Consider the following 71,791-nt stretch of genomic DNA (forward strand, 5'->3'; position numbering starts at 1 on the left):
TTTTTTTCTCCTTAATAATTTGTCATAGAGTATCTGTTTCAAAAAAAAATATTTGCTCGTTTAAGCTTGAGTTTAGAATAGGTTATAGAACATTAAGTCTAGAAAATTCAAAAAAAGGGATTTGCTTCATTTATTTCTCTTTTCTCATCAGAGTAGTCATTAAGGTAAGAAAGAAAAGAAGAAAAAAAAAAGAAAAAAGAAATTGAGAATGTTAGTTTATTTATTTACTTTATTCCCAATCTTCCTGAACTACGCAAATATATGATTCATGCGGCGACATAATACGTAGGCAACCTACATAGGGTTCGATCGAATCATTTTTTTATTTAAAATAAAAAAAAGAAAAAAGAAAAAAAACAAAAAGAGAGAAAAGGAAAAAAAGGGTGAAGTCATAGGCATGTGAGAAATGAGAGGAAAGAAAAGAGTGATAATTAAAAGAAAAAAAAAAGAGAAAGGAAAATGACCAAGCAGTGCTAGAAAAGAAAAGAAAAGAAAAGATTCAAATGAACAAAATTGGGATGATGCCAAGTGACCTTGTGATCCTCGAAGTCATTCTAGAACCGTTAATTGTTGCTAGGTGCATTGCACGCAATGTGATATTTTTAGCTGTTAAATGCCCTAATGTTAACAGGATGACCCCATTTTGTTCTTTTTGTTATCTTCATTGAGCAGAAGGGTGATTGGTTTGTGGTTTTTAAGTAATTCGTTCATACAACACAAGGTCAAAGAGCAAGGTAGTCATGGCTCGCAAATACTTAGACACATGGGTTGTTGATCCGTCTAGGGAATTGTTGAATCAGTATCTGAGTTGAAAGAAGAGGTCTTAAGATTGAAAGGATAGATGGCTGAAATATACCAAGCCCGGATTAGTGGGCGTCCTCCGCCATCAGTTCCTACTAACTACACTGAAAGCCTTGTCACCATTCAGCCATTGTCACAAGCCCAGTATATTTCGCACAACATTTTTACACTCCACTCTCTAGAACCACCTTATATCCCGATATTTTGACCACACTTGTTTTTGTAGCTCATCCACCTGCTACCTTTCCTCGATCCTCTAGCGAGACTGTGTTCAAAGTCCCCGATGCCCAACATTATGCTCCAGAACCAATTTTTAAGGTCTCGGGTTCATACTCCTACGCTCCTCATTTTGAGCCTCCCGGTGAGATTGCAAAGCCTGCTAAGACAGTGGAGCAAGATGAGATATCCAGAAAGCTTAAAGGGTTTAAGATGCCAAAGTTTAATTTGTATGATGGGCGTGGAGATCCAGTAGCCTATCTGAGGGGTTATTATAGTGAAATGAGAAGTGTTGGCAGGAAAGATCAGTTGTTGATGGCGTATTTCAGTGAGAGCCTGACTGGGGAAGCTTTGGAATGTCATACTCGTTAAGATGTCGGTAAGCAGCATACATGGGATGACATGGCTCGAGATTTTGTGTGACACTTCAGTACAATATAGACATTGTCCCAGATCGCTTCTCCCTATCTCAGATGGAAAAGAAACCCAAGGAAGGTTTTAGGGAATTTTGGTTCATATGGAACGAACAAGTTGCTCGGGATAGTCCTCCCATTGACAGAAAAGATGTTGCTGAGCCCCGCCAACGACATGATCTAGTGGGCATTCCTGCTAAAAGCTTTCAGCCTCAATACCGACCACATGAATATCCCCGAGCTCCACATAATCCACCCTAGTTTTATCCTCCGAACAATGTTCGGCCATCTGTCCAATCACTGAGTCACTCTAAAAGGCAGGCACGAGCACCGCAGAATCCCCACCAGCCTCCATAAAATTTCCAAGTGCTCTATAACCCACATTCAAGCCAAGGGTTTAGAAGGGAACAAAGGCTGAAAGATAAATTTACACCAATAGGAGGGTCCTATGCAAGCTTATTTGAGAGATTAAAGCATTGCGACATGATTACACCTATTCCTCTAAATTATATAGACCCGCATGCGAGACGCTTTGACCTTGCTAAAAGGTGCGAATACCATTCCAATGTCCAGGGGCACAATGTTGAAGATTGTCGTGCTTTGAAAAGGGAAGTAGAAAGAATGATTCAAGAAGGAATAATTGTGGTCCAAGGCAGCAATGCCCCAAGTGTCACACATAATCCTCTACAGGTACGTGACAATGCACAAATTGTTGGGATGGTTTGCAATGATGAAGGTTTGGTCAAAGGAGTCAACGAGCCACTTAGTGAAGACAATGTGATTGAAGTTAGTAATGGTCTTGATAATATTGATGTGGAGCTCAGTGGCTAAGATGCTGAGCTTGGTAATTGGAAAGACGCTCCTTTCTTGGGTACCCGAGGAAGAGTCCTGGTGTTTTATTTTGTTGTCATTTCTGTTGTCTGAGTTATTTCAGGGTTGTAATCCAGATATTGTCTTGTGACTCAAACCCTTCTATCCTTTAATTTTTCCTAGTTCATTTAATTGTAGTACCATTTTTAGTGTTATTTAGGTTTTTCTAGGGTCGTAACCCAGTGTGTTTTTGTTCTTCAAACCCTTTCACCGTCTGTCTAATGCAATTTTCTATTTCCTGATATTTCTAGTCATTTTTGTTTAGTTCTCTCTTCTTTTTATAGTTCTTTTCCTGTTGACTCTAGTAACATGTCATGTACACATAATACTAGGCATGGTCTTAAAAGTTAGTTTAATCATGAAATAATGAAACAATTCTGAAGATGATAGGGACACTTGAGGGAAATAAGTACAAATTTGGACATTTTGAGATCATTTAAAGCCCGAACCATGTGAAACTGGGGCAGATAATTTGAAAAGTTAATAGGGTGACAAGAATTCGTTGAAGGAGAGTTCATCCCAGACGATTTGAAGCAAGCAACCTTGAGTTCAAGTGCATCTCAAGTTACAAGATAAAGTCAAGAAAGTTTTCTCCGGATTGACGGAGGATATCCATTGTGAAGAGGGAATCACCCAATAAGGGTTCTGTACTTGACCAGGTGCTAAAGAAAAGTGGAAGGCATATCAGTAATATCAATGCCGAAGCCGCAAAAAAAATATTGTGCATGATCTTCAATTTTCATTTCAAGTTGCATGTGTTGTACTTGGCATTTTCAGGGATTTGGAGGCCCTCTTTCATCTACCCAAACACTTATACCATTCGAATACGTTTTTGAGCCTGTACTGATTTCTTTGACCTCCCCTCTTTTGGAATCAAGTTAAAGTCATTCGAGAAAGAAAAAAAGAGTTCATGTCCCCATAAGTTTATTTTAAAAGGTTCATTCCAAAAGGAAAATTCAAAAAAAAAAAAGAGAAAAATAGAGGGAAAAAAAGAAAAAAGGAGGAAAAAGAAAAAAAAGAAGGAAAAAGAAAAAAAGGAAAATAGTAACAAAAGTAGTCTTGTAAACTACGTTTGACCTGATTCCTTTTAAGGATACGTAGGCAGCCTTACGGTTCGGTCATACCAAATAAAATATTTCATAATTCTACAAAGTCGAGAGTGGGATAGTCGTTCATAGAAATTCCATCTCAAAAAGAAAAAGAAAAGAAAAAAAGAGAGAAAATAGATTCAAATTCTCCTGTTTTAGAAACTGGGGCAAAGTTTTTAGAATGGATTCCAAAAGTTGTAAATAAATTAACCTCGTTGTCTTAGTTATTTTGAGCCTTTATGATATCCTTTCTGTCTACTCCTGTCCAAAAGCCACATTACAGTCCAAAAAAGACCTCCTAGATAATATTTGAGAGTGCTGAGTTTAGACATGCTAGGAGCATATGATGTTTTTACTATGGTCAACGCCTTGTCATCAACAGAATCAGAGGAAATAGAAAGAAAAGAAAGATGAGAGAGTCTTATTGGTGAAAATCTTCACAGGCACCATATGGCGATGGTGAGTTGAGATAAAGAACAAAATGAGAGAGGCTTGATGGTGAAAACCCTTCGAGCACTACAAGTCGAATAAGGATCGTGAATCAGATTGGAAAATCGGAGCATTGAAGACCAGTTTCATGGTTTAGGGGTATAACAAGATTTGGACATCAGACTTGCTTGACAGATTAGGCCACTTAATCCAAAGGTGCATGTCATGGCCATTAGAGTTGGTATCCACATTTAATAAGTTTCTACTCTATAGTTTTCTTGTTAGGAATCATCTCTTTCCATTGTCATTTACTTTGTTCCCTTTTATCTCGTTTGCTTCCTCTTCCTGAGTCTGTTTGGTCAGAACAAGCGAGAAATGACTTCAAAATTTGCCACCAGCTTTCCAATTTCACAAAACGGGATTTGGCTAGCATATCAAATTGGCATAAGTTAGGAAAGAACAACACGCGCACTGAGTTGGTAACAATCAACGTGCTTTGGGATTCATGTGAAATACAAAGGTTTGGTATATGTCAATTCATGAACAGTGCAATAGATCGAGGATGTTGGGTGAATAGATCAAAGGTATTTTCTGTAATAAGGTTGACAGAGAAAGTGGTTAACCAATGACAAGCAAGGTCTTCCAAGGGGAAACCAAAGTTATCATGGCAAATGAAGGAGCAGTAGACTTCAAGGCCAAGGCTAGTGGTTTAAGTTAGGAAAGAACAGCATGCGCACTGAGTTGGTAAAAATCAACGTGCTTTGGGATTCATGTGGAATACAAAGGTTTGGTAAATGTCAATTCATGAGCAAAATGCAACAGATAAAGGATGTTGGGTTTGAACGGATCAGAGGTATTTTCTGTGAAAAGGGTGGCATAGAAAGTGGTTAGTCAATAAACAAGCAAAGTCTTTCGAGTTGAAATCAAAGTTATCATGGAAAGTGAAGGAGCAATCACCCTCAAAGTCAAGGACATAAACCAACCACCATATTTATAAACTCACAAGTTTTCTTTGTTTGAAACAGGGACAAAAATTGTGTCCAAATCAAAGCTGGGAAGTTTGAATGTTTTCAAGTGTCGTGCTCAAATTTTGTCAGCACAAAGGCGGTTTGAGAAGGGGAAAGAAAATTTTGTTCAATATGCAGGAACCCTCCATGAGGAAAAGCATGATTCAAGGTCAAGGAATTTTGTTTGTTCTGCAGAGATCCTCCAGGAAGAGAGCGCGGCTCAGGTAAGTTCATTCTCGACTTCTCAGGACTCTCCTGGATAATGAGACTTAATTTAAAATTCTCAGGACCCTCCTGAATAATGGGACTTAATTTAAACTTTTCAGGACCCTCCTGAATAATGGGATGTAATTTTAAGTTGTCAGGACCTTCCTAGATAATGGGATTTAATTTTAAGTTTTTAGGACCCTCATAGAAGATGAGATTTAGCTAAGTTTTACCATTAGGAAATAAGGTTTGGCTTTCAAGTTTTCACTCTTAAGATAAGATTTAATTTTCAGGACCATCCTGGACAATGAGACTTAGTTAAAATTCAAAACATTAATGAGAAACAAGATCTAGCATAAGCTCTACCTTGAGGAAATATCAGTTAGCTTTGAAGTTTTCATTCTTAGGATGAGATTCAATTTGGAATTTTTCTGGACCATCCTGGATAATGGGATATAGTTTTAAGAACTTCATAGATAACAAGATTTAGCGGAAGTCATACCTTTAGAAAATATAACTTAGCTTTAAAACTGTCATTTTACTAGGAGTTTTCAGAACCCTCCTGGATAATGGGATCTAGCTTTCAAATTTTTAGGGATATTTGGTAACATGGTTCAATTAACACTCACCGACGTGCCCAGCTACCAAACTGGGGCAGGAAATTTTTCTTCGTTTTGTCTATTTTGTTAAAATCAGGTGCCCACCTGGAGAACAAAGGGAGAAGTAGTTCAAGTGTTGGAAATCAGGAGCCCACCTGGAGAACAAAGGGAAAGCAGTTCAAGTGTCGGTAATCAGGAACCCACCTAGAGAACAAAGGGAAAGCAATGCAAGTGTCGATAATCAGGATCCCACCTGGAGAACAAAGGGAAATGCAATGCAATTATCGGTAATTAGGAGCCTACCTGCAGAACAAAGGGAAAATCAATTCAAGTGTTGGAAATCAGGAACCCACCTGGAGAACAAAGTGAAAAGCAATTCAAGTATTGGAAATCAGGAGCCCACCTGGAGAACAAAGGGAAAAGCAGTTCAAGTGTTGGAAATCAGGAGCCCACCTGGAGAACAAAGGGAAAAGCAGTTCAAGTGTTGGAAATCAGGAGCCCACCTAGAGAACAAAGGGAAAGCAGTTCAAGTTTCAAGAGAAAACAGTTCAAGTGTTGGAAATCAGGAGCCCACCTGGAGAACAAAGGGAAGCAATTCAAGTTCAAGAGAAAACAGTTCAAGTGTTGGTAATCAGGAACCCACCTGGAGAACAAAGGGAAAGCAATTCAAGTGTTGGTAATCAGGAGCCCACCTAGAGAACAAAGGGAAGCAGTTCAAGTTTTGAGGAAAAATAGTGCAAATGTTGGTAATCAGGAGCCCACCTGGAGAACAAAGGGAAAGCAATGCAAGTGTCGGTAATCAGGAACCCACCCGGAGAACAAAGGAAAAAGTAATACAAGTGTTGATAATCAGGAGCCCACCTGGAGAACAAAGGGAAAAACAATTCAAGTGTTGGTAATCAGGAGCCCACCTGGAGAACAAAGGAAAAAGCAATTCAAGTGTTGGTAATCAGGAGCCCACCTGGAAAACAAAGGGAAAACAATTCAAGTTACGGAAGGAAAAGAATACAATTCAAATGTTGGTAATCAGACACCCACCTGGAGAACAACGGGAAAGACGAAATGTTCAAAGGAAGACGGATCAAGTTCAGTAATCAGGCGCCCGCTTGGAGAACAAAGGAAAAGCACTTTAGAATGCAATTCAAGTCAGCAACAAAGAAATTTCACCTGAAGAGTACGAGTCAACAAAGCAACATGAACTGCAAGATCAAGTTTGAAGATGTAGATAAGATTTTTGTAATTTATAGATCATAGTTTAGTCTAGCTTCTTTATTTTGGCTTGGTGTAATATGGGGTTCAGCAAGCAGTAACAGTGAAATCACAGCTTCCTGGTAGTCCCAGCTACCAAAACTTCCCGAACTATACTATCATGATTCCTTTTATGTCCAAGGATATGTAGACAACCTCGGAAGTAGGGTGCAGTCAAATCTTTCAAAAATGCTTCCCACGGAGTATTCAAACGGGCAAAAATTGCTCGTATTCGCTCACTTTATCTTTGCACGAAAACTCTTCATGTTTTCGAGCAAAGAGGGGAAACTGTAAGCACGTAATTTTTGCCCTATATGAATTACTCCTACAGAATCCCAAAGAAATAGATTTTTCTTTTTAATTATTTGCCATTTTAGGAATTTTTGTTGAATTTTCTAAATTATTTGCATTTTTCTGTGCATGTTTAATTTTATTTAAATCATGAAAATACAAAAAATACTCTGCATTTGCATCTAGGATATATTTTTATATTTTTTGGTTAATTAGTAAATTAGTTGTTTTATAAAAATGAAAAATCACAAAAAATGACTCACTTTGCATTTTAACTTTTTAATTTTTAATTTTATAGTTCTTCTTTTAATTTAGGAGTTAATTAATTTTTGTAAATACTATGACGAGTAATTAGCTTAATTTGGTAAGTTAATTTAGTTTAAGAGTTAATTTAAGTTTTAATTTTAATTTAAAAAGAAAAGGAAATTTGAAAATTGAAAAGAAAAAGGAAAGAAAATGAACAAGGCTAATGAGTTTTGGGCCAAATTGGCACAACCCAGGTAAATCCCCCCCCCCCCCAACCCGTTCAAAATCCGGACCAAACTCCACCCCATACCCGGTCCAAATCCCAGCCTAACCAAAATTGACCCCATTTTTTACCCCTCTCATCCGAGATGTTGATTTCATTTAATCTAATAGACTGGAACTCCTCACCCTACCCTAATATATATGTCCAAACAGGCTCTTACCCCCCCCCCCCACTTCCAAACGGTTTCATTCTCATCTTTTCAAATTTAGAACCAAACCCTAGCACCGCCCTAACACCCCTCACCCTCTTCGGTGGCGGCGCCACCCCAAACCGCCTCCAAAACTACACCCTATAAACCCTGGCCTCTCCTCTTCCCAAAACCCGGAACAATTTCCCTCGAATCCCTCTACATCTGCTCGAATTTTGAATCTAAGGTCAAACCCTAATTTGCTTCCTTTTCAGAATTTAACGTATTTTTTAGGGTTTGCTTTGAGTTGAAGTTTATGCTGATCAATTGTTCTTGATAAGAAGAATTGATTAGTATTGAGTTTATCTCATTTCAAGCCCCATCGAAAACCTAAATATGGCCGAGATATCTTGCATTGTTGGTTCACGCATGAACGATAGATTTCACCGTTGTTTCTTCATTTCTCTGGTGAGTCGATTGTTTTCGCATTTTGATTAATCCATTAATTTAAGTGTGTTCATCTGAGAGTCCTTCTTGTTCTAATTTTCTAATTAGGCTAATTAGGTTTTGGTTCGATTTGTTAATCTAGTTTATTTAGTTTAGTCTAATAAGTTGTTTGTTCAATCATGTTTTGATTTTGAAATCATGTAATGTTGGATTTGCTTCCTTTTTTCTTTTCATGAACCACGGAAGTTGATTTTGATTTGGGTCATTTCGTTTGAATGGTCTTGGGGGTCATCTCTGGCCCGATTTCAAGGGAAGCCCGGTCACTTTGGGTTGGTTTTGAGTACTAGTTAATTGGACCCATGAGTTATTGTTGCCTGAAGGTAAATAACAGCATTTTAAAGGGTACTTAGGGCATTTTCATTAGAGGAATCTTTGACAACTTCCTGAGAAACTTCCAGGAAGTTCGGGAAAGGGGCTTGTTTGGCAAACAGGTTTAAAACTTGGGGTCTGAAATATAAGAGTGAAAAATCAAAGAATGGGTAATTGGTAAAACCTGAAACCCATTCTGCTGCCCTAGAGGTCTCCTATAAGAGGCATGCTTTCTTTCTTTTCAAGGGAATGGAGAGAATACAAGATAAAAACTTAGAAACAGATGAAAACTTGTTTTGAAAATATAGAAGTTTCTGCACCATTCTAAGGTCAAATTGCTGGAATTGGGTTTTCAATCTGAATTTTAGCAGTCAGCTTTTTCTTGATTTATTTGGTATTCAAAATGGTTTGAAGAAGCTGGTTTTGCAGAGTTGTTGAGCTGATTCTACTGCTGCTGCTAATTCCTCATTAACTTCCAGGTATCTTTTGGGCTATGGATAACACATGAAGTGTAACATAGAATTTGAATGTGGAAATATGATGAACACAACCTGTTTCTTGTTGAATTTTACTTTCTGTATTCTTCACTTTCATTCACAGCCTGTAATATTTTAATTTTAGATGCATTGTTGTTAGTCTTTTTATGTTATAGATGTGGTGCCATATTGTTAAGTTGAAATTTTAGATCCTCTGTGTCTCTTATTAGTTGTTAGTTTGGTTTAAACTTGTCATGGATAGGGAAAATGTTCTAGGCTATTACACTAAGGGTCGAGCCATATGCTGAATTTCTCGTGGTTTGCGTTTAAGCATGTTAAAGTTGGTTTGATGTTTAAATACAGGTTTGTTTACATGACAATCCCATGAGGTTTGTTTGCTATTGTATGTGTCAAAGAAGGGTTTAATTGAGGTTTAAATCTCACACAATTGTTTTGGGGATTGAATTAAATGTGATTGTTGTACAGCTATGTATTGATGGAAGTCAATCAGGATCATGTTGATATCCTTGAGTTTCAAAGACTATTTATATGCTGTATCAACTCGATCTCGAGTCCTGCATTCCCCAGCCTCTATTTTTCGAAGAGATTTGGTTTGTTCTTTGAGCTTAAACTTGGGGCCACTCGTAAATGGGGATTTGTATGCTCTATGGTGCTTGGGCCTGATTTTCGAGCCCAACATCTCATTTAACTGCTATTGTCGGGTTTTGCCTATAGCAGGCCTGGCCTAAACACATGAAACCCTAGCGTAACTTCAGTAGTTATGTAAAAATGGCTTTAAATCTTAAGTTAAAGTATTTCTTTTTGTTAAATTGAGGTGTGCCATTTTCAACATATCACCCATGGCCCTCATATAAATTTTTAATTTAGTGTTAAATAAGCTAGAATAATGGTAGATTGCTTTAAGCGCGTAATGATTAGTTCTAGATTGCCTCCAAAAATGTCTATTCCCTATTATACTTGAAGTGTGCCATAAGCAAAATTAGATAACTCATGGCCCTCAGACAATTAATACTAACTCTTCTTAAAATCGGGGTGTGCTATCAATTAAACTTTCCATGGCCCTCGCAAACTTAATTATTAATTTGAACTTTCGTAGTTTGCTTTAGGCGCGTTCTATAAACTGCTTTTCTTTATTTATTAATTTCGGGTGCACATTTCATGTGACCCGATTTCAATTCTTAACAATGTTAAATAGAACATGTCACGAACCGCGGATGCATTTCATATAGCGTGGTTCAAGGCGTGTTTTAAATAACGTTGAATCTTCTAAAAATGATTAAAAATGGTTAATATGTTAAAGATGTACCATAGGTTAAAATATGTAATAAATCAGATAATAGGCCAATTATAATAGTTTAAGCGACCGTTCTAGAACCACGGAACCCGGGAATGCCTAATACCTTCTCCCGGGTTAACAGAATTCCTTACTTAGAATTTCTAGTTCGCATGCTTCAAAAGGAAAGTCGAATTTCCTCGATTTGGGATCTAAAATAAATCGGTGACTTGGAACACCAATTAAAATTTTCCAAGTGGCGACTCTGTTAAATAAATAATCTCATTTCGAATAATGTCACTTAAAATGAAAAAACTCCCTTATACCCTCAGGTGTAAAAAAGGAGGTGTGACAATTTCTAGTATTAATAATAGTCCTAGTAGTCATACAAGTAAAGAAAATACGGTAACACAAAGGCATGATAGCAAAACAAGGCACATAATAGCCTACGATCTACTCGTATCATGAATAACTACAGTGTACGAAAATACACTCGTCACCATGTATATGTATCATCCCAACACATAACAAGCATCAAAATCCATAGAAAAATACCTCCAAGCCAAGCCTAGGCAAGATACTTATCTCAAAGCGCGAGAATCAATACTCCAAAAAGTCTTGCCTCTTGAATCGGTCTTTGAACAAGTCAAATCTAGCCACAAATAACTCAATAATGTCAAATATGGCTATAGAAATCGATTCCAATTAATAAAGCTTCAATCTATATCAAATATCAAAAAATTCAATCCAGACCCGCCTCTTGAAATACGATAAAAGTTACATATCCCTACTGCCCATTCGAATACGAGTCTAAATATACAAGTTTCATCAAAATCCAACTCTGATTCGAAGTTCAAATCTCCATTTTTTTCCTCCAAAATCATAATCAAAATCCCTAAATTTCTCCTTAATATCCCATAATCTGTGTAATACTCCATGGGTAATCAAGATATAATGTTAAAATCAAGTAGAAATTGCTTACCCTCTTGCCTTGAGCGAAAATCCCCTTCAAAAATTATCCCTCTCTAAATCTAGGGCTCAAAATATGAAATAATGGGTTTAAGTCCCAAAATTAGCCAACTTAAAAGTCTGTCCAGTGATATCCTTCGCAAATGCGTCCACTATCTCGCATTCGCGAAGTATAAAATCCTCAGCAAAAAATTGATCCTTTGCAAATGTGACCCCCAGCCCACGAACGTGAAGCACAAAGCACAACTGGCCTTCACTATGCGAACGCGAACATGAAGGCTAGATGCCTAACATACCCCAGTCTGCCTTACTTCATCGCGAACGCGAAGGCCATTAACCACCAAAGCATTATGAATGCGAAGAACAAAAAGGCTGATAGTTTGTATGAGTCCACCAACTATATAGAGACCTGGTCCTATATCAGTTCCCTCAGTACTAAAACAGTATGTAAAAGACACAGGATTTTTACGTGAAAAAATTCCAACTCAAAGGGATAAAAACCACAGCCTACGCTGGTAGGATTTCAACTTCACTAACTTGTAACTATACTATTACAAGCCACTTTGTAATGACTATATTACGAAGGCTTCAATCACTCTAACTTGTAATACACTTATCACAAGCCACTTTGTCACTCACTAGTTACAAAGACATCAACCTATGACTAACTTTAGTCACAACACAAACTTAGATGGTTTATGATTTTGGTTTCCTAAAATAAAGCTTCTAATAAAGCAAGATAGGAGTTATAATGAAGAACAAAACACAAGATTACAACTCAACTAAGGACATACATAGACTCATAGTGAAACTGGTCCGTAGTGGAATTATCTTCTTGTTCTTGACACACTTGTGACTTCAATGCTGGATGAGATCTTGAATGCTTGAGAGAATATCACTAAATGCACAAGTGAATATTGTATGCCTTGCACAATGTTATTATACTACCAAAGACATCCCAAGGATAATGTCTATTCTTGGTTGGTAGGGAAGTGACTGCTACACTATAGCGTGCACAGTTGCAGGCAGTCACTTTCTGCAGTTGCTTTCCAGCTGTACAGTTGACTTGTACTTCTGTCTGAGGAACTCCAAGGGATCAGGTCCCTAATCTGGTTCTTGTGAATCTAAAAGGCACACTGCCCAGATTATCTTGAGTTGATTAACTTGAATGATTGTACTAGGCATGCATCAGGTCCTTTATCTGGTTCTATACAGAAAGTTTGTTAAACCATCAAAACATAGATTAAAAGACCTTAAGCCCATCAATTTCCCCTTTTTTGATGATGATAAACTTTTAACATTGATGACTATTTGACTTAACCAGATAAGGTACCAACAACCTTATATGTCCCCCCTAACTCTATGCTTCCCCCTTAACCACTTACTACAATTTCAATTTAATCGATTCTTCCCCCTTTTGGCATCAACAAAAAGACATAGTCAGACAAAACAGTATAAAAAAGTCTAACAAGGCTAATTCATGCCACATATGTGTACACAACATGATAGAAAAGAGGGGCAAAAAGTAAAACAAGCATTCTACAAGCAAAATAAGATTTGTTTCATTGATAAGAAATTGGACTATTTCAACAGGAGCAGCAACGGTGATATCTAACATGTCATCACAAAAAAATAAACAAAAAGAAAACAACAGCCACAAAGCATCAACACAAAAGATAACTGGTCACTGAGAGGATCATAGGGAGTACTAGAAGAAGGAGGCTAGGAGGAGGAGGTAGCAATGGTTTTGAGAACCAGGTCCATGCGGGCATTTGCAGACATTGTTCCTCAAGCAGTTTTGCCCGCAGGTTCTCCACCTATTGCCTAAGCTCATCATTCTCCTTAGTCAAGCGGGCAACTTCTTCATGGAAAGAATCAGCAGAACCAGGTGCCCCAACATCTTGATTAAGCTGAGTTTCCAGTATAGCATTCTGAGCCCTCAACTTTCTAATTTCTTTAGTAGCAGCATTCTGAGCATTGATCAACTGATAAATTGTCGAAGTGCTTCCCCCAATCTTGTCTACACACTCACACTCTTACAGAGTTATTTTGGAGAAGGTTTGCTTGTGGGTGCCTACTTTTGGATTAGCAAAAGGTACTTTATAAAACTAGAACACTCGAGTGAGGAGAAAACCGTATGGAAGCCCATGATTGTCATCTTGAAAGTTTGCTACCTTTTGCATGTGAGCTATCATAATTGCTAGTAGATTTATTGGTGTCAACTCATCAAGAGACTATATTAAGACCAGTTCAGCCTTAGAGGCAATAGACCTCCTCTCAGCCCGAGGTAATAGAACCTTGTTGACCAGTTCAAAGAAAAGCTGATACACCGGAAGTAATGCCTTCTTATGTACCCAGTCCCCCCTGCTAGATAGCCTGTTCTTTTAGAATGTCTCTCCTAAAGTTAGCTCCACAAGCACCCTTTACTGATGACATCCCTTCACATGGAACTTGGAGAGCTTGCCCCAATGCTGAAGCGTCAAGCACAATGTCAACTCCATTAACCAACACACAGATATGATCCCTTTCCATAGTGAAGAGAGAAGCATAGAAGTTTTGCACCTCATCTTCATATACCTTATGCACATACTTGTTAAATAAGTGACCCCATTTTTGAAATTCCATGATCTCCAGAATTTGCCTCATACCTGCCATCTCTGAGATAGCCGGGTCAAACATGCGACCCCACAACACTTTCTGAGTTCTCAGTCTTTCCTGCCCAAGACCACTGTCACTTAGAATGATCTTCATTGAACTAGGTCCTCCCATAGTTTCCCTCTTTTGTTTTCTAGACATTTCAATAGACTTCCCTTTCCTGCTTGCAACATCCATAGTATCACCTTCAAACAAATCTTTCTCAACTACAACCTCATTAGATTTACCACCACTCTTCACAGATGTTCCATTTGGTTTTATCATAGCTTCCTCTAAAGCCTTAACCATAGACTTTGGGACTTTTGTAGAACGTTTCACTAAGGAACTAGGTTCCTCCATAGCATCTTCATCAACCTCAACCACTGGAATGTGTTTGTCACCCATAACTTCCCCCTGTTTTATCGACCTCTTTTTCTTTTTCTTATTACTCTGCTTGCTCTTCCGCAAGGCAGCCTTAAGTTCCTCTTTCTTCTGCAACCTGGTAGTGGGACGCTTGGAAGAAGACTCAAGAGTGACTACTAGTGTGCGAATCTTAAAATGAGTACTGAGCACCATGTCATCTTCGTCAAGGGGAACTACAGTAGGAGGAATGGATTCCAAGGGCTGAGTAGAGAAGAGGGGTTCCTGGGTTGTTTCAGTTAGAAGGGAATCAGGTTCTCCAACAGGTTTTTTTGTGACTGTGTCATGAACTGGAGACTCAAAGAGCACCATAGTCCTTTCATCCCCTAAGAATGAAGTTTTTTCCCCCTGAGGCTCAGGCAGAAGGGAGGCTCCTTCATTTAGAAGATTCTCAGCAGTGATAGCCATGATATTTTGTGCTGCTTCTTTTTCTGGTGACTCCAAGGGAACCACTGAATCTAGAATGGAGGAGTTCAAGTACTAATCATGGTCATCCTTAGAGACTTCTGATGCCTGAAGGGTAGGTTATTTGGTTAGACCAGATGAAAAGGGAGAGATAGGGTTTTCAACACATGGAATGGGAGATGAGGAGGAAACCGGTGTGGGTGCAGTAGTGGTAGAGATAGTGAGGGAGTGAGTTTTTGGTGGTGATGTTAAGAAAAGTGGAGATGTGGGAGTAGTGTTGATGGCAGAAGAAGGAAGGGACTGTTCGTTAGCCATGGTGAGAGAATTTGGTAGAGGGATTTGAGTGAGAGAGAAGATAAGAAAGGATTACGAAGATACAGAGGAGATGATAGTGTTAGAGGGTTTTATGGGGAGAAGGGTTAATAATGAGAGCGGAGAGGAATGGGTTCTGAAGGATCTTGAAACGACGGTAGGTTTGAAGGAATATGCAACGTGCAGAGGAAGTGAAGGGATTTGAGAGACAAGACGTGTTATGCAGACTCTGAAAAGTCGGATGATGTGGTAGTTGAATTCATTTTGCTATATTTTTGAAAAAGCATGCGAACAACACATTACTACTAACATGTGGTACAAGAACCAGGTTCCTGACCTATTTTTGTAAAAAGGTTTTGCAGCTCTTTTCCGCAGTTCAACACTATACCTTTAGCTTCTATGATCATCATGCGTGTTTACCTAAAATGGTATAGATGTGAGTTAGGCCTAGTCAGAAAATACTTTAGCCAATTTTACCTTAGTGTGACTATCATAGTCATGTCAGCAGAACTAGGTTCTCAATTAGGTTTAAGTAACCCCAGTGCCATCTTGTTTTTCTCAAAGTGTTCCCTGCTCAGAGCTTTGGTGAAGATGTCTGCAATTTGATCTTCCGTGCAACAAAATCTCATACAAATAAGTCCCTTTTCCACATTGTCCCTGAGAAAATGTTGTCTGACATCAATGTGCTTGGTTCTCTTGTGTTGAACCGGGTTCTTTGCCATGTTGAGATCACTGGTGTTGTCACATAGAAGCGGTACACAATCAATGTATACACCAAAATCTTCTAATTGTTGCTTGATCCACAGTGATTGAGCACAACATGAGGCAGCTGCAACATATTCTGCTTCAGTTGTTGAGAGAGCCACTGAGTTTTATTTCCTTGTACCCCATGAGATGAGACATGAGCCAAAAAAATGAGTCATTCCAGATGTGCTTTTCCAGTCTACCAGATAGCCTGCATAATCAGCATCAGTATAGCCAATATGGTTGAAATTGTCACTTGAAGGATAGTACAGAACCAGGTCATGTGTCTCCTTAAGATATCTCAGAATTCTCTTAGCAGCCTGCAGATGCGATTCCTTAGGATTTAATTGGAACCTTGCACATAATCCCACACTAAATACAATGTCAGGCCTCCTGGAAGTAAGGTAGAGTAGAGATCCAATGATTCCCCTATACATTGTTTGATTTATAAGTGATCTAGACTTATCCTTTCCAGCTTAGTATCAGTAGCAATAGGAGTATCGATCACCTTTGATGCTTCCATATCAAACCTTTTCAAGAGTTCTTTGATGTATTTCTGCTGAATAATATACATTCCCTTTATGGACTGCTTCACTTGAAGACCCAGGAAGAAGTTCAGTTCCCCCATCATACTCATTTTAAACTCACTTCCCATGAGTATAGCAAATTAGTCACATAATGAGTCACTTGTAGCCCCAAATATGATGTCATCCACATAAACCTGAACAATGAGCAGGTTCCTTCCCCATTTCTTCACAAATAGTGTACTGTCAATCTTTCCTCTTGTGAAACTATTTTTCAAAAGAAACTTGGATAGTCTCTCATACTAGGCTCTAGGGGCCAGCTTCAATCCGTACAATGTCTTATCTAATTTGAATACATGTTTAGGATGTACATGACATTCAAAACCTGGAGGTTGCTTGACATAGACTTCTTTCTTGAGAAAACCATTAAGGAATGCACTCTTTACATCCATTTGTAATAAGGTGAATTGCATATGTGATGCAAAGGCAATGAGAATCCTAATAGCTTCCATGCGAGAAACTGGCCCAAAAGTCTCATTATAAACGATCCCTTCCTCCTGATTGTATCCTTGGACAACAAGCCTTGCTTTGTTCCTTATAGTATTTCCATGTTCATCCAGCTTATTCCTGAATACCCACCCGGTCCCTATGATGGTTCTGTCTGAAGGTCTAGGTACCAGGTGCCATACCTTATTTCTTTCATATTGATGTAGTTCCTCTTGCATTGCAGTAATCCACTCTGCATCCTTCAAGGCTTCCTTGATATTTTTGGGCTCTATTTGGGATAGAAATGCTGAGAAGGCTAAGGAATTTCTGGTTTTTGATCTTGTCTGAACTCCAGAATCAAGGGGGTAATTATGTTATCAAGTGGATGGGAGCTTTTTGTGTTTCCAATTGGGAACTGAAGTTTGATTGGTAAAGGAACTGGGTAAATTAAATGGATTTCCCTGCACTCCTTGTTCTGCTACTTGTGGAGTGCCTTGCACTGATTCTCCAACTTTTTCTTCAGCTTCACTGGTAGTAATTGGGGTACCAGTTTCCTCTTGAGAAATGGAAGAGGATGTTACATTGTCTTCACCTGTCTCTTTCATCTGGCTCATCATATCAGCCTTGCCATTTGAAACATCAGATATTTACCCAGGAACCAAAAGTGGTTCATTATCTTGATCATCATTGTTTCCTCCCTTGTTAGAAAAGGGTGTCTCGTTGAATAACACATGAACAGTTTCTTCCACACATTATTTCCTTTTGTTGTAGACTTTGTAGGCTTTACTTTGAGAGGAATATCCCAGAAAGATTCCTTTATCGCTTTTTGCATCAAACTTCCCAAGCTGGTCCTTCCCGTTGTTGAGAACATAGCATTTGCATCCAAAGGTTCTCAGATGAGTTATTTTTGGTTTTCTTTCATTGAGCAGCTCATAGGGGGTTTTGTTTAGGAGGGACCTAATCATACACCTGTTCACCAAGTAGCAAGCAGTGTTTATTGCTTCTGCCCAAAAAAATTTGGCAATTCCACTGTCAATAAGCATTGTCTGTGCCATGTCTTTTAGAGTTCTAGTCTTTCTTTCAACAACACCATTTTGTTGTAGAGTCCTTGGTGCTAAGAAGTTGTGAGTGATCCCATTTTCATTGCAAAACTCATCAAATTTGGTGTTGTCAAATTCTATCCCATGGTTAGATCTGATGTATGCTACCTTCAATTCCATCTTCACTTGGATCTTCTTGACAAAAGCCACAAATACCTCGAAAGTCTCATCCTTTGTTCTAAGAAACAACGCCCAGGTGAATCTTGAATAGTCGTCCACAATCACAAAAATATGCTTCTTTCCACCTCTGCTTGGTATTCTCATAGGACCACAAAGATCCATATGAAGGAGTTCGAGTGGTTTTGATGTGCTAACATCCTTCTTTGGCTTGAAAGATGATTTCACATGTTTTCCTCTAACACATGCATCACACACTCTGTGCTCTTTGAAATTTGAATTTGGCAAACCATGAACCAGGTCCTTCTGAATCAATTTATTCAGAAGTGAGAAGCTTGCATGGCCAAATCTTTTATGCCAAAGTTCTACATCATTATCAACTACCTTCAAGAAGATCATATCACCAGCTTATGGAGATTAAAAGTCAACAATGTAGATGTTCTTGTATCTTTTGGCTACTAAGACCACTTCGCTAGTTACCAGATTAGTAACTGTGCACACTTTAGATAAGAACTCTACTTTGTTCCCTTTATCACAGATTTGAGAGACACTCAGGAGACTGTACTTTGGGCCATCCACATAGTACACATTCTCAATTGAGTATGAAAGAGACTTTCCAACCTTTCCAACACCGAGAATGTACCCCCTTTTTTCCATTTTCAAAGGATACATTCCCTCCCTACAGGGCTTTCAGTGAGAGAAAATCCATGGTGTTTCCAGTCATGTTCTTTGAGCATCCACTGTCCATGAGCCATTGCAATCCGCTTCCTCTCACTGTTCCCTGCACATATAAATTATGGGTTAGATTTAGGAACCCAAACTAGTTTGGGTCCCTTGTAATGAGGAAAGGGGTGGATAAGAGCTTTTCTAGTCCATGTAGGCAATATGCAATTTTTGCGAGTGGTACCTAATCCCTCTTTAGTAGTCACTTTTTCAGCAAACACTTTATTTTTTTGAACAGATTGAACCCTAGCCTGGCAATTTTCTTTGAAGTTCCCATTGCTCCCACAGTGGGTACAAAGCCAGTTATCAGGAATAGTGACGTACTTGTTGTAAGGGTTGTAAGGAGTTTTCTCCTTTTGGAACCCAATTCCCTGCCTGTTTCCACTATTGTTAAAATACATGGCAGTGACAATATCTGAGGACCGGGTCCGCTTAAGAGATTTTTCAAGATCAACTTTTACTTTCTCCAATTCAGCTTGAAGTTGCCTATTTTTCTCGAGTTCACCACATAGACTAGTTTTCACATCATTTAATTCCTTTTCAAGCTTGATGTGTGTCTCACTAGCCTTTCCTTTCTCAATACTTATAGGCCTATGTTCTGATTTTAGTCCCTCAATTGTTTCCTCTAGGTTTGTGATTATCACCAAAAACTCATCCCTTTCTTGCTCAGTAGCTACAATTTTCTCTACTAGAGTATTATTTTCTTTGCTAAGATTCTCTATGATTTCCTTAAAGTCAACAACCACTACCATAAAATAATCTCTTTCATTTTCTACACTATTTATTTTATCAGTTAAGACTTCTTTTTCTTTTTCAAGATTGTCTATGGTCTTATTTAGATCCACCACATAGACTACCAGATCATCTCTGGATTGTTCAGCATCTCCTAGCTCTATGATTAGGGCATCTTTATCATTAACAAGACTATAATATGCATCAATTAGAACATTTTCTAATGACATCAATTTCTTAGAAGAGTAGGACTTCTGATTTCTCTGAACATCCCTGAAATTTACCTCATCATTGCCATCCTCTTCATCATCATCGGGCTGAGCCATCAATGCAAACAATGAGTCATATTCCTTTGCTTCATTTTCCACTGCCATCATGGAACTGTTTCATGCATCTGGTTCCTCTTCTGATTCACTGGAGGAGTCTCCCTATGCAGCAAGAGCATGTTTCACAACATTGTCAGCTGCACTTTTTCGGCTGAATCATTTGTTAGGAACCGAGTTCCTTTTTGTTGTTTTATTAGAGTTGTTTTTGTAATGCTCTTGTTTCAGAAGTGGGCAGTCTTTGATGAAATGCCCCGGTTTTCCGCACTTGTGACAGAGATCATAGTTCCTTGGTTTACTTGAACTGCCCCTTTTAGGTATACCACCATTTTTGCGAACCATCTTTTGAAATCTTTTAGTGAGATAGGCCATATCACTATCTTCTTCACTTGAGTCATTGTTTTCAGCCTTGAGCACTAGGTTCTTCTCCTTCTTCGGCTCTCTTCTTTCACTGTCCTTCTTTCTTTTCATTTCGTATGTCTTCAGATTTCCAATCAGCTCATCCATGGTTAGAGTTTGCAGATCTTTAGCTTTAGTGATAACATTCACCTTACTCTCCAAAGAGCTAGGTAGAACACTGAGAACCTTCCTTACAAGCTTGTATCTGGGAATAATTTTTCCAAGTGAATGAAGCTCATTTATGATAGATGTGAATCTAGAGTGCATATCTTGTATAGACTCATCATCTTTCATCCTGAAGAGCTTATCTCGGAGGTGAGCATGTAGAAACTAGCATATTGGTTTTCCTATTAGAAACATCCAGTTTTCATTAAACAACTAGACTCTCCTATTTTTTAGGAGAATTCTTCTACTCTATTCATGAATATAGTAGCACGAATACAATTGCGTAACAATTAAATAATAGCTATAGGAAGTAATTATGTATATGTCAACTATAGAAAGTTAATAGCTACTAAACAATAGAGATTTCTAAAAATTCATCTAAGAAAAACTCCCATTTTTGTTGTGTACACTTAGGCCAGAGCAACCCAAGTATGTAACAATGTGCATTTCCCAAAATGGGCTATTCACATATCTTCTGATCAGTTTAGGAAAAAGGACGACTCCTAAGCCCGTAAAAATAGCACGGTTTAGCTAGTTTTCGGACTGGTCATTCAAAAATAGTCAACGTTTGCAAAGTCATTTAAAAATAGCCACTATTTTACTTTAACACGGAAAGTTCCAGCATAATATACTGGAGATTAGTCACCTGTATATGAACTTCCAGCATATTAGGCTGGAACTCCAACATGCGGAAAGTTCCAGTATATTATACTGGAGATTGGCTCTAATTTCCACTATATTATGCTGCACTAGTATATAATACTGGAACTCCAGTATATAATATTGGTTCTAGTATATATTATGCTCATCTCGGAGGTGAGCATGTCAATCTTGGACTATTTAACCTGAGTAGTTCCTTCATGTGCCATTTGCAATGCTTCCCATATTTCCTTGGCAGACTGACATGCTGAGATTCTATTGTACTCATCAGGTCCTATACCACATACCAAGATCTTCTTTGCACAAAAGTTCTTTTCTATCAATATCGCTATACTCTTTTCTAGTTTTCAGCACCATTGGTCCAGATTCTCCAAGCTTCTTCATAGGAATATGTGGACCATCACAAATAACGTCCCACATCTCTGAGTCTTCTGCCATTATAAAATCATGCATACGAGTCTTCCACCAGCCGTAATACTGACCATTGAATCTAGGGGGTCTGTAGGTTGATTGTCCTTCCTCAAAGTTGGGTGGAGTAGTCATTGAGATCCTTTCTAGGTGTTAACCTTTTAAAAAGAACCTGCTCTGATACCAATTGATAGTTTGTATGAGTCCACCAACTGTATAGAGACCTGGTCCTATATCAGTTCCCTCAGTACTAACTACTAAAACAGTATGTAAAAGACACATGAATTTTACGTGGAAAAATCCCAACTCAAGGGGACAAAAACCATGACCTACGCTGGTAGGATTTTAACTTCACTAACTTGTAACTACACTATTACAAACCACTTTGTAATGACTCTATTACAAAGACTTCAATCACTCTAACTTGTAATACACTTATCACAAGCCACTTTGCCACTCACTAATTACAAAGACTTCAACCTATGACTAACTTTAGTCACAACACAAACTCAGATGGTTTATGATTTTGGTTTCCTAAAACAAATAAAGCAAGATAGGAGTTACAGAACAAAACACAAGATTACAACTCAACTAAGGACATACATAGACTCCTAGTGAAACTGGTCCATAGTGGAGTCTTCTTGTTCTTGACACACTTGTGACTTCAATGCTGGATGAGATCTTCAATTCTTGAGAGAATATCACTAAATGCACAAGTGAATATTGTATGTCTTGCACAATGTTATTATACTACCAAAGACATCCCAATGATGATGTCTATTATTGGTTGGTAGGGAAGTGACTGTTGCACTGTAGCATGCACAGTTGCAAGCAGTCACTTTCTGCAGTTGCTTTCCAGCTGTACAGTTGACTTGTACTTCTATCCGGGGAACACCAAGGGATCAGGTCCCTAATCTGGTTCTTGTGAATCTAAAAGGCACACTGCCCAGATTATCTTGAGTTGATTAACTTGAATGATTGTACTAGGCATGCATCAGGTCTTTTATCTGGTTCTATACAGAAAGTTTGTTAAATCATCAAAACATAGATTAAAATACCTTAAGCCCATCAAAGGCACTACCCCAAAATTAGCCTTCGCGAGAACTGCTCCGCGATTGCGAAACACACTAGACACCAGAAATTTTCAGCAGTTTAACAAGCTCAAAATAATCCAAAATCTATCAGAAACACTTTCGAGCCCCTCGGGACCTCGTCCAAACACACCTACCACTCCCAAAATATCCCTTGAGCATACTCGAGGTCTCAAATCACATAAAGTAACATCAAAACTACAAATCGTATCTCAATTCAAGCTTAATGAACTAACCAACTTTCAAACCTTCAAAGCTCATGCTGAACCTCAGAATGACCTTAAAATTTGCACACAAGTACCAAATGACACCTATTCCAACTCCTGGATCAATAATCTAAACCCAAGGTACAGAAATACAATATACTAAATTACATTCTCTCTTCATCCGCTATTAGTTGTTACCATGCTTTGCTAATTCATCAACAGTACTAATAGCCTCCCCGTAGATATGATTAATTTTCGTATTGTCTGCACTCGCTCAACGTATCAAAGATACACGATACGATTTGATAGGTTGCCCGCAGAAAAGTTGCAATCATCGATTAAATAAGCATGTGTTTTGCTGTTATTTTGCAAAATGTTTATTACTTCCATGGAGTCCGTTTCGATAATCAATAGTGTGAGCCTTTACGTCTTTACATGCAATTGAAAAGGCCTGGAAATGAGTTGATATACATGATTTTCAGGAATTGCTTCTTGACTTTTGTTGACATTTCATCAATCTGTTATAAATACTCGATGCAAAGAAATATTCTGACATCCTATTGCAAAGATCAGAAGAATTTCTACTTTGACCTTTTGGTGATGCTTGGGATGGGCCTGAGCCGGGTTTGGGGGTCTAGGACCCATTCCCCTATCCCAAACAAACACAACAACGTGGTGATTAAAGGTGACAAAATGGTTAAAAGAAAAACAGTTATTCACCCATATTATCCATTAAAATATAGGTTGGATAATGAACCATTTAAAACGGGTCGAATATGGATAAAGAATCATATTATCCACTTAGAAAATGGTTAACCAAATCGATAATTAATGTGTTTAACTTTTACATTTGTAAAGCCTCAAATTGGAATTCCTCAAATTTGGAGGACTAGGAATTCTCTCATGAGTGATCATATTTAAGAAGCCATGGATTATCCGTACCCATTTTTTATCTGTCTCAAATATGGGTCGGACCGGATAATTTGTCTGTTTTTAAATTACCTATTTTGACCCGCTCATATTCGACCCGACCCACCCGTTTACCACCCATAGTGGAGATAGTATGACTATATGAAATAGTTTGAAAGTAATTTGTCTAAAAAATCAACTAGATAAACGCGTTGCATCAAATTGATATATATAAAAATAGAGATGAAAGGAATAGAAGTGAATAAATTTGGTTCCTTGAAAAATTTATGTAGTAATATGAAAATGACTTAATTGTTACTCCTTCCGGTTCACAATAAGTGATCAATTTACTTTTTTATTTTGGTCCAAAATAAGTGTCCATTTATATAATCAAGAAAAAATTAAATTTGTTTTTTCAAAAATATTCTTATGTATGTATCCCTGAAAAGTCATTTACTCCTCACATTTGAGAAGAGGAGTAAGTGCTACGAAAATGTCACGACCCAAACCAATGGGCAGTGACGGGCACCCGATACCTTACTTAACCGAGTACCAACATAACGTATCTGTCATATCATAATATTATGGGCAAATAGACTAGAAAGGTCGTCATGAGATAACAAAAATAAAATATAAGGGAATACTAAATATTGGACAACCTGACATGACATGAAAACTTATACATGTGACATACGTGCCTATAAAACCAAAGTGATAACTCATACACTGAACATAGGCCGATAAGGCCATATGATTTTCATATACATTACATATGTCTACAAGCCTCTAAGAGTACATAAAATCATAAAGGTCGAGACAGGGCCCCACCATGTCAATCAATATATATCTAAAGCATACTGACCAAATAGGCAACTCCGAAGCAAGTGGAGTGCACCAACACCTCCGCTGAGCTGATAGCCTACTAGGAGGAATGTCAACCTATCAATTGGGACCTGCAGGCAAAAAACGCAGCGTCCCCAGGCAAAAGGGAAGTCAGTACCAATAAAGTACCGAGTATGTAAAGCAAGAAAGCATAAACAAGAATAGTAATATAAAGAGAGATAGAGGAGATACAACCTGTAACATCTGCGTGCCTCTGTGGGCTGCTGACATGAAATGCGTAATACATATATATACATAAACTTTTAAAAATATACGCGTCTGTAGGCATCATCATCATCATCATCATCATCATCATATCGTACCCGGCCTCAAAGAGGACTCGGTAAAAACGTACCCGACCATCATAAGGCTCGGTAGAATCGTACCCGGCCACGTGGAGCTTGGTAAATCCAACTGATCAGTGGTTACACAATATATATCGTACCCGACCTACTATAGTGCGGCTCGGTAGAGTAAAATAGATATTATATATAATGCATGCTAAACTCATGGAATCACGTTCTAAACCTTTTGGAGTGACTTAAGGTCGTTACACCTTCGATTAACATTATGGACATCATACCATCAATATGAGCTTCTATAGGATTCAAGGATCATACATACTTGCTTAGAATAACTTTATAAGGAAAGAACAACATGTGCAACCTTAGTTTCTATGAGTAGATCTGTTACGAAATAGTGTATTCATTTCACTTTAGATCATGCCAAAAGAAAGAGGGAAGTGCCTTAACATACCTTAACCATGGTGAGTCCTTAATACATCTTAAGCAACTCTTCAAACAACTCAACTCAATCTACCATTGCTTAAGGAGATTCAAAATTAGTGTTGAATAAAGACTAAGTTTGCAACTTAAACTTGTAGCTCATTTATATAAATTCGGGCAGCATCTCCCCAGTAACAAGAGCCTCCTCCAATACCATATACCAACAACAATTACCAGAGAAATCCATCAATACCAATTATCAATAACAAGACACCATAAAACTACAACAAGTCATAACTATTTTACGACGAGCGACAAGCTCCAATTGGAATTTGTATATCCCTTATCATCCCTTATAGACTTTTTACTTTAAATTAATAGTATCATTAACATGATAATGAAGTCATTCATCAATAATTCCAACCTTATACCATATATCCATAACAAAGAAAATGATCCACAACTCCAATTATTCTTAATTAGCAACTTTATTCACTAGTTCATGTCTAGTTCATCCATTTAACTCAACCGATGTCAATATAACCTTAAGCACTTGTTGGAACACAATATAATTACCTCCTACAGTAGATGCAAGTCGAAATCTATATTATATTTAGCTTACAACAGCCCAACACACCCCAATCAATTCATACCAAAAACAACGACTATAGTAGTGTCCAACACCCCGAAAATATTACAAAGAATGACTAATCCATTATTTCACAAATATGTGGTATTTCTTCAAACCATTTATCCTCCAAAAACTTCATTAAATATCAGCGAAAGATAAAGCCCAAAAGCTACACGAAATAGCCCACAAAACAGTCCATTACAAATCAAATAACTCGAACTCACGGCTTCCGATCACCTTCCCGTGAGTTCTAAATATTATGAAATGAATTAATCAACCTTACTTGATATTTAAGAGCTTAAAACCAGAAATTAAGAATTTTCTTAACTATTAAATACCTTCCAACACTCAAACTATAAAGAAAAAGAAAGGTTATATAGCAATACTTACGTCGTGGGGATCGTTCTTGTGTTATTGCTTCGTGATTTCGTGCCCGGGATGATGGTATTATTTGAAACCCTTGTAGAGAGCTTAAGGGTGATGTTAGGGGTATTATTTGGTCGTGCTCTCTGGAAATATGCAGAAAGAGACGAGATAAAGGAGATAATCTCCATTTTGTTGAAAAGTCAAAAGGTGTTACTTGGCACCCTATAATTGGCTTGTCTTCCAATGCTTATAACTTTTTATCCGGGTGTCGTATGAGCAAACGGTTAAGAGCGTTGGAAACTACATTCCAAGACCTTAAATTTGATATATAATATGTCCCAAAAAGACCTCATATAGCATACAAAATTTATTACTCAAAAAGCTTCATTACAAGACAAATCCTTAGTCGGTTTTTTCGCAACTTAAATCCGATATTTCTCAAACTTTATAGTCCATATACAAACATCATATATAGTCATATCATGGCTTTAAACTCATTTAAATCATGATTAACAAGTCTCATATTTATCTTAACTTGCATAACACTTCGGCAAACCTTTCTTGTCCTTGTAAAAGGATTTCATCCTTTTTGAGTTTGCATTAGATAACCCTATAATGATAGTAACATCTGAAGTACGGGGTGTAACAACATGTACCCTTGTAAACATTTATCCTTGAATATTAACTCTCAAAGGCTTGCAAGAAAAAAATGGGATGTAACACCATTAAATCACTTTATATACTTTCCAAGAGGATCTCATTTCTGAGCTTACATCAACGGACTTACGACGTACTTTCCCGTACAAAAATATGGGTTGTAACATTATTCCCCCCTTTAGAACATTCGTCCTCGAATGTTGACTGATGCGCTTCTCATTATCATACCATATGGCTCTTATGAATACTTTAATATTGTCCTTTGCCATCTAGGCAATTGTTCTATGAAGAAATCCAAAAACTAGGGCATTCCCCCTTTTTGGCCTATTCTCACATCGCGACTTATGGCCGGAGTTCTTCCAATCTCATAACTTCGACTACCTTCTATAATGAGTCTTATATGACTATGTCCTTTTATGCACGACTCTTCTCTTTTTTTTTCCTCCAGCTTTTTGCCAATCTCTTGGCTTCACATTGTGAATACATATATAGAACTAAGACATGATGTCCCTCTAGGCATATATAGGTATACTTAAGCTCTTCGCTTGGTACTTTGCTGAATGTACGACTATTGCTATAATTCGTTTTATAGCCTTGGTATTATTACCGAGGTGTGCTACACAACTATAGGTTACTTTCTCATTGCTTGTCCCATAACCTGCCGGCGCAACCCTGCCACATTAGGAACATATAATCGACCTCAATATCTTAGTACTCCATCTCACCCTGCCACATTAGGAACATATAATCGACCTTGATATCTGAGGACTCCATCTCCTGTAATCTCAAATAGTGTTTTCTCCTTTTGAGGGGTTGTATCTCTTTAATGATCTAGCACATGATCTTCATACTGGCATTCCTTCACTTCAGTTACTAAAGATGGGGTTTCCATGTCCTAAGTAGTAACTTTGGTACCACCTGCATCTAGTAATCGAATTCCAAGATTAGCTGGCAGATGAAGCTCGCAAGCTATCTCACTCTTCTATACCTTTAAATATGATAGGCTAAACATAGATCTACGATTGAGGGCGTTGACTACTACATTCGCTTTCCCTGGATGATATAAAGTATAAACGTCATAGTCTTTCACTAACTCCAACCATCGCCTCGGATGTAATACATTGTCACTAAGGCTCGCGTCTCATCAGGGAACATATGAAGTGATATTCTTGATGCACTTAGGGATGATACTATACTTCAATAACTGCATTTTCATAACATCCCAACGTATTAATCTTATGGGGGCATTCTAATACCGTGCCATCCATAAAATCTCTTTTCTTTAAATCATTACTCAATCGAAGGCCCAAACGTTATTCTCTTAACAATCACAATTACACCCTTATTCTACTACCAGGGCAGTATTCCATCTCTTCTAATTGCTCATGTTCTTATACTCCTCTAAGTTCATTCAAAGTGTACCGAGCTTTCTATAGCTCATGGAAATCATCAGACCTCTTGTTTTGACGGGTTTAATCCTGAGACCTTGCCTATTATTGCCATCTTCTCACTCATATTTACCATACTTACCTTTAAATCTCGCACCGTATATTCTATCAATTTCATAACCTCCCTTCTACATTAGTGGAATTCACATCCATACCTTAAAGCTCTACTATAATACTTGTAACCCTGGTGCATACACAATCTGGTGGGAGCTTCGCATTAACGTCTTATGAGGATGGTACTCTTCTAATTGATTTATCGTAGAGCTTTTATAGAATATGATTGTTGTACTATCTCTTTTATACCTCTACTATTAAAAGTATTCCTGCTATGGTTTGAGTCATGATTTCTATAATCATCTGGGTCTAACAATCGGACTCGTGATGTAACTTTCGAGCTTCCTCTTCCTTATCAGCCTTTAATTAAGCTTAGGCTATCTTCCAATCTTCAGCTTATGGTATTAGCTATTACATTAGCCCTTCATGGACTCTATGTAGCATCCATGAGATAATCTTTTAACAATTCAAGCCTTTATAGGTGCGTGGACTTAATTCTTTCTTTTAACTTATACTAGAGTCTCCTATAGCTGTATGAATGTCAACATATATGCTGCATGGATATAACTCTGAAGTCTTAAGTGCATTCACAACGTAATTAACTCTGGATCATTGATTGAATAATTCCTTTCGTGCCTTCTCAGCGTTCTTTAAATGTAAGCAATCACTTTTCCTGGCCGTTTTGCCACTTGTTGCATGAATACTTGGCTTATTTTATTTCCCACCAATACTTGAATTTCCTATAAATCATTTGATCTCAAATATCACTTTTGACTTCCCGTTCATTAGTCACGATAGGTGCCACTTTCGTATTGAGTGCATACAATATTGTAGTGGGACTGTTGTTACCCAACCATATCTTCTTTATGTCATTATGCTTAAGTTGAAGCCTTCTTCCTTATTTCCTCAACTAGTATTTCTTTGTAGTACTTAAGGAGACCTTCTAGATCTTGTAAAGTTACGATCTTTTTATACTATATACCCGAAGGAATTTTCGATATTCTTACTCGCCTACAAACATCCTTAGTTACATACCTTCGTGCCCTTGTACTCGTTGTGTTAATTCTAAACTCAGATTTTGATTATCTCCTTAATGGCGCTCTCCATTATTTCCGTAACACTTATACAATACCTTTAAATACTCCATCTCCTATCTGAACATTTCTCAAGGTTACGACATCATATCTGCGAGACTGAATTTGCTAGATTAGGATTCACTATATTTATCTTGCATGATCTGCTGATTTGCTTATAACCTCTTGTATAGCCATAACTTGGCTCTTCCTAAATCAACTACAAACTAATCGTTGGTCCATTCTCATATCTATATTCTGTGTAATCTCTCTTTAGTTAATTACTTTGTCTTAAGTTACCTCTCACATTGACTCCTTATGTATCAAGTGTTCATTTCTACTTCTTTATCAATCATCGGGTGTGCAACCCTTACCGCTTCTCTCTGGTATCATGCTTGCATAATGTTCTGGAGTCATATCATATCTATAGGATCTGAATAGATGCAATCTCATTCCTTTCACCCTTTTGCCGCATTCCTCATTTACTATTCCATAGTTACCTCTTCATTTTGTCATTTTTTTCACATCTTCACTAACATCTTACTCGCCTTGCGGTAACCTCTCTATATCGGGGATAATTGAATTTATTACGCATAAGGGTGACACTTAGTGTAACTGGCACGCTTACTCCCTTAGGCTTAACTCTGCTCCACGTGCTTGCTTTGGGAAGCATCTTCCTGAATGAACCTTAAATGTTATTATTTTGTTGTCCATTCTATTATTGTTGGAATGTTATCTCTGAAATTCTCATGATATCAACCATTATAAAATCCTTTAGTCCCTAATTCATGTTCAGTTTATCTTGTTCACCAGCCCATACTGATTTTTATTACTCTGGGGTCTAACCTTTCCTCCTTGTAATCACGCTGAAGTCACCAACTCACTTCTCGAAATAAGGATATGACTTTATGGTTTATACTCTTTTATTGCCTCAAGGACTATCACCTCTTGTATTTTCCTTCACTTAACTATAGACTCTATCATCGTGTCATATTTTGATTTACTGTTATCACCCATATATCACATCTTACTCATAATGCTTCATTTACTCTCTTCTTATTCTCCGGATAATACTTTTTGTCTATCACTTTATTCTGAAAATTCCAACAAAAAGTTCTTTCCCTTTTTGCTCCTCTAGCTTCATCTTACTGGCTCTTTGGAATGCCTAACATTCTCCTATTTTGTTTTTACTTAGGGCTAGAGTCATACTAAGGAAAATATTATTTGTCCCTTTTAGGATCCCACTGCCTATCTTCTGAAATTTTTGAATATTCCAGTATTTATATTTGATTGTACTACTCTAGAGTTCACCATTTGGGTATCTCATAAGGAGATCTATTACCACATTTGCACCATCTTTCGGAAACATTAGTTAATGATAACAATCCATCCATAATCTTTGGGTTACTCAAACCCGAACTGAATCTTGATATCACATTCTTCTCTTAAACTATATTTGTTAGCTCCCATATGGCATAACTCAGATGGGTTTGGCCAATTGTATATATCTCCATAATATTGAAGGTAACACCAATACTTACATTTCTCTGCCTGAATTGTAAATACTGATAATCTTCATTAACTAGGTACCTCGTACCCTTCAGCATCTTGCTTGTTTTACTTGGTGAAACTTGTGTCTACTTTCCGATTCTCTTATTCCTTTTTACCATACGAGTGGATAGATATTCTTGTCTTAGGGATCCTTATCAAGAGCTTTACACATCTAAATACACATATGATCTGCTGAAGACCTCATATTTAGTCATCATAAGCATGATGCAAAATCGAGTTCCTCTGACTCAACTCTTTCGCATCAAAATTCAACCTCTTACCAACTATCTTTCTGGATGTAAGTATCACTGTATTATGAATAAAACAAAATTTAGGAGTTTGAATTCTTATAACAGAGATCTAGCACACGATCTAGAACAAGAAGAAAGAGTGACAATCCTAAATACCCTATAGCCTCATGCTTATAAGTGTGGTGCACAACACACCTATAAACAAAACTCTACTAGACACGGCTTGTAGACTTCCTAGGACAGAACTGCTCTGATACCACTTCTGTCACGACCCAAACCAATGGGCAGTGACGGGCACCCGATACCTTACTTAACCGAGTACCAACATAACGTATCTGTCATATCATAATATCATGGGCAAATAGCCTATAAAGGTCGTCATGAGATAACAGAAATAAAATATAAGGGAATACTAAATATTGGACGACCTGAAATGACATGAAAACTTATACATGTGACATACGTGCCTATAAAACCAAAGTGATAACTCATACACTGAACATAGGCCGATAAGGCCATATGATTTTCATATACATAACATATGTCTACAAGCCTCTAAGAGTACATAAAATCATAAAGGTCGAGACAGGGCCCCACCATGTCAATCAATATATATCTAAAGCATATTGACCAAATAGGCAACTCCGAAGCAAGTGGAGTGCACCAACACCTCCGCTGAGCTGATAGCCTACTAGGAGGAATGTCAACCTATCAATTGAGACCTGCAGGCATGAAACGCAGCGTCCCCAGGCAAAAGGGACGTCAGTACCAATAAAGTACCGAGTATGTAAAGCAAGAAAGCATAAACAAGAATAGTAATATAAAGAGAGATAGAGGAGATACAACCTGTAACATCTGCGTGCCTCTGTGGGCTGCTGACATGAAATGCGTAATACATATATATACATAAACTTTTAAAAATATACGCGTCTGTAGGCATCATCATCATCATATCGTACCCGGCCTCAAAGAGGACTCGGTAAAAACGTACCCGGCCATCATAAGGCTCGGTAGAATCGTACCCGGCCACGTGGAGCTCGGTAAATCCAACTGATCAGTGGTTACACAATATATATCGTACCCGACCTACTATAGTGCGGCTCGGTAGAGTAAAATAGATATTATATATAATGCATGCTAAACTCATGGAATCACGTTCTAAACCTTTTGGAGTGACTTAAGGTCGTTACACCTTCGATTAACATTATGGACATCATACCATCAATATGAGCTTCTATAGGATTCAAGGATCATACATACTTGCTTAGAATAACTTTATAAGGAAAGAACAACATGGGCAACCTTAGTTTCTAGGAGTAGATCTGTTACGAAATAGTGTATTCATTTCACTTTAGATCATGCCAAAAGAAAGAGGGAAGTGCCTTAACATACCTTAACCATGATGAGTCCTTAATACATCTTAAGCAACTCTTCAAACAACTCAACTCAATCTACCATTGCTTAAGGAGATTCAAAATTAGTGTTGAATAAAGACTAAGTTTGCAACTTAAACTTGTAGCTCATTTATATAAATTCGGGCAGCATCTCCCCAGTAACAAGAGCCTCCTCCAATACCATATACCAACAACAATTACCAGAGAAATCCATCAATACCAATTATCAATAACAAGACACCATAAAACTACAACAAGTCATAACTATTTTACGACGAGCGACAAGCTCCAATTGGAATTTGTATATCCCTTATCATCCCTTATAGACTTTTTACTTTAAATTAATAGTATCATTAACATGATAATGAAGTCATTCATCAATAATTCCAACCTTATACCATATATCCATAACAAAGAAAATGATTCACAACTCCAATTATTCTTAATTAGCAACTTTATTCACTAGTTCATGTCTAGTTCATCCATTTAACTCAACCGATGTCAATATAACCTTAAGCACTTGTTGGAACACAATATAATTACCTCCTACAGTAGATGCAAGTCGAAATCTATATTATATTTAGCTTACAACAGCCCAACACACCCCAATCAATTCATACCAAAAACAACGACTATAGTAGTGTCCAACACCCCGAAAATATTACAAAGAATGACTAATCCATTATTTCACAAATATGTGGTATTTCTTCAAACCATTTATCCTCCAAAAACTCCATTAAATATCAGCAAAAGATAAAGCCCAAAAGCTACACGAAATAGCCCACAAAACAGTCCATTACAAATCAAATAACTCGAACTCACGGCTTCCGATCACCTTCCCGTGAGTTCTAAATATTATGAAATGAATTAATCAACCTTACTTGATATTTAAGAGCTTAAAACCAGAAATTAAGAATTTTCTTAACTATTAAATACCTTCCAACACTCAAACTATAAAGAAAAAGAAAGGTTATATAGCAATACTTACGTCGTGGGGATCGTTCTTGTGTTATTGCTTCGTGATTTCGTGCCCGGGATGATGGTATTATTTGAAACCCTTGTAGAGAGCTTAAAGGTGATGTTAGGGGTATTATTTGGTCGTGCTCTCTGGAAATATGCAGAAAGAGACGAGATAAAGGAGATAATCTCCATTTTGTTGAAAAGTCAAAAGGTGCTACTTGACACCCTATAATTGGCTCGTCTTCCAATGCTTATAACTTTTTATCCGGGTGTCGTATGAGCAAACGGTTAAGAGCGTTGGAAACTACATTCCAAGACCTTCAATTTGATATATAATATGTCCCAAAATGACCTCATATAGCATATGAAATTTATTACTCAAAAAGCTTCATTACAAGACAAATCCTTAGTCGGTTTTTTCGCAACTTAAATCCGATTTTTCTCAAACTTTATACTCCATATACAAATATCATATATAGTCATATCATGGCTTTAAACTCATTTAAATCATGATTAACAAGTCTCATATTTATCTTAACTTGCATAACACTTCGGCAAACCTTTCTTGTCCTTGTAGAAGGATTTCATCCTTTTTGAGTTTGCATTAGATAATCCTATAATGATAGTAACATCTGAAGTACGGGGTGTAACAACATGTACCCTTGTAAACATTTATCCTTGAATATTAACTCTCAAAGGCTTGCAAGAAAAAAATGGGATGTAACACCATTAAATCACTTTATATACTTTCCAAGAGGATCTCATTTCTGAGCTTACATCAACGGACTTACGACGTACTTTTCCGTACAAAAATATGGGTTGTAACATATAACTATGCTGCAACATTTAATTAAGGGTAGTTTAGTCACACTGTCTGTTTTTGTCTAGAATTTAGTATTTCTTTAATAGGTGTGTCCAAAGCAAATTGATCATTTATTGTGAACCGGAGGGAGTAGTAGGACTTTGGGAGAGGTGAGTCGTACTCCATCTATTTTAAGTATTTTATAATAATTTGAAAAAACATTTTATATGACTATTTCAATTTGAGAAGTCAATTTTTTCCCCCTCAAATTACAGTTCTTATACATTTTAAATCATTAAAAATGTAATTTTATAAAATTTCAATTAGTTTTAAAATATGTAAATCCTGTTTGTAAAATATTAATACCTGAGGCCCTGAAATAGTAGTATACAAACTTTGACTCTAGTAAACAGAATAAACTCTTTTTTTTCTCCTCCAATTAGGGACAAGAGGAAGCATTCGGAAGAGGGGTGGACCCGTAAATTTGCTCCCGCTCAGACGCGCAATGCCGCTTGCCCGGTGACCGCTATTTGCCCCGAGTATCGCTTACTTATCTCCTACTGTTTGATTTGTTTCGAAATCAATTCTACAAAATTTCAAATTTGTTACCTGTTTTATCCGATTCAATTTCTTGCTCATATATCGAATTAGCCTGCCGTATATACAAATAAACATGGCATCATCAGGTACCATGAACAAGATCGAGAGAGCACACCAGCGGTACAGGGAAGGCAAATACGCGGAAGCCCTGGGTTTTTATACAGACGCGCTTTCTTTGGCCAAGACCAAGTCCCAAAAGATCGCTCTCCACAGCAATCGCGCTGCTTGTTTCCTCAAACTTCACGATTTCAAAAAGGTCAGATCTTTCATCGATAATTACAAAGCAGAAATATGTTGAATTCGATATAAAATACTCGAAACCTCAAATCTTGATACTCCTACTTTGGAACCTGATGCTTTCAGCTTTCAAATGGGAACTTCTTGCTGGTATGGTTCGTGATAGTAAATGGTTGCTCTTTTGGGAAATTGCTTGTTACTGAATTCAGCATGACTATAAAGTTTTTCCTTTTCAGTAATAACATAGTGCAAATGATGCGAAAAAGGATTAATTACGAAACGAAACTAGCATATTGGTTTTCCTATTAGAAACATCCAAGTAAGCTTGGACGTTTACTTTTTTATTTTAGGTTTTCCCTATATAAGAATGTAATATCATACTGAAATATCAAGGATATAAGTTAGCTGAAGGAGAGAAGATCGGTCAGTCTCCCTTTTGGTAAACTGCTAAAGTGATGATGGTACTAACAATGAGAGCCAGTATTCCAACAGTCTATCAGATATATATATACATATATAGGGCCTGCTTTCTGTGCAAATTTTTTATTGAAAAGTTGAGCACTCTTTCTGTAGTTTGTGTTGTTGAAGTATACTGTATTTTCTGCTTGGTGCTATTAGGAAGATAAAATAGGTAGGATTAGCATTATCTCTCTTCAGCGCTTGTTTTAATCCTATTGTTGGGTGTTGCCTTGTGCTGCAGGCAGCGGATGAATGTACGTTGGTGCTTGAACTAGATCAAAAACACACAGGTGCGCTGATGTTGCGCGCTCAAACCTTAGTCACCCTCAAGGAGTACCATTCAGCACTTTTCGATGTCAATAGGCTGATTGAATTGAATCCATCATCAGAAATGTATCAAAATCTTCATGCCCGTTTGAAGACACAACTGGTAGTCATTTTGCTTTTTTGTTGCGTTTCCTTTTTATATTTGTTTTTAACTTTTTTACCAGCTCCCGTCTATGTCTCTGCATATGGCTTAACTGTATATTAGCCTGTGTTTTTTCAACAATGTATTTGTTTGTTTTCATTTACTTTAACAAAATGTCATAATTAAAGCATTCGTCCTTGCTATCTTTGGGGGAATCAACCACTAAATTAAGACAGAGTTGAGGCATAAGTTAGTCAAGCAAATGAATGGACTCTCATTATATCCTGGTTTTCATACAGCTATTCATAAATTGAGTCACCATAGGGTCTAGTTTAAGTGCTCATATAGAGTAATGGTTTCATGATTCTTTGTTCCGGGCCAAAAGAGTTCAAGGGTATACAAGATTGTTTTCCTTGCCATCTGTCCCTTTTTACAGATTGTAATTTGAGACGTTTCTTCTTTCGTTCAAGGAAAGTCACTTGCTCCAATACCTGAAGCTGAAGTAGAGCTTGAAGAAGATGAGAATGAAGATGAGGAAGAACAATGTACTAATAAAGAAACCAATGAAGGTGGTGTAGGGAAAGATGACAGAGATGTCATGGCAGCAACTACAGGAGAAGCTGAGTCTGGAACTGTCGAACTGACAACTGAAGTTGGTGATGTTCAAACAGCTGAAAAATCATCTGAACAACAGTTCACTAGCTGGGAAGCAATCCCACAGCCAAAGGGACATTCACGGCTAGACTATTCTAGATGGGACAGGGTGGAAGATGAGTCGAGTGAAGATGACGATGATGACGATGACGACGACGACGAGGAGGATTCTCAGCCGCAATTTAGATTCCGTGTCAAGACTATTGGTGTGCGAGCTGTTAAGTAAAATGAAAAAAATATTTAATGCAAGTTGCATAAATTGGACAACAGCATTCTTTATTGTTTCATACGAAGAGAGCTGAAAGCCTATTCAGATTAGAATGATGGTAACTTGTTTCATTCAGCATCATGTGTGGAAGTCTCTGGTAGGCTCTATTCCTCGAGCCACTAATTGAAGCTCCAGGTCATGTTGATAGTTGCTTTTTCTGTGAGCACAGAAACAATGTACATCTTATATGAAGTGATTGAGCAACAGAAAATGAGATAATCGCTGGCCAGAGTGAGATTCGTGTTGCTTCTGGCAGTGTTACTTCGACTCTATAGTGCTATTTTGATTGGTTCCCTATGTCTGAAGACTGGTGTCCATGCTGCTGGCTGTACAGTCTCCTTTGGTGGTGTGAATGTAGATTTACATCTTTGGATGCATGATTCTGCTGAATGAATGATATGCAAAACCGCCATAATGCTCTCTTTCCTATTTCATGGCTACCAATAGATCAAAGGTCAGCAATAGGAAGAGGAACATGCCTTTTCTTTTCTTTTTTCTTTTTTGGGGGTTATGTTGTATCTTTTTACATTAGCAAATGATTCATATTTTGTACATTGTTAATGAATCATGAATTATAATGCTCCCGTTAAATTACTAATAATATCCGCAGACAGCTTTGAGTAATAAGCTCTCTCCCTTTTACCTCTTTAGTTCAGAGTATACTTGTCAAGAATTAGGGTGGAATGTTGGCGGTAGTCATTAGTCTCTTAGTCTTATCAGTAGTACTAGTACTATATTTGTATTTTTTTTCTTATTGCTGGTTCTTTATATTACATGTTGTGCCATTTGTTCCTATTATATTGTTGTTGCTACAGTTTGTTCCTTTATTTTCACTGTTCCTTGAGTCGAGGCTCTATCGAAAACAAACTCTTTACTTTTGCGTACACACTATCCTCCCTAGACCCCACATATGGTATTGTTGTATTCTCCTTCACCTAGGAATCTACTCTTTCAGCCTTTTTCTGCAATTCAGATAGATCGAAGAGTTAAATTCTAGGCGCATCATGCCATATTTTAGATGAATGGACTTTGTTACCCTTCTCTAGTAAGCTATAAATAGATGGGCTAAAGACTAACAATACTAACAAAGAGAAGAAAAAGAAATCAAGTTGAAGTGGCAGCATGAGTTGAGTTTACGCGGATTCTACTGTTTTTGACAAAATCTAAATGCATGTCTTTCGGAGTATGTGCTAAGTTTGTGATTTGATTTAATTTTTTCTTACAATTGATTCAATTTTATCTCTAATTCAAGTTATGTAAATGAAACTAATTGAAGATTGGGGTTGATTGCAATTTTACCCTATTTCTTTAGGTATAAAGTGCAAATCTCCTGACCAACCCCTTCCCCTCCCCCCCCCACCCGCCCGCGTTCACGAGCCAAAAAAAAAAACATTATGTGTTGGGGAATGTAGGCTAGAGCTACACGAGTTATTATTGGTCTCTCTATTTCATTTATCTGTTTCAAATAAAATAACATTTATTTAATTAAAAATAGTTTAGTATGAGAAAAAGGCATAGATCTGAAAAGGTCTTTCAGCTCCAGTCTGGGGCCTGCGCCCAACACGGACCCAAAGAGAAAAGGACCCCAAAATCTTTGGAGGGAAATCCAATAAAATTTCAAACCCAGAAATCAGGTCCCTTTTAGAAGCAAAATGAAAAAAAAAGAAAAGAAAAAGAAAGTATAAAAAGAGAAAAAACAAAGAGAGAACATCGTGGAGCAAACGTCGTGACGCATATTTCCTCCATTCCAAACCCTTGGAGAGGATTTCTCTTCAGTTTCAGAAATTTAGGGTTTGGAAATTCGGAATATGTCGGAGAGTAGCAGCCGGAGTGGCGGGCCGGACTTTCACCTCCCCGATGAAATACTTTCGGTCATTCCGACAGACCCGTATGACCAATTGGATGTAGCCCGGAAGATCACCTCTATGGCAATCGCTTCTCGTGTTACAAATCTGGAGTCTGATATGGGTAGGCTCCGTCAAAAGATTCACGACAAGGATCGCGTGATCCTCGACCTCGAAGACAAGGTCTCTCAGCTCGAGCAGGCCTGTCGCGCTGCCGAATTGCGATTGAACACCACTCTCCAAGATAATGTATTAAAAAAAAATCTTTTCTTTTATTCTCCTAGCTTTTGCTTTTCATTTCCATTTAAACGGGAATTATTATTTTTTGTTTTTGCTTTTTTGGGAATAAAAAAGGTGAAACTTTCCAAGGAGAGGGATTCTTTGGCTTTGGCTGCAAAGAAGCTTGGTCGCGACTTAGCAAAGGTTATATTTCTTTTGTTTCTTATTCGAATTCTCCTGGTGAATTCTTTGAATTGTTTTCAGTGTTATCTTATGGTTTTTGTTTATCTGTATTATGCTTTAGCCTTGCTTTAGAAGAATCCTCTTACTTGATTTCAGCTAAAATTGTCATATTATACTGCTAACTACTGCAAGCGACTGTGACAAGTGTTTCCCTAATAAGTCATACATATTACTCTTAATTTGCTCTCTAATTTAATTGCTTTTCTGCTTTATATGCTTTTGGTTCCTTCACAGTGCTTTTCTCCTGGTATTGCGGTAGTGTTCCTATCTTCCCTTTAAGGAATGAATAATGTATGTGGAAAATCTTAGGCACTATTTATCTGTTATTTCCATTGAGCTGCATAAACTTACTTTTCTTTCTTTCAACAGTTGGAGACCTTTAAAAGGCAATTGGTGCAGTCTTTGAGTGATGATGACTCATCTGTAAGATTACATAATCTTCTAGTTTTTGGGCATTTCTTTATATTATTGAGAGGGTAACAAGAATTTGCAAAAAGAAATTTTGGGTATAACCTTTTTTTTTATTAGGTAAATAAAATTTTAAAATGTTTGGGCACAAAAACACAAAAAGTAGGAATCCTACAAAAATTATTTTGGGTATAATATTTAAAATTCCTAAACAGGAATGAGTGTTATTTCCAATTGACGTGTAGGACCGTACAAAAACTTGAGGCACAATCTTTTCCTTTTAGAACATCTGTTTCCCTTTAAGAATTATCCTCTCTTCTTTATCGACTATGGCGATCCTTTTTCTATCTTGGCAGCAAGCTGAAACTGTTGATATTGGCACTTACGATCAATCTGTTCACAAGTCATATCCTGTAATAGGTAACTTTAGCATTGCCTTTATTAATTTGTCCTTGATTTTGTTTGCTTTTCATGTTCAAGATATTATCTGAGTTGCTTCATCAAGCTTGGAGACCTGATGTTTTGAATTTAATCTTGATAATTCTATTTGCAGAGGAGGTGAATGGCTACACAATGCATCATTCTTTCAGTGGGTCTATGGATGGCAGAGGCAGTTACGATGATGGTATTTGACTCTACTTTTTTTTTACATGATAATTTTAGAATGTAGCAAAAGCTGTTTAATTTCTATTCATATTTTTCTTTTTGTATCCAGCCTCAAAGCAAGCTGTGCAAAGATTTTCCATCCCTTACATAACACCACGGCTTACTCCAACTGACACTCCAAAAACAACTTCTGCTAGTGTATCCCCCAGAAGATTTTCTGCTGCTGTATCTCCTCAGAGGACGTCTGGCAGCAGCACTCCAACAAACCCTCAATTTCAAGGCCGAGGTTCAATGTCATCGTTCTATCCTTCGAGTCAACAGTCCTCAGCAGCTAACTCTCCTCCAAGGGCACGCGCAAAACCAGGTTCGTTAGCTCTGCTAATGTTACTGCTTCAGCTGTGCACTTCTGTCGTCACACATACAAGGGAACTTTTCTTTGCATGAGATGCAAACGTGTGTTGCAACCAATGTTTTTATTACATTCACAAGTTCACTTACATTTAAGAATGATTCTATACACATGTGACAACATATTCAGCTGCCTTTTTATTTAGCTAATATCATATTCATTCGAATAAATCATTGTGGTACTGATTAGTGCATGTGTGAATTGTCAGCTCAAACTCCTCGAGTTGATGGGAAGGAGTTCTTCCGTCAAGCCAGGTATCTATTTTTTGTTTTCAACTTTTGTTCTGTTTGAATTTATTGAGTAAAAGATCTTTCACCTGATGATCAGCATATTGTTGATTCAGGAGTCGTCTGTCTTATGAGCAGTTCAGTGCATTTCTAGCTAACATAAAGGAATTAAATGCTCAAAAGCAATCTCGCGAGGTGAATAATATAATCTTAGTTATGGTAGAGTATCCTGTATAACCTTGTAATTTTGTTCAATATCTAAATGCTTTTCTGCTTTTCCTTTTTGTCCATTATAATATTCCAGGAAACTTTGAAAAAAGCAGAAGAGATTTTCGGGACAGATAACAAAGATCTCTATCTATCATTCCAAGGGATGCTTAACCGCGGAGTTCACTGAAAGTACGTAAAATCTGGGGTATATATGATTTCCCATATTATGGTAGCTCAAACATTTAATTAACAGAAGTCCTAGCTTAGTGGCTGTTGTTTTGCGTGTGTCTAAAGTTGACCGATGGGCATGTGGAACTCGTGGAGCTGTGCTCCAACTTGAGGTACAGATCGGCAATCATCAACTGAGAAATCTTTCGAGCGTTAAACCTTCTGGAAGCGCAAAGAATTCGGATTGTTGTAGATTATGCTAGACTATGAGCCAATGCTCTCAAGTTTGACTTTTCACTAGCTCATGGGTGCATGCTGTAAATTATTCCCTTTTTTGTTTTTCTCCTCCACTTTAGTTTTTCATTTTAGATTTTTACCATCACAGTGTGGTGAGAGGAGCGAGTGGTGCCAGCAGATGGTTGAATCAATTTTGAGGTGGGTTTCCTTCCGTTGATCCTCTTTCTTTCATTTGCACATGGATAGAAGAAACGTATCTGCAGTATTGACACAACTGATATCATGCGGTCATTAATATGTAAATTGAAGGACTATTGATTTTTAGCATCCAGAACTAGCAGTGAAAACTTTGATGTTGTAGTTGTATATCTACTCTAAGAATTTAATTCAACACAGTCTGTTTGGAAGTATGTAATTGAATTGCAGGAATGTATGGTCATATCTCTGAACCTTGTATCGCACATTGGTATTTCTTAAATTTGTTTTTTCTCCTCTTGTCGTCGGAATGAATATGACTCCCCCCTCCCAATTGAAGTTAAAAGATAATACAATCCCAAGCGCAAGAGCTAGTGAATCTAAATAGTTTTAAGTTCATATGTCCTGGGAATTGAGTATTCCTGGCTGGGATACAACTTGTATCAGATCCTCTACTGTCAATACTATTTGGATTATATTGGTGTTGAATGAAAAAGGTAGCATTTGCATGTGGACTGGTAAAGCAGTTGATCCTTACTTTTGACAAGATAGGCATGCCTTGATAATAGCGTGCAAAGAATTGGATACATGTACATCAAAGTCTGGACAAATCGACGAACCAAAGGATCTCAGATTCTCAAGATTGCTTAGCTAGGGAAAACAAAAGCTAGTGCTCTGTTAAATCGTCTCCACCAAAAGAAAGGTGGCACTCTTTTAGGATCGATGTTAAATCAATGGATTAAACTTTATTAAAGTAGAAAAATGTGACCCAAAATCTGCAGCTATCTTATACTCTCATTTAACAAGATTTCTTCCTTTTTCTTGTTCAAAGAAAGAAAGGAATAAAAACATGTATTCCATGAACAAGCAGTGAATTTTTCTACGAGATCAATAGTAGCTGTAAAGAGAAAGGCTAGAAGGAACAAGAACTAGTCAAAGAGTCAAATCAAAAGGGATCAAATCCTTGTGCTAGATCGAATGGCACTTGTTTGTAGTACATGATTAATGAATAGTAAAATGTTTACATCAGAATGGATTTACTTACAAAGCATATATATGGCTAGGCAATTTGGAGCATAACTGGCCGGTCCCAACTTTCAACTTGTTCTTGATAGTGTCTTCTTTTCCAAAGGATAGCAAGCCCTGAAATCCTAGCACCTGATACTTGGCGCTTTTCATTTTTGGTATCGGAATTTTTTACTGCTTGCTTTTTGCGGCAAATAGCCTGGTAATGAAAGATAATATTTTTCCTCTCTTGCCGTTTTATTTTGTTTTCTCTTTTTTGGTATTCGGAACAGATTCTTATATCCATTTTGATTCTTTTCTAAAATTACATACACGTGTTGTTGTTTCCACCTTTAACTATTGAGTATTACACTCTTACATTATGACAATTGTTTCCTTGCGCTGGTAATCCACATCTAGTAACTTAAAATTTGGGATCTACTTCGTTTTAGGAGTGTTCATGTGTAGAGTTAGCAAAAAGAGATATACTTAATTATCCTAATTCAGAATCACCCATGCTTGCATCATATTAGACTATATATCTCTTGGTGAGCGATCCTTTCCTAGACTATGCATGAACATGATATGCTTCGTGCACCGCAATGCTTTCTAACTTGATAGCACATATGACATGCATGACTTAAGTCTAATTCCATGCAGCTTAGTTTTATGGTTTGGTTAACGTGAACGAATGCTCTTATGTATGTAAAAAGAGGAAATGAACACCAAAGTGAATTAAGATATACAGTACTGAATGATATCCAAAATCAAAAGATGGGCATATATAAAAGAACTTTGTGCATGATAGGTATATATTGTACGTTGATAAATCTTGGGCTAGACCCATGTGTTAGATTCTAAGCCTATACAATAGGTCAGATCTTCACTAGTTAGAAGCAAATTAGTGCTAAGCTTTTCAACAGCATCAGAATAGTAACCACATGAGGCCCTCTCTTTTGGTCTTCAGCTTTTGTTGTTTGAGTTGCCACAAGGATTCCTTTTCAAGACTTGAGTAGTATATATTTTTCTGTTCGATCACTTTCACTAACACATTCGCCCTAGCAACCCGCTTGCATTGCTTCTTTTTTTTTTTATCTTTTTTTTTCTATCTTGACCACTTTTTGCATGCACTATTAACAAATTGATACCTTAATGGAATTTTTATGCAGCTTATATATGTTGCTTAACCCAAACCTTTTAATGTAACGCTTCTAAAATTATACCTATATCCAGGGGCGGATCAACATTGTCTGCTATAGTTACATGTGAACCCAGTAGTTTTTGCTACGATCCAATATATGTATTAGGAAATCTACATAAACGTGAAATCTTGGACCTATATTAAGAACGATAAAGAGTTTGATATGTTCCTCTACTATTAACAATTGTTTAAAAATGTCCTTTGTTATACTATTTGGCCGCTTAAGTCCCTACCGTTATACTATCACACAAATATACCCCTAATTTTAACGGAGTGCCACTTGGCAGCTCAGGACCAAAATGACTCACCCTCTGTTTTAATAGCAGGATCCAATTAAAACCAACAGCTAATTTTTTACCCATGCATTACCCGACCCAATTTGCTCAACTTTGGGTTTTTTTCTTTTAAAAAAATTCAAAATTAAAGAACATCTCCATACATCTCCAACTTTCCTTGAATCCCTAGTCCTTTAGATGGATTATCCACAATAATAAATGGATGAGATTTGGAACAGCAACCAAAGCAACCTCCGTTCTGTTCAAATTCGGGTTTATTTGCATATCCAAAGCTTTGTAGCTTGTTCTTTCATGGTGGCTTCAATTTTTTTTCCTAATTTTTTTATCACCAATTACTTTTTTTGCTCAATCAGATTTATGCCTCACGTCTCCTTTAAAAAATACTGTCACAAATTTATAATTCCAAAGCAAATCGGTTTTCAATTTTTTTTTAACAATTATACCTGAAAATTGTGAAAAACCGAGAGTAGTTATGCTTTCTGATCTTTCTTTCTTCTTTTTATGGCATTTTTCGAAGACCTTAATTAAAAAAATGTGGAATCTCACAAACCTAATTTCTAACCATGAGATATTATTTTTTCATTTTGGTTGGAGTGAGAAATAAATTGAAGAAATTTCCTTTTCTTTGAAAAACAAGGAAAATAAAGATGTTCTAGAGCATGGAATTACTTCTTTTTTCTGATTGTTGAATCGATCAAGTGGTGAAACATGGAGCTTAATGGTAAAAGTTGGTATGAAGAAGATGAAAATGGCGGTATTAGGCCAATTTGTCGTGAACCGTGGACAGAATTTGATGCACATGGGTCGGGTAATGGGCAAAAAATTAGGTGTGGATTTTAAATGGATCTAGCTATTGAAACAGAGGGTGAGTCCTTTTGTTCCTGAGCTCCCTCGTGGCACTCTGTAAAATTAGGGGTATATTTGTGTGATAGTATAACGGTAGGGACTTAAACGGCCAAATAGTATAACGAAGGACACTTTTAAACAATTGTTAATAGTAGACGGACATATCAGACCTTTTACCGTATTAAGAAAAATATACTTGATATATAATAAGAAATCTATGGAGATATATATTAAAAAATCTACAAAAATATTTGTACTACATAAATACTTGACGAAGAACCTAATTATTATTACATACAGGATAACTTGAGATTGCTATAAGAACCCATAAACTTTAAATCTTGAATCCCTCTCAGCCTACATGCTTCAAACATGAAGAAAGTTTTACTATTCATGAAACACTCTTTCTTTTTCTGTTTTAATTATTTTTCCTTTAAAGTTTGGACATTAAATTTATTCACCTTTTCTGTGAAATAAGCAACTGATTTAGAAGTGACTCTCATGATTTCCCATGCTATCAACGACACTTCTCCATTAATTTAAGGCCTTTGTACTGTTCTAATAAAGTTTCCGTTAAGAATTCTGTGTATTTCTTGCGCACTATATGTTCGTTAATAAATAGCAAAAAATTGGAGAGAAAATGGAAAATTTCGCAGAGAAGAGAAGAATCTTCTTCTTTTCTCCCTCTGGTAAAAGGCTACCCCACTATGTGCATTAAACTGTAGCAATGTATTCAAATCAATGTTCCATAATGGGTAACTATAGTGCTTCAACATTAACTTAATTCTATTTGTAATAATGACTCTTCATAAGTAATACAACGGAGTATTAGGTATTTCAATTCAAATTATATCACAGAATTAGAACGGAAGAAGTATATTGAACCTCCTCACCATATATAATTGAATGCATGAATTAGAATCATGGCATGAATATTTTAATTAGAAGCCTATTAGAAAGCAATTTAAATGACAATTTGTAGGTAGTAATTAGACTAGACCAGTAGATTATAGAATGTGAATGAACTTTTTTTAAAATTTGTGCAAGGAAGCAAACGAGAAAGTATTTCGCTCTTTGTGGAGAAAGTTTATTTCGCTTTCAAAGACTTAATGTGTATTGCACAACAAATCATAGAATATAAGTGGAAAAAAGTTGATTATCATAAATCACAATACTCAGATGTCAAGCTCAATGGTACTTATATATTATCAGGAATAAACAAATAAAATACTACTAGAAATTTGGAATTTAGCGACCAAAATTTTGCGACCAAACTTAGTCTGTCCAGATTAGCGACCAAAGTTGGTAGGTAAAAGGGAGAAAAATATTTTATATTTATTTTATATAAATTACCGACCAAAGTTGATCTGTAAAGTGGTCAACAGGTTGACCCAGATAGTCAGTATTGTGTAGTCAAAGAAAATTTTATATTACCGACCAACTTTGGTCGGCAATGTGGGACCCAGTTAAAAAATTTTAATAGTTATATTATTATTTAAAATATTTTATAAAATATAAAGAAATCTTATTTAAAATTACCGACCAAAGTTGGTCGATAATACAGAGGAAGCATTTACCGACCAACTTTGGTCGCTTTTTTTTAATATCTGGAAAGTAACCGGCCAACTTTGGTCGGTTATGTGATCAACATTGGTCAAAATTTAAATCACTTTTGTATTTACTATCTGAATTATATAAAAGATATCCGTTAATATTTTTGTAATACAAGGGATGAATACACTAATATATACTATAACATGTTATATATGTAGTTAAAGCAGTACAACGAAGCGTGTTATATATATATATATATAGGTGAGACGTTTTATTTTTAATATTCAACGATGCATCTAAGTAAGTTATAAGTCGACGGATCAATTTACAAACAGATATATTTGATGATAAATTATATATACTAATTAGGATCTTCACAAGTCTATCAATCCCTAAAAGAATCTGACCCTTATCTATATAGATATAGATATAGGTGAGACGTTTTGTTTTTAATATTAAACGATACATCTGAGTAAGTTATAAGTCGATGAATCAATTTACAAACAAATATATTTGATGATAAATTATATATACTAATTAGGACCCTTCTTGACACCGTCTTTTAGATGAAAGTTCATCAAACGGTGATGATAAATTTGTACAAAACACTCATTGACTTATATATATACTTTGAACTAGACAAATAGAACTGGTCCTGGACTAGTTGTAATAAGTATTAACTTGGTTTTGAATTTTTTAGTTCTATTGAACTTTAATTTATTAGTTTTAATGTATTTATTGAATTGTGTTGTTGTTGTTGGCATAAAATGCTTGTTTAGAAATTTTGGTATGCTGGCAGGTGGTGTAGCTGCCAAAACAGGCCTTTTATGCCAAAATTAAAACCCAAGAAACCTACCAAAGTTGGTCAGTATTTAATTTTAAAAAAAAAATTCTTCTGATTAGCGACCAAAGTTGGTCGCTTAATCTTTAAAAAAATAAAAAATTAATAATTACCGACCAAAGTTGGTCGGTTAATGAACAAGGATTACCCAGATTTCACATTTACCGACCATCTTTGGTCGCTAATTTTTAAATTTTAATTTTTTAAAAAAATATATTTTTTAATATACCGACCAACTTTGGTCGCTAATCTTTAAATTTTAATAATTAATAATATAACATAATTTACATACACCGACCAACTTTGGTCGGTAAAATTAAATTATTAAAATTTGTTACCGGCCAAAGTTGGTCGGTATGTGCTTTAAATTGCACAGCTAGTCCTTTTACCTTTGAGATCAATTTTGGTCGGTAATTAGCGACCAATTTTGGTCGATATACAAAAGCGACCACTAAAATAGCGATCAAGACTGTTTGGACGGATTTTGGTTGGTATTTTGCATAAAAAAAAATCAAAGTTGATCGCTTTTTGTGGTCGCTAAAATCCAGATTTCTAGTAGTGAAACTGGAAATGGGGAAAAAAAGGAAAAGGTAAGAGACAAGAAACATAGAGAATACGGCTAGAGCAAGTTGCGTAAAAGCTTTAGTAGCTATAAATAGTTAAGGGCATGCACAAAATCCATATTGACAAACCAAGCCAAAATTGACTGACATTAAACATCACTAAAGAAAGGGTTATTATTAGCATACGAAATTTCTTGAATGGCTTTCACTCCTCAGTACTATAGCCACCTCTTTTCCAATGAATTCAACTCTTCTTTCCCTGCAGGCGAAGGCGTTAGCGCCTTACAAATATGTAATACCCAAGTAACCCCATCATCGGTACTTTATGATAATAATATTGAGGCGCAGTTACTCAACATTAATTCACTGCCTGATCATTATGTCCCTCCATCAATTTCAAATTCAATGATGATGCCATGGTTCCCTGAACGACTTGGCGTAGTTTCAGACATGACCGTGCCGGCGCTACTACCGGCGCCGGCTTCCTCTTCTGATACGTTTTCTAGCGAGTATTCTTTGAATAATACTACTCATCACGTTTATGTAGCCGACCAGCATGAGGCTTGTGAATCTTGTTGGGATGAAACTACTGGTTTGGATCATCACTCCAGCTTCTGGTCCCGTTGTCCTGTCGCTACCTCCAATAATTGGGTACATTTCCGGACGTCGTCGTTTGCTTCCTGTATTTTATTTTTTTGAACTATCAACTCATTATCCAAAAACTTAAGCTAGAGAGTATATTTTTATTTACTTAATTATTATGTTTTCAAAACCTAGGCTTGATTTTTTTTATGAGATGGCACTCGTGAATTTATTTAATTGAATGGCAGTGAGACTCGAATCCAAGATTCTCGCTCTGTACGAAAATCTGCATGTTAAATTGTGTGAATGTGACGGTCAACTCATCTAAAAGTTTAAGCTATTAAAGCAAGCTTAAGTTTATCTACTTGATCATATGCCTTGAACATATTTCTCATAGATCACACACAAATTACCTGGCTAGTCTAATATTTTATGCATGGAAAGTTAACAAAACAAAGAAAATACTTTAAGTTTCAGCTAAGAGACTTAAACAGATTTATAAATTGTTGTTGTCAGGGGCCTCAAAGGGAGACAAGCCCAAAAGTCAAAGAAACGCCAGCAATGAAGATCGGAAGGTATTCAGAAGAGGAGAGGAAGGACAGGATTCTCCGATATCTTAAGAAAAGAAATCAAAGGAACTTCAACAAAACCATTAAGGTTTCAACATCTCTTTCTTTTTACATATGCATGTGTTAATATAATATAAAGTTTTACATATGATTAGTTCAATCTACTGCTACTTTTTGTGAGCATTAATTACGTTATATCCGGGCATGCAGTATGCTTGTCGCAAAACCCTAGCCGACAAACGTGTTCGAGTTCGTGGAAGATTTGCTAAGAATAATGAAGTATGCGATGATGAGAAAGGGATTAATGATAATTACCATGGACCCAAGGATGTACGCTATGATAATCCGTTCCAGGTTAGTTTGCATTTTTGACACACTTTCTTTATTACTCGGTTTCAAAAAGAATAATACATTTATATATTTGAAATAATTCAACTTTATACTTTTCATTTGACCAATTTTGTAGCCATGCAAATTAAAAGCTACATAAGAACTCTTACCCTTTAAGTTTTACTACAAATATCAAAAGTCTTTTTTTTTCTTAAACGATGTGTATAGTCAAACCATGTCACCTAATTGAAACAAAGAGAGTATTTTACTTAACAATCGATCTTTGTCTTCTCTGCCTAAATGTTTTCGACGAGTCTCATTATTCGTTTCTGTTTATTGTTTTTGCAGATAAAACATCCTGATCAGTGTGAAGAGAATTGGTTAGAAGAGGCTATCACAAATCTTATGTATATACCTTATATAGGTAGCTCCTATGATCATGGAGGAATGTCAGTCGAACGTTTCATGAGCTGATGTTCAGCCATTTGTTTATTAAGTTACTAAAACAGTTTATGTATTAAGTATTACTTAGAAGTATCATTTCCATCTAGATAGTTAAGGTCCACTTCTTTAATATAAACAGTTCATCCCCCTCAAAACGAATGATGGCACAAAACATATATACTACTAGTCTCTCTTTTTGACATAGTGAAAATATTGTACCAATTGGCTACACTTCTCACTTGGAAATTTGATCGTAGAATCAAAATTATATTTCATGGTTTCGATAGCGTTCATTCTATAAAGGGTCTTTGATAGTGAGTAGATTTACTCTATGCATGTGTTAGATTGGGATGCGGTAGGTACTCGATGGAATAGTCTAAGTGTACCGTGTACGCAAATAAGTCCAAACACCACTGTTAGAAAAAAAAATAGAATTATTTTTTAAATAAAGCGACTCTAATTGGCTATCTTAAAGTTCAATATAGCTCTACGCAAATTAAGCACGTCATTAACATCTGAAATCTTCGTATATCCTAATTAAGCAGCACTAATTAAAAGGTTGCTGGCTTTATATTATATATACTCCAGTTATATGCCTAATGCGTCTATGTGATCCAAATAGTAGATTATAACAAAATGTAGTAAGGAAAAAAGAAAAGCTTATATAGGTAGAATCTAATTAAAATTAAAGTTTCAGGCTTTGATTACCTTAAAGAATCAAAACTTTTTTTCAACGTTAGCATCAATGCTCTTATCCAGCGATTATTGGCAGTCATTGGTGTGTTGCCTAGTTACTTTTGTAAGGTACCGTTATAGCATCTTGTGGTACTTACCAAGAAAGACTATCATCATTATAACGTTGAAGGGAATTTTATACTCTAGCTTGCTTTCTTTGAAAAAGATGGACAGGCTTGATAAAGAGAAGAAAAGAATAAGGGAAGAGAAAACTTGGACAATAAGGAATAATTTTAATTTCTTTCGACATATTAAGTACAAATAATATGAATATATATATCTAAGAGCTGATATGGTGTTTTGTTCTTTATTCTTCTGGACTAGAGTTTAGATTAGGAAGCATTTTTATCAGATGAACGTGCATGCGACAAAGAACAAGTTGTTTCATGATGTTTATTACAGCCACGGCTGGAACATTTGGACTTCATCACAACAATGAAATTCTACGTGTGATTTACTTATATACATCACTAAGTAAATTTATTTTTTCAACTAGCAATAAGTTAACTTAAAATATATTTGCAAGTAACCTTCCGTCAGATTGCCCTATTGAGTAATGGGAAGCGGGCTAGTCCCCGAAAAGGTCCCGCTCGTAAGTTCCTTTGTCGTTGGAAAAAAAAAATTCTTTTGATTTTTAGATTCTAAATTCTTCCTTTTTTTCTCTCATGAACTATATTTTTAGAGAAATGACGTGCTGGTGCAGGCCAATGTACTGGCGAAAGATCAAGCTATTGCTTATAGAAGCGATTATGAGTATCTAAAATTTAAATTACTGTTAAGAATTTCAGCATTAAACTCATTATATATAGAGAGTGATTATGAGTTTATATCTACTATTTTTACGATTTTAATAAATTTTTACACCGCGTAAAAAGTTATGGGTTCAATTGAACCGGTAGTAAACCACTACATCCGCCTCTTATCGCTTAGAGCTAAAGGATCCTTAGTTCCCCAAGGCTAAAGTGAGTTTTTTTTTGGGGGGCTAAAAATAAATATTTGTTGTGTTAAATATTTACGTAGTATATAAGAAAACAACCCTTTTTTGGAAGTAAAGAGAGGAAAAACAACCACAGAATTGACTGGAAATTTTATGTTTCTTTTCGGCCTTTGCCTTTCTATCAGCTTTATATTACATTAGAAATGTAGTCAGGATCAGTCTTTGTGCGTCAAACGAAAATGATTAAAATCAATCCGATAAGAATTTGTTCTTTAACCTGTGGATGTTGAGTCCATTTTATCTTGATTTTACATTTGAGAACTTGAAAATGAAACATGCCTAATACAATGGGATGTTCAAATAGCGTATTTGTATTAATAAGTTCATTAAATATATATATACAAGAATTTAAATATTAACACACTTGAAATCGTTAATCCAAAATTACCCGTAAAGTTAAAATTCTGATTTCATATAGAGTAATCAACCTCTTGTGCTATTGACATTTGATTGAACTAAAAAGAAAATGTAGGTATATAGATGGGATCACAAGCAGGCATTCTTCCAATCGTAAGAAAGCACTAAAAATGAAGTGACCCCATTATCAATATCAATATCAATTAAGTGTCCCAATCAGCGTAGAGCCACCCCTTAAAGTCTTCAAACCCCACTCATTTAATTTCCCCCACACCCCGGAAAATGAAATTAAAGGAATAAAAGTAGGAGTGCTGATTTTAGTATAATTTTGATTCATCATTCATAGCCAAATATGGTCATTTTTTTCAAGGCGATCGATGCCAAAATGATTACACTTAAGTAACCAACACAACTCTATCTGGGATCAGAAAAAACAAATAAACTCTCAGTGTCCTTTGAAGGAAAGGAGGGTTAAGTAGTTTCTCAATGGGATCAAACAATAACCAGCTACAGTAACACTGCTAGCTAGTAAATCTAGTTCTGAAAATCTTTGAGTACTCCACTCCATGATCATTATATATATTCATGAACTGTGACTAAAAATGGGTAATGCTATTTGCATGGAAATCAACATCACACATTGACAAATGAGAAAGATGTAGAGAGGATCAGTATCCCCCTAAGATTTGTCGGTGATAACAACCATGTATAATTTTGACCCACAAAGACAATATGTATGAAGCTGCAACTCTGCCACATCTTCATATATAATCTCCATGCTTTTGGTAATTTGGTTTCTTGGATCGGCCAGTACTACTATTTGAACAATCAGTTGACCCTGTGCTGTGTGTTTGTTTACCTGATATGATATGGCGTATTCCGAAATGGGAACGTGGGGACTGTTCGTGAAAAGCTTCTCCCTATTATGACACCTTTGACAATTTTATGTGGAGTAGTAGTTTCTGTCTTCTACTAGTACTACTTTTCTGGCCATATAGAGTTTTGCTCTCATTCTAGCCAAGGCTTAATTCAGCCATACTTTTCAGACTTCTTCATTAGTTAATTAGTTTCTAAATGATACAAAAGTCAATGACATCAAACTGATGACCCGAGTAAACTATTGATATTATTTTTCCTTAAACAAGTTCAAACTGGTTAGGTCAAGTTCATCTTTTGTATGGCAGTATACTATATAATAAAAACACAAAGTGCTTTAGCTTCTTCATACTCCCCCTTTTTCATCCTGTGTCTTAGCCTGTTGACCAACCTTATTAAAAGTCAATTTTTTAAAAAAATTTAAATAGTGCTTATGTTTTTTAAGTGATTATTTTAAAGAGTTAGAGATGTTTGGTCATGCTTTAAGGAAAAAAAATTAATACTTTTGATTGGTAGCAAAAACTATTTTTTAGTAGCTGAAAAAAATAACTTCTTCCTAAAAGTGCCTTTTAAAACCGTGGCCTAGCACGAATTGTTGTTCTAAAATTGGCAAAAGTTCTTTCTAAATTGATTAGTCAAACATAAACTGCTGCTCTCCAAAAGTACTTTCTCGAGAAACACTTTTAATAAAAAATACTTTTTAAAATAAGCAGATTTTGAAAGCTTGGCCAAGCATGTAGTTTGAATGGGCACAGAATTTTAAAATGTAAAGAAGAATTGTAAATCTTGTGATCTTAAACTAAATGTACCATATAATATACCAAAAATACCATTTGAATCTTGTGCTCCTTCTACTAAAAAATAGCAAATTTGCAACCATCTGTAATGACCAGACCAGTCGTTTTGAGCTGTTGCACTTTGCTCGCCAGTTTTCGGGCATGACTAGCCCCCTGTGATGTATTATGACTTATGTAAATCGTCGATTTTGATTTTCAGGGTAATCGGAATGGATTTGGAAGAACAGTTCTCAGTCTAAAGCTTAAAATTTGAAATGTTTGACCAAGTTTTGACTTTTTAGTATTTGATCTCGGATTTGGATTTTTATGATTTGGTTAGCTCCGTTAGATAATTTTGGACTTGGGAGCGCGCCCGGAATGTATTTTGGAGGTCCGTGGTAGATTTTAAGCCTGAATTGGCGAAATTGGAATTTTGGCGTTTTCCGGTTGATTGGTGAGATTTTGATATAGGGGTCGGAATGGAATTCCAAAAATTGGAGTAGGTCCATTATGTTATTTGTGACGTGTGTGCAAAATTTCAGGTCATTCGAACGAGGTTTGATACACTTTTTGATCGCAAGCGTAATTTGGAAGTTTTGGAATTCTTAGGCTTGAATCCGATGTCAATTTGGTGTTTTGATATTGTTTTGAGCGTTCTGAAGGTTGGAACAAGTTTGAATAAGGTTATGGGATATGTTGGCATATACATTGAGGTCCTGAGAGCCTCGGGTAGGTTTTGGGTGGTTGAACGGATCAATTCATGTTGGAAAAAGTTGCAGAAAATCTGTTGTTGGTGTTGCAGACGTTTGGCCTTCATGTTCGCGAGTGGGCTCTCGCGTTAGCGAAGGGTTAGGATGTGAGGCAGGAGGGTTGGCCTTCGCGTTCGCGAAGGGCTGAGGTCAGTGTTCGTCGTGTTCGCGATGGTTTTGCCGCGTTCGCCTAGAGTAAAGGTGAGCAGCTGGGTCCAAGTCCAATTTGTGTTTCGCGTTCGCGAGCTAGGTGTCGCGTTCGCAATGGGTTGAGGAGATGAGGAATCACTTCGCGTACAAGGTGTCACATTTGCGATGAAGGAATAAGTGGTCAACGGAAGTTTGTGCTTCGCGAACGCGAGGCGTTGACCGCGTTCATGAAGAAGGGATTTTAAGTGCTAGGTAGAATGTTTAAAAGACCACTTCCGCGATTTTATGTCAAAAATTTCACCATTGTTGAGCGATTTTAGAGCTTTTTGAAAAGGATTGAAGAGGGAATTAAAGGGAAACAGTTGGAGGTAAGATTTATGGACTTAATACTCGAAGATTTATGGACTTAATACTCAATCCTATTGTGATTTCTAGCTAATTAAACATGAAATTTGTGCAATCTAAAGCCTAAAATTGGAGAATTAGGGCTTGGAAATTGAGACTTTGATTTGAGCATTTGAGGGGTCATTTGTGGTCAGATTTTGATGTATTTGATATGTATGAACTCGTGGGAGTGTAAGAATTCTAGTTTTGTAATTTTTGTTGGAATCTGAGACGTGGACCCGGGGGTCGGGTTTGGCTAATTTCGGGATTCTTGGTGTGAATTGGTTATTTTCGAGTGGGCTTTATTCCCTTAGAATATTTTGATGGTATGAACCTATGTTTGGTTAGATTTGGAGCATTCGGAGGTCGAGTCAAGAGGCAAAGGCATCGCGGGCTAGAGTTTGGACCGGATTGAGGTAAGTAATGATTTTAAATGTTTTTCCTAAGGGTATGAAACCCCGAATTTTCACATCGTTGTGCTGCTTTGAGGTGACACACACGTTAGATGACCAGCATGAGGTCGTGCACCATTGGGGATTGTGACTTAGTCCATCATATACGACTGTTAAGTCGCGTATTTGATTGAAAACTGTTTGATATCATTGTGTTTTGGAAAGTATTATTATGTTTTGGGCTGAATGCCATATTTGAGCCTTGTGCCAACTGTTTTGGACCCCTAGGGGATTTTTACTACTACTCCTAACTGTTTTGACTTCATATTTGTACTTAGTCATGCTGTATTCTACTATTTTCATAACTCAGCCATATTTACTCCGTTTTTGATATTTTAAATGATATTTTGGGCTGAGCATCATATTTTACTGTTGCCGGAGTGGCTTGAGAGATCTCTGACTGAGTGAGGTCGAGGGCCTGTATTGCGAGGATACTATGGAATCGGGCTGCGCACCGCAGTAGTGTTGTACTGATTCATGATTTTGAGGCCGAGGGCCTGATTTTTTATGCCATGAGGTGGCTTGTTATGAGGTCGGGGGCCTGTTTGATTATGCCACGAGATGGCTTGTTATTGCGCTTCGGCTGTAGGAGCCCCTCCAAGAGTCTGTACACCTCCAGTGAGCGCGGGTACCTAGTGTGAGTGATATGATGTAGCCCGAGGGGCTGTTCTTGATCCATGTTTTGCATGAGGTGCGGTTCTTGATTCATGTTATGCCCGAGCGCTGATTACGAGTGATTGTGAGGTAGCCCGATAGGTTGGTTCTATTGATATTATGCCCGAGGGGCAGTTTATGGTCCATGTTTTATCGGATCTATTTCTATCATTTTTACTCACTGTTTTACCACTCGTTTCAAACTACTAAAAGATGTTTTAAAAAGGTTTTACTGAAACTGAGCTTTATTTACGAAGAAAATGATTTCCTATATTGTTTTGGAAATGTACTGCAATTGTTGTAGTGTGATGACGTGGTTTACGTGTTTTCTTACTGCTCAGCTTTCATTTACTTTTATTACTTACTGAGTTGACGTACTCACATTACTCCCTACACCTTGTATGCAGATTCGGGTATTTATGAACCTGGTGACGGGTGTTGATTGCTCAGTGGCAGAGTCATTGGAGTTAGCAAGGTAGTTGCCCGGCGTCCGCAGCCCTGCTTTTCTCCCTCTTGTATTCCTTAGATTATTTTAGCATATTTTCAGACCTTAGTAGATGCTCGTAAATTGTAACACCCCGATGTGGGGCTTGTATATTTATTCCGCACTGTTTATTTAAACTTACGTTATAAGATATTTGATTAATTAAAGGCTTAAAATGATCTTTATTGGTTAATGGTTAATTCGGGAATTGTGTCAGCTGGCCTAGTTCCACGATAGGTGCCATTACAACCGGGTCGGTTTTATAGTCGTGACAAGTTGGTATTAGAGCCTAGGCTAAATAGGTCTCACGAGTCACGAGTCATGAGCAGGTTTAGTAGAGTCTCGCGGATTAGTACGGAGACGTCTGTACTTATCCACATGAGGCTGCAGAACCTTTAGGAAATCACACATTCTTGAATTCTTATCATGCGTCCTTGATTCAGCTTGAAATGTAACTCTTTGAATTTCTTCCACGCATTCGTATAAGCGTATGAACGCTTGATATCGACTGTGTATAGACGGCTTGTGATCCCCTGATCAAGGGGCAAGATGTGATTTCTGTGTGTTGATGTTGGGCTAGTCTAGAGGACTTGAGGCCGGGTTTTTCCTATAGCTTGAGCACTGAGACATTGATTATGTGGGCCCGTGCTTTTTGAATTTATATGTTCGGTAGTATCCCTATTAGTGGAAGTGATGGCTGGATGACTATGTGATGAGTATGATGTGACTGCGATATGTATTCATATGATTTGGATGTGACAAGAATGGCCTGCTTGAGGATAGAAAGAACTATTTGGTGCTTGACTTCCATATTGATTTGATGTATAGCCCCGAGTTATGAGTGTGTGAAGAATCTTTTCATGTTGTCTAGTTGGGGAACGGAGTAGATTTCATGTTATGATATGAGTTCAGACTCAGGAAGATTAAGTGATTGGGTAATGTTTATGACGGTGGAAGGGTATGAAGAGCTGTTAGTTTGAGGCGAAGCAGGTGGGATATCTCCTGCGGAGTGTTCTGAAATTTGTATGATCCTTATGTTGTTTGTTGGGAGACCTCTTTTACCAGCAAAATATATGTGTTGCAATTTGAATTGGGTTGCTTAAGAGAGTGGGTTTGACTGTTATAAGAGTGAATGCGAGATTTGCAAAAGATTGGAAGTACTAGATGGTCTGTGTTGCACGAGCTTATGAAGGATTTAGTTTAATCTCACCACGATATTATGGCAGTAATAGAGTATATGCATTATAAGTTATTATGTGTTTTGATCTATGGCTTTGATTCAGGTGGGGGAGTCTGCTATTGATTAGTTGATTGCACGGTTATGTGCTATGTTGGTTCCAGTTTGAGGCGTACTGGTGAATCAGTTATGGCTTATGGAGGTTGAGACTGAGGATGGCTCGAGTAAAGGAATTTTAATAAAGGTTATGTTATGTCTTATGGGTGTATGAGAATCACGGAATGACTTGAGTTGTATTTGTAAAGGATGTACGGTGCAATGAACAAGAAGTTGCTTGGTTGCATTAAGGTGAGGTTACAATCTGCCTGGTCGGAGTGCTAATAGAGCACAGGTCGTTCGGTCCGTTTGATCGGTCTAATTGCGGTTTGAGTAGAGTGGATGACTCTCGAGAATGGTTCTAATGGGTTCAAGATTATTCATGTAATAATTGGAGATTTTCAGGTTGTATATTTGGCTAGAAACTGAGGTTTGCATTGGAGGGTGTCAAGACTCGTGGTATTTCTATATCATTATGGATTCTACACATCAATATTAGGAAGGTGAAGGTAATGGCTTTAGATTTGCGGGAAGTCTCTTCAGGGTAAGTATTTTGAATATGGTGCTTTTGGGGATATTTGAGAGAGTATTCAGCGGCTTATGAGCCTTAGACGGTGTGGTTTTATGTTAAAGTTTGTGGGTCAAGTTTTAGTTAAGCATAGTGGTGTACTAGCAAGGAAACGTATCAATTTGAAGGTAATTCGGGAGGAACTCAGAGAATTAGGACAGCTTGGTAGTAGGTTGGATTGGCATAATAATGGATATGATCGGTTCTTGGGTGCCTATGATACGATGGGTTTCTACAGGTGTTTCGTGGCAATGCTCTTAGGTTTTGATAGCTTGTGTAGCTTGGTTGATTTAGAAGGAGGCAGTCCTGACGGTTTGGTTTTGTGCAAAGGAGATTCGGAGAGTTCTTGATGGTTTCTATCCCAGTTAGAGATGTATATTTTCTACTAGCGTGATGAGCATGTGATGAATAGTGATTTTCTTCTAGATGGGATCAAATGAAAAGTTCTCGGTTGGTTGAGTACGTAATTTCTTGTGGCTCGGAATGGATATGAAGTTCTTATGTTTATCCTAGGGGGGTATAGTATATGCGATATGTTGTGTAGGATTGAGATTTGCATGTGTAAAGTCACGATTCAGTTCTGAAAGGAAGGTCATAAATTCTTAGACAGCATGGGCAGTTTTAGATGACTAGATAAATGCGATCACTGATTGGTGTGGCTTGATAAAGGTATACATTTTAGAAAGGGCGATGTGTTTGAGTTGAGGATACTTCATTAGTATTGCGGCACTCTCTTGTTGGATCAACTGTTGATATTCGAGTTTGCTTGGTGGCACAGAAGAATTATAGGAGTACCTCTTGTGGGATGATTGGGTGTTAGAGGTGTATTGTATATTCGAACGGTGGAGTTGGGATCGTATATGGTGATTCGCGTGCTATATGGATTTGGAGACTGAGAGTTCTCATAAACAGGTTAGGTCATGATTGTGGACCGCATATATCGGTCTTGTATAGTAAGTATTGGAGGTTTGGAGACCTGGGTGGATCCTTATTGCTTAGTATGCTAGATTTTGGTATGATTTTAGGTATGGATTGGCTATCTCTGTGTCGTGCTATTTTGGACTGTCATGCTAAGATAGTGGCATTGGCTATGCTGGGTGTGCCACGGATTGAGTGGCGAGGTTTGACTGATTATGTTCCTAGTAGGGTGGTTTCATTTTTGAAGACCCAGCGGATGGCTGGGAAGGGTTATCTTTCTTATTTAGCCTTCGTGATGGATGTCAGTGCAGAGACTCCTACTATTGATTCAGTTCCGGTGGTGAGGGATTTTCCGGATGTGTTTCTTGCTAGCGAGCATGTCACCAGACAGGGTTGTTGATTTCGGTATTAATTTGGTAATGGGCACCGTATCGTATGGCACCGGCAGAGTTAAAGGAGTTGAAGGCACATCTTTAGGAACTCCTTGATAAAGGGGTTCATTGGTTGGCCAATAGGGATGTGCGTTTACATCGAGTTGGCTTGGTTGACTCCGAGTTGTATTATTGTTAGATGTGTTGATTCGATTGTTGTTGAGCTTATTAGAGATCTGGGGAGATCTATGAGTTACCTTTTTGTGTTGCGAGGCATTAGGATTTGTTGTCTATAGGACCATGTGGTGCGGTTTTATTGGGGTCTCTCAGTGAAATTCGAGCGGGATGAGTATTGGGTATTGCTCGGCGGATGGCGTATCGGTTGTGTCCTTTCGGGTTTGTGTAATGTTATGTCAATCGCTTCGCCGTGGTTATGATGATTTGCTTTGGTTCTAGACATCAAATGCGTGTGATTGTCGATTTTGAGCATAGTGACTTGAGGTGTTTTATGTGGACCAGTGTTTGGATAGGGTCGCGCATTGCAGTGAATGTTATGTGGAGGTATGACCCTTTGTGTTAGATTCGTGTGTTCTGTTTCTACGAGGCGTGACAGGTTCTTCACGTTGTGTGTGGTGGTACTGGTGAGCTTGTGGTACAGCTCTCTCATTTGAGTCATTTTTCATGATTTGAGTACGTTCGAATTGTTGCTTATTGGTGCGCGGATTGCACGAGTTGTGGCTTTGGATTGTATTGATGTGTCATGTCATCAGAGTAGTTGTGTTGGATTAGATGAGATCGTTGGGATCTAGAATGAATACAAATGGATTCAGTTTCAGCTGTTGGAAGGATAATATCGATGTTCGGCTCAGAAATTTGCTATGGTCCTTTCCAAAGGAGAAGTGGCTTCACAAATGGTTGATATGAGGAATGGTTATGACTTTCTATGTGTTTCATTTATCATTGGCAGTATATAGAAGTGTTGGAATGAGGCTTTATTTGATAAGAGTTTATTATCGACATTCGGTTGTTCTGAGCAACTGCTTTGGTTAGAAGTTATCGCTACGCGAGTTTGAGCTATATGGTATATCATGTAATTGCATCTGGGGCTGCAGGTATGGTTTGTTACAGCTTGTTCAGACTTATTCAAAGTATAGATGGGAGATTCTGATCTTGTAGACAGAAGTGGAAATGTGGTTCTAAGGTCTATGGGCTAGGTTGAATTGTGAAATTGCAGTTACATTGTGTTATCGAACCTATATGAGATAGGGTGACATGGTATCACCCCCGGGTATGTGCATGGTAAGGTTACACAGCGATTTGATGGTTTTCGGAACAACTCTGGGCACGTTCGAGGATGAACGTATGTTTAAGTGGGGGAGGATGTAATGACCCGATCGGTCGTTTTAAGTTGTTGCACTTCGCTCGCCAGTTCTCGGGCATGACTAGCCCCGTGTGATGTATTATGACTTATGTATATCGCCGGTTTTGGTTTTCAGGGTTATCGGAATGGATTTGGAAGAATAGTTCTCAGTCTGAAGCTTAAAATTGGAAAAGTTTGACCAAGTTTTGACTTTTTAGTATTCGATCTCGGATTTGGATTTTTATGATTTGGTTAGCTCCGTTAGGTGATTTTGGACTTGGGAACGCGTCCGGAATGTATTTTAGAGGTCCGTTGTAGATTTAGGCTTGAATTGGCGAAATTGAAATTTTGGCATTTCCCGGTTGATAGGTAAGATTTTGATATAGGGGTTAGAATGGAATTCCGGAAGTTGGAGTAGGTCCGTTGTGTCATTTGTGATGTGTGTGCAAAATTTCAGATCATTCGGACGAGGTTTGATAGACTTTTTGATCGAAAGCAAAATTTGGAAGTTTTTGAAATTCTTAGGCTTGAATCCGATGTCAATTTGGTGTTTTGATATTGTTTTGAGCGTTCTCAAGGTTGGAACAAGTTTGAATGAGGTTATGGGATATATTCGCATGTTTGGTTGAGGTCTCGAGGGCCTCGAGTGAGTTTCGGGTGGTTGAACGGATCAATTCATGTTGGAAAAAGTTGTAAAAAATCTGCTGTTGGTATTGCAGACGTTTGGCCTTCGCGTTCGTGAAGGGTTAGGATGTAAGGCAGGAAGGTTGGCCTTCGCGTTTGCTAAGGGCTGAGGTCAGTTTTCATCGCGTTCGCAATGGTTTTTCCGCGTTCGCGTAGAGTATAGGTGAGCAACTGGGTCCAAGTCCAAATTTGTGCTTCGCGTTCGCGAGCTAGGTGTCGTGTTCGCGATGGGTTGAGGAGCTGAGGCATCGCGCTCGCGTACAGGGTATCGCGTTCACGATGAAGGAATAAGTGGTCAACGGAAGTTTGTACTTCACAAACGCGAGGCGTTGACCGCGTTTGCGAAGAAGGAATTTTAAGTGCTGGGCAGAATGTTTAAAAGACCACTTCTGCTATTTTGGACCAAAATTTCACCATTGTTGAGCTATTTTGGAGCTTATTGAGAATGGTTGAAGAGGGAATCAATAGGAAACACTTGGAGGTAAGATTTATGGACTTAATACTCGATCCTATTGTGATTTCTACCTAATTAAACATGAAATTTGTGCAATCTAAAGCCTAAAATTGGAGAATTAGGGCTTGGAATTTGAGACTTTGATTTGAGGATCCGAGGGGTCATTTGTGGTCGGATTGTGATGTATTTGATATGTATGAACTCATGGGAATGTAAGGATTCTAGTTTTGTGATTTTTGTTGGAATTCGAGACATGGGCCCAGGGGTCGGGTTTGGCCAATTTCGGAATTCTTGGTGTGAATTGGTTATTTTCGAGTGGGCTTTGTTCCCTTAGCATATTTTGATAGTATGAACATGTGTTTGGTTAGATTTGGAGCATCTAGAGGCCGAGTCGAGAGTCAAAGACATCGCGGGCTAGAGTTTGGACCGGATTGAGGTAAGTAATTATTGTAAATGTTTGTCCTAAGGGTATGAAACCCCGGATTTCACATCGTTGTGCTGCTTTAAGGTGACACACACGTTAGATGACCAGCATGGGGTCGTGCACCATTGGGGATTGTGACTTAGTCCATCCTATACGACTGTTAAGTCGCGTATTTGATTGAAAACTGTTTGATATCATTGTGTTTTGGAAAGTACTATTATGTTTTGGGCTGAATGCCATATTTGAGCCTTGTGCCAACTGTTTTGGACCCCTAAGGGATTTTTACTACTACTCCTAACTGTTTTGACTTCATATTTGTACTTAGTCATGTTGTATTCTACTGTTTTCATAACTCAGCCATATTTACTCCGTTTTTGATATTTTAAATGATATTTTGGGCTGAGCATCATGTTTTACTGTTGCCCTAGTGGCTTGAGAGATTTCTGACTGAGTGAGGCCGAGTGCATGTATTGTGAGGATACTATGGGATCGGGTTGCGCGCCGCAGCAGTGTTGTACTGATTCATGATTTTGAGGCCGAGGGCCTGATTTGTTATACCACGATGTGGCTTATTATGAGGCAGATGGCCTGTTTGACTATGCCACGAGATGGCTTGTTATTGCGCTTGGGCTGTAGGAGCCCCTCCAGGAGTCTGTACTCCCCGAGTGAGCGCGGGTACCCAGTGTGAGTGATATGATGTAGCCCGAGGGGCTGTTCTTGATCCATGTTTTGCCCGAGGGACGGTTCTTAATTCATGTTATGCCCGATGGACTGGTTACGAGTGATTGTGAGGTATCCCGAGGGGTTGGTTCTGTTGATATTATGCGCGAGGGGCGATTTATGGTCCGTGTTTTGCCCGAGGGGCTGTTTACGTTTCTATCATTTTTACTCACTGTTTTATCATTCGTTTGAAACTACTAAAAGATGTTTTTAAAAGATTTTACTGAAATTGAGCTTGATTTACGAAGAAAATGATTTCCTGTACTGTTTTGGAAATGTACTGCAATTGCTGTAGTGTGATGACATGGTTTACGTGTTTTCTTACTGCTCAGCTTTCATTTACTTTTATTACTTACTGAGTTGGCGTACTCACATTACTCCCTGCACCTTGTGTGCAAATTCAGGTATTTCTGAACCCGATGGCGGGTGTTGATTGCTTAGTGGCAGAGTCATTGGAGTTAGCAAGGTAGCTGTCCGACGTTCGCAGCCCTGCTCTTCTCCCTCTTATATTCCTTAGATTGTTGTAGCCTATTTTCAGAACTTAGTAGATGCTCGTGACTTGTGACACCCTGATGTCGAGCTTGTATATTTATTCTGCATTGTTCATTTAAACTTATGTTATGAGATATTTGATTAATTAAAGGCTTAAAAACGATCTTTATTGGTTAATGATTAATTTGGAAATTGTGTCGGCTGGCCTAGTTCCACGATAGGCGCTATCACGACCGGGTCGATTTAAAGGTCGTGAAACCATCAAATCAGTCGGAAATCGTGTTTTTTCAACGAATTTTCAACTGAAAAGAGTCAGTCAGAAAACACATGGTCGCAATATATTTGCGATAGAATCTGTGGAAAATTTGCGACTGATTCAGTCGCAAACTGAAAAATACGGGGACATTTGAATTTAAGCTGTTTGCGACCGAATCGGTCACTAAATTTGCGACTGATTCAGTCGCTGACCAAAATTAAAAAATAAATACAAATTAAAAGTTTCGATTGATTCCATCGAAAAATTACATAATAAAATTATTTTTTAATTAATTATTCCGACTAAAATCGTCGTAAATATTGAGTATTAATTAATTAAAAATTTCAGAAATTCTCCATTTACGAGTGATTCAATCGCAAATCTTAATTAATTTTTTTTAGAAATTCTCAATTTGTGACTGAATCAGTTGCAAATATGGGTAATTTCTGATGAAATTTGCGACTGATTCAGTCACAAAGTTGGGCATTTTTAGCAGAATTTTACTGTATTTTTAATTACATCACCTGTCAGATTAAACAGCCAACCAAACACCTAACCAAACACCTAATATAACAATTCAAATCCAATATTTACTACAAAACGAACAGTAATATTTATAACAACTCAGCCAACTAATCAAACAACCAACTATCAAACAACATAAATTAAACATATCTCTAACTTCAACTCTAAAACATTCAAATAGCCTAGTCAAAATCGGTTTCCTCCTCAGACTCAGACTCCATTGCAGCTCCTTTCTTGCTTTTCTTTTTAAATAATTTTTGGATCAAAACCTGAGTTGCTTGAAATTTTTGCAGCATTTGATCCACTTTTTGATGCATGGCTTGTCACACCTCCTTTTTATCCGCGCCCGCAAGGGGCGCAGAGGGAGTTTTTCCAATTAAAGGACAATCGAAACAAGATTTATTATTTAATTCAGAGTCGCCACTTGGGAGATTTATGGTGTCTCAAGTCACCGGTTGAATCCCGAATCGAGGAAAAGATTGACTCTGTATTGCAGTCCGCGAACCAGAAATCCGGATAAGGAATTCTGTTAACCCGGGAGAAGGTGTTAGGCATTCCCGAGTTCCGTGGTTCTAGCACGGTCGCTCAACTGTCATATTCGACTTATTTATCTGATTTTTTTATATATACATGTTGAACCTATGTGCAAATTTTAACTTTTTACCGCTTTTATTATTATTATTTTTAACGAGAATTGCAACGTCGTGAAAATACATCTCGAACCACGTCACATTAATGCACCCGTGGTTATCGATACATTTCGACTCCGTTGAGATTTGGATTTGGGTCACATAAATGTGCACCCGAGTTTAAGAAAGTAAATTATTAAAAGCGCGTCTAAAACAATCTAGCGTTTTATTAACTTTGAGGGAAGCCACGAAATTCACTAAAGGGTGTGTCCCGAGGTCTAACATTTTTAAAGAAGTAGTTAAAGAGGGCCACACAATTTGTGATTTTATTTGGCGCGGCAAGCCTCATTTATTTTAAGGACATCCTAAAGCAAGCTATTATTTTCTTTTGAATTTGTCTCTGAAGCCTAACTAATTAACTAGCATATATGAAAGGCCCAAAATCCTTATGAATCAGTTTCAAACCAATTAAGCCCAATAACTTAGTAAGTGAAGGCTGAACATTTTCAGCAAATTGTTCATAACAGCCCAGATTTCATTTATAAAGGGCTGGACAGTTTGGGCTTATGATGAGCCCAAAAATAGGACGCTGGTTTTAATTTCGAGGCCTGCCAATGCCTTAGATCCAGACATCTCCTTAATTCAAATTGAACAACGATTCTCAGCCAATAGATCAGTCAGACCATTCAATTCATTTAAAATATTTTTACATGGATAGTTGCTTAAGTAACCTTAATGACTAGTTAATTCCACCTAAAACTCCTCAAACAAGTTTAACCACGGCTAGAAGTGAGACAGTTTTTCAACAGGCAAAGACTGTCTATTACTTGTGAGTTCAAAGTAGAGCAATGTGTTTTAATACCCCTAGTAAGACTAAACGAACATCACTAACCCAAAAACGTGTTCTGATCGTTAAGGTCCTAAGAGATCAAATCTATGTCATCAATAGTGCACATATACGGTCGTATGAACCCAGCAGTCAAAGTTAAATTCAATCCTACTATGAAACTAACAAATCTGAATTGATTCACACTAATGCTGGCATTTCTTAGCTGCTCACAGCTGTTTGAATATTGAATTGCTAACTACAAGTTAAGATCTAAAGTCAACTTTTATATTTATGTTGTTGCTAATATCGACAGTTAAACTAATCATCCCATGCAATCATGCTAAGCTACTGAATATTAACATTCCAATACAATTAATAGTCCAAACAGTCCAGTCTTACTTCATTACAACGAATCATACAGAAATAAAAATCAAAAGTAGTCAATTCTGTAATCAAACATGCTTCATTTTCGTTCCACTTCTCAACTTTCAATGTATATTATGATGAACGCGAAAGTGTATCTGGGCTTGTAGTGAAACAAAGGAGAAGAAAAAGGTCAGTAATTTCACAACAGTAGCAATAGGAATCAACAATAATTTTCAACGGGTATCAGCAGCCAGAACTCAAATAGCAACAACAAACCAGTCTCAACCCAGAAATGAACTCAGCACACTCAAATTTAAACCCGGAATGAATTGTAGAACAACAACAACAGTAGATACCCAAACAAACCTGACTGTACCACACTACGCTCGAAACTAAACCAGAAAAACTTTCTAAAACTTTGACAACACTAAACCAGACTGCCTTTCAAAGGAACTCTCTATTTTCAGATTCTTTTCCAAAAACAATCCTCCTTGTTATCTCAGGTCTGTCCTCTTTTATACCCTAAGATAGACCCCTTTTCCAGCCTATTTTCACACTAGGCAGAATTAAGAAATGTGTGTCTCCCATCATATTCCCTGACAGCCACTACTAAGTGTCTAATTTCATTGTTTATTTTTAAAGGTGTATGGGCAATACTATATTTTAATCAAGTCTTTTTAAGCCTCCCCACACCATTATGTTTTGTTCCCCATTAGCACTAAACAAATTCATTAGTTTAATGTTAATTAAGTGCTTTACTGACAACCCACTTAGCAAGACCATTTGCCAAACTTTTAAACCCCCAAAATACCCCTGAAGACCCTATGACTGCAGCTATAACCAATTCTCCTAAGTTCTGAATGCAACCTTATAACTCACTACTATCTAATTAACATTATCATACCAACACTGAATTCAAACCAATGTCAGATTCATTTCAGACCCTAAACAGTAGGATTCAATTCATCAAACTCAACAACAGCTTAAGCTTGAACCAGGTTGAATCAAATAGCAACAAAATAAAGGCCCATGATTTTAATGATTCAGTACACCCTTACAGGGAATGACACAGTAGGTTCAGGTGACAACCAAAATAAAGTTCATGTATTTTCAAAGCATTTCAACTGACCAAGCAATTCAAAACAATGTGACGACCGACTAAGCGATTCAAACATTGTGATGAACTAATCCTTAATTTTAGCAAACGGGCAAACTTAATTTATCGATTGCAAAATCGGAAATGTTCTAACAAATCGACAAACTGCCTAGCTTCAATAATTGACTAAAATTAACAAGTCAACACCAATTACCAAACCAAAGCAAATTGACGTGACAGGAAATTAATCCCAAAAGACACATAAAAAAATGAGATGAAACAGAGAACAGAGAAGACCAAAAATGAGGAAAATGAAAGCTAAATAACAAACTCCAAATGGAAATGGAAATACCTAAGATGAACGACCAGCTCGGCTTGAACCAAATTCAGCATCTTTTGATTTTGGTCGGAATAGGTCTTAATCACGAGTTCTCAAACGAGAACACACGAATAAAACCTATTTCGGCCTCGAATCTTCAATACAAGCTCTTGATCTGAGAACTCAACGTTCGTTCATTCGAATTGAGATTCGACAAACTACGGTTTCATTCGAGGGGAACTAGGGGTGGTTTAGGGACGAGGGAAGTTAGGTGGACGTTGGGTGTTAGCCTGGAATCGATTGGATTAGTTAGGGTTTTTTGGTCGATCTTTGATTGAAGATTCGAAGGCCCTGATGAAGATTCGAGGGGAATGGTTAGAGGGTTTAGGTTTAGGAGGTTGTGGGTAAGCTGGGGTGTGAATTTGGGGGTGAACGGAGCATTGTCCGTCGGGTTTCAGGCGATGGAGTATGGTGGCGGCTATTAAGGTTTTTGGTCATTTGGTCTCTCTGAAAGAGACGACTGAACAGGGGGGTGTTTGGAAATGAGAGGGGGTAATGGGTCTGGGGTATTTTGGTATATTAGATTGAGGGGATTAATGTGATCCATTGGATCAGTGAAGATCGATGGTCCAGATTAGGTTAGGGGATCAAACAGGGTCGTTTTGATTAAGTACTGAGGCGGGTTTGGTTCGGGGTAAACGGGTCGGGTTCAGTTCTTGGATACAGGTATTGATCTATGACCGTTGGATGTGGCTTGGTTGAATGGCTGAGATTTTTGCCATTGAAACGACGTAGTTTGGTCCCTATACTACGTAGTTTCACCATCCTGTGAGAGGAGCTGCCTGGACCGGGTTTGGGACATGCCATTGGGCCAGGGATTTGAGCCCAATCCGATTTTCCATCCTAGTTTTTGTTCTTTTCATTCATTTTCTTTTCTAAATTATTTTCTAAAATTATAAACCAAGTTAACTTATTAAAAATACTAATTATCTTCTAATAACATTTATCACGTATAATTAAATGTCAATTAACAATAAAATCACACAATTCAACATTAAATGCTAAAAAAATGCAAAGTACATTATTTTTTATGATTTTCATTTTCGTAAAACAAATCAGTGGTTAATTAATCCTAAATTGTAAATGCAAATGCAACACATATATTTTTGTATTTTTCAGTAGTAAAAATAGAATAAACATGCACAGACAAATACAAATAAATCACAAGCAACACACAACTATTTTATTTTGAATTTTTGTGGAAGTAGTTCTTGTAGGGCAAAAATCACGTGCTCACAGCTGCCCCTCTTTGTCCGGAAACACGAAGAGTTTTCGTGCAAAGATAAAGTGAGCGGATACGAGCGATTTTTTCCCGTTAGGCTACTCTGTGTGAAGCATTTTTTAAAGATTTGACCGAACCTCTGCTTCGAAGGTTTCCTACATATACCTGGCTAAAAGAGAATCAGGTCAATGTAGTTCGGGAAGTTTTGGTAGCTGGGACTACCCTGGAGCTGTGGATTTATTGTTACTGTTGTTGCTGCTACTGCCACTACTTACTGACCTCCTTGTTACACCTTGATAAAAATAAAGAAGTTATACTAAGCTATGGTCTATGAATTACAAAGATTTATTCTCAAACTTGGTCATGTGGCCGTTGTTGCCTTGTTGTCTTGCTGTCTTGTGTTTTCTCTGATGTTTCTTTGCTTCTGACTTGACTCGTATTCTCTCTTGATTGCCGAATTTGAACTGCTTATTTCCTTCTTGTGAGCTTCGAATTATTTTTCCTTCGAAGCTTGAACTGCCTTCTTCTGACTAGTGTTGCCTTCCTTCCGACTTCTGAACTTTAATTTATGCTGGGGATCTTTGTTGCAACCTTCCGCTCTCCGGGCGGGCTCCTGACTTCTGCTATGACTTAACAAGATAATACCTTCATTCTCCAGGCGGGCTCCTGACTTCAATAAACCTTAAAATATAGCACCTCCATTCTCCAGGCGGGCTCCTGACTTCAACAACTTCTTAAAATTATAACACCTCCATTCTCCAAGCGGGCTCCTAACTTCAACTACAACTTGAAAATATAACACCTCCATTCTCCAGGCGGGCTCCTAACTTCAACAATTTCTTAAAAATATAACACCTCCATTTTCCAGGCGGGCTCCTGACTTCGACTATTTCTTAAAATATAATACCTCCATTCTCCAGGCGGGCTCCTGACTTCGACTATTTCTTAAAATATAATACCTCCATTCTCCAGGCGGGCTCCTGACTTCAACTACAATTTAAAGATATAATACCTCCATTCTCCAGGCGGGCTCCTGACTTCAATAAAATATAACACCTCCATTCTCCAGGCGGGCTCCTGACTTCAACTACGACTTAAAGATATAATACCTCCATTCTCCAGGCGGGCTCCTGACTCCAACTACAACTTAAAGATATAACACCTCCATTCTCCAGGCGAGGTCCTGATTTCAACTACAACTTAAAGATATAACACCTCCATTCTCCAGGCGGGCTCCTGATTTCAACAACTTCTTAAAATGCGTTCTATCGTCGTGGTTCCTTCCTGCCTCTTGAACCATTTTCCTTCTAACTTGAATCATCTTCTTTCAGAACTGTTTCCCTCAAAACTGGTGTTTCATTCCTCTGAAAACTGCTGGGGATAACACCGGTGTTTCAAGAATATGTTATTCTCCTCCTTCAAAGATTACTTCCCTTAAAGCTGGTATTTTCCTTCCTCTGAAACTACTTCCCTTACGACTTGTGTTATCTTCCTCCTAAAATTGCTTTCTTTAAACTTGTTTTGCCTTCTCCCGAAAATTGCTGGGGATACCGCTTCCCTCAAAACTTGTGTTTAGACTTCCAGAAAATTTTCTAAATGAGAGAAAATTTTCTGGCCGAGTTTGACAATCTTTCTTGTGGCATGTCTTCCCATCATCAATAACATTTCATGTCCCTGCTTCAAATAAAAGAAAATTTGTTAGTTTAAAATGTGGGGGACATTCCTGCTGGGGATGGTTTCCCCCTTTTCTTTTTCTCATGCTCTGCGTTGTTCGACCATCTTGAAACTTGGCCGATAACTTTCAACCTTCTTGATGCTTCTGTTATTTGCCAACTTCTCAACCGTTGTTTTCCACTTTTACTCCATACTTTCCATGACATCTTAGAGCAATCCATTATTTGGTCTTATAATGACGTCTTTCTTATCCCGTCACATTATCTTCGGCCTGTCTTATCCCCATTTACCTTGTCCTATGTTGGCGACTGGTAATTGTCCTTGAAAATCCTTCTTAAAAACAAACTACTATAAAAATCTTTAACCAAAAGAAATGAAAGATGATGACTTCAAAAGATAAAAAGAAATATCTTCCTAAAGAATTGTTTGAAGATAAAAAGGAAAAGGACTTATCTGAATGGTATAACCGATCTCAATGATCATGTCGTGCATTTCGGTTTAATCAACCCAGTCTATTATATCACTCAATCTTTCTGATGACCTTACTTTGCATTTCAAAAGGTCCCGCCACCCAACTCTTTTGCCGAATCAACATCTTTGTTCTGCTTGATGCCTCGACGGATCATTTCTGTCAACCTTACCTTGTTTGCCCACTTTCAATTCCTTGTCACCTTATAGTGCCCTTCGAGGGGTTTTCACTAATAAGACTCTCTCGTTTCTCTCAACTCCCATCGCCCTATGGTGCTTGTGAAGGTTTTCACCGATAAGACTCTCTTATTTT

At 37.4% G+C, this 71,791-nt stretch overlaps 4 protein-coding genes and 1 long non-coding RNA gene across 9 annotated transcripts; 3 read left to right on the forward strand and 2 right to left on the reverse strand.

Annotated features, from left to right (window-relative positions):
• Positions 1-16,023: 16,023 nt before the first annotated feature.
• LOC142172533 (secreted RxLR effector protein 161-like) lies at positions 16,024-16,332 on the reverse strand. Its single transcript, XM_075236174.1, has one exon. The coding sequence runs from the start codon at positions 16,330-16,332 to the stop codon at positions 16,024-16,026; it is 309 nt and encodes a 102-aa protein (XP_075092275.1).
• An 8,083-nt stretch (positions 16,333-24,415) lies between these two features.
• On the reverse strand, positions 24,416-26,495 carry LOC142172916 (uncharacterized). The gene is made up of 3 exons (XR_012702114.1): positions 26,367-26,495; positions 25,377-25,435; positions 24,416-24,691 (listed from the first exon to the last, which is right to left on the reverse strand). It is a non-coding gene; the product is annotated as an uncharacterized LOC142172916 (long non-coding RNA).
• Positions 26,496-34,934: 8,439 nt separating this feature from the next.
• On the forward strand, positions 34,935-37,783 carry LOC107822171 (uncharacterized). Of its 2 annotated transcripts, XM_016648677.2 has the most exons (4): positions 34,935-35,071; positions 35,219-35,388; positions 36,070-36,258; positions 36,713-37,262. In XM_016648677.2, exons 2-4 carry the CDS (start codon positions 35,224-35,226, stop codon positions 37,115-37,117), a joined length of 759 nt encoding a protein of 252 aa, XP_016504163.1. In that variant the 5' UTR covers positions 34,935-35,071; positions 35,219-35,223; the 3' UTR covers positions 37,118-37,262. The 2 variants fall into 2 exon arrangements, with proteins under 2 accessions (XP_016504163.1, XP_016504162.1); XM_016648676.2 differs by having other exon boundaries at positions 34,974-35,388; positions 36,713-37,783.
• Positions 37,784-38,658: 875 nt separating this feature from the next.
• On the forward strand, positions 38,659-42,221 carry LOC107822173 (uncharacterized protein At4g15545-like). 4 transcript variants are annotated; one of them, XM_075236974.1, is made up of 10 exons: positions 38,659-39,252; positions 39,358-39,426; positions 39,835-39,888; positions 40,230-40,293; positions 40,427-40,498; positions 40,589-40,843; positions 41,097-41,142; positions 41,232-41,310; positions 41,420-41,514; positions 41,620-42,221. In XM_075236974.1, exons 1-9 carry the CDS (start codon positions 38,968-38,970, stop codon positions 41,510-41,512), a joined length of 1,017 nt encoding a protein of 338 aa, XP_075093075.1. In that variant the 5' UTR covers positions 38,659-38,967; the 3' UTR covers positions 41,513-41,514; positions 41,620-42,221. The 4 variants fall into 4 exon arrangements, with proteins under 4 accessions (XP_075093075.1, XP_075093074.1, XP_016504165.1 ...); XM_075236973.1 differs by having other exon boundaries at positions 38,661-39,252; positions 41,420-42,221; XM_016648679.2 differs by having other exon boundaries at positions 38,835-39,426.
• A 6,131-nt stretch (positions 42,222-48,352) lies between these two features.
• LOC107822174 (uncharacterized) lies at positions 48,353-50,429 on the forward strand. Its single transcript, XM_016648683.2, has 4 exons — positions 48,353-48,882; positions 49,330-49,470; positions 49,593-49,736; positions 50,061-50,429. The coding sequence occupies exons 1-4, from the start codon at positions 48,430-48,432 to the stop codon at positions 50,184-50,186; spliced, it is 864 nt and encodes a 287-aa protein (XP_016504169.1). The 5' UTR covers positions 48,353-48,429; the 3' UTR covers positions 50,187-50,429.
• The last annotated feature ends 21,362 nt before the right edge of the window (positions 50,430-71,791 follow it).

Source organism: Nicotiana tabacum, chromosome 18 (genome assembly GCF_000715075.1).
Source record: "Nicotiana tabacum cultivar K326 chromosome 18, ASM71507v2, whole genome shotgun sequence".
NCBI lineage: Eukaryota > Viridiplantae > Streptophyta > Magnoliopsida > Solanales > Solanaceae > Nicotiana > Nicotiana tabacum.

What these genes read in the sequence shown, in the direction of transcription:
- LOC107822171 (XM_016648676.2), top strand. Translation starts at nt 35,206, where the DNA reads ATGGCATCATCAGGTACCATGAACAAGATCGAGAGAGCACACCAGCGG. An exon ending in AACTTCACGATTTCAAAAAG is followed by an intron (nt 35,389 to 36,069) that starts GTCAGATCTTTC and finishes CTTGTGCTGCAG; the next exon opens with GCAGCGGATGAATGTACGTT. An exon ending in CCCGTTTGAAGACACAACTG is followed by an intron (nt 36,259 to 36,712) that starts GTAGTCATTTTG and finishes GTTCAAGGAAAG; the next exon opens with TCACTTGCTCCAATACCTGA.
- LOC107822174 (XM_016648683.2), top strand. Translation starts at nt 48,430, where the DNA reads ATGGCTTTCACTCCTCAGTACTATAGCCACCTCTTTTCCAATGAATTC. An exon ending in TCGCTACCTCCAATAATTGG is followed by an intron (nt 48,883 to 49,329) that starts GTACATTTCCGG and finishes TGTTGTTGTCAG; the next exon opens with GGGCCTCAAAGGGAGACAAG. An exon ending in GCTATGATAATCCGTTCCAG is followed by an intron (nt 49,737 to 50,060) that starts GTTAGTTTGCAT and finishes TTGTTTTTGCAG; the next exon opens with ATAAAACATCCTGATCAGTG.
- LOC142172533 (XM_075236174.1), bottom strand. Translation starts at nt 16,332, where the DNA reads ATGTATAGGGGAATCATTGGATCTCTACTCTACCTTACTTCCAGGAGG.
- LOC107822173 (XM_016648679.2), top strand. Translation starts at nt 38,968, where the DNA reads ATGTCGGAGAGTAGCAGCCGGAGTGGCGGGCCGGACTTTCACCTCCCC. An exon ending in TTGGTCGCGACTTAGCAAAG is followed by an intron (nt 39,427 to 39,834) that starts GTTATATTTCTT and finishes TTCTTTCAACAG; the next exon opens with TTGGAGACCTTTAAAAGGCA. An exon ending in CAAGTCATATCCTGTAATAG is followed by an intron (nt 40,294 to 40,426) that starts GTAACTTTAGCA and finishes TTCTATTTGCAG; the next exon opens with AGGAGGTGAATGGCTACACA.